Source organism: Aedes albopictus, chromosome 2 (genome assembly GCF_035046485.1).
Source record: "Aedes albopictus strain Foshan chromosome 2, AalbF5, whole genome shotgun sequence".
Classification (NCBI taxonomy): Eukaryota; Metazoa; Arthropoda; class Insecta; order Diptera; family Culicidae; genus Aedes; species Aedes albopictus.
This window is the reverse complement of record NC_085137.1, coordinates 202,103,428-202,175,516: the sequence shown is the minus strand read 5'-3', so window position 1 is coordinate 202,175,516 and position 72,089 is coordinate 202,103,428. Positions and strand designations below refer to the sequence as shown.

Sequence of the window (72,089 nt, the reverse complement as noted above, 5' to 3'; positions counted from 1 at the left end):
AATTTTAACATTACAATGGCAGGGGGGGGGGGGGTTAAAAATTCTCATTTTTAGCGTGACGTACTAAATGGATGCCCCCTTAAGTAATTTGCCCATGGAGATCGATACCACAGTTAAAATACTCCACCTTAGACGAGTTTACAAAACATCAAAGTTAATTAAATAAACTTTAGGCTAAAATAATTCAATTGTTTTTTCCAAACACTCTTAAACGCATAATAGTATGCAATGCGCGTACATCCATTCGTAATTACCAGTGTGCATTTCGCCCCAAATCGACTACAACATTTCTATTTTGAGTAAATTCTAATCACAAATAAAATATTTTATCCATTGCTAAATCTACGTATACATGCGAAAAGGTAGCAATTCCATGGTTTTTATGGTGGACACACTCAAACACTCGTAATATCTTATTTGCTGCTGCTTTGAAATTATAAGAATTTCACCATATGAAAAACATATTTCAATTTCAATGATATTTAGGTTACTTTGGATGCATATGAATGTAACTTTTGAAAAATAGAACGTTGACTTGTTCCTTTACACTTATGCATTAAAAGTTTAGCATAAAAGTCAACGGTTTCGGCAAAAATTAGGGTGTCCATTTCGCCCGCGGTGTCCATTATGCCCCGATCTCCCCTATTTATTTATGTCTTTCCTCAAAATTATGAATTCCCAGTAAAATTTCCAAGGGGGACCCCTCTTAACTTAAGAGAAAATCTAAATTTGTGTCAGCCTTATTCAGAAAAGCAACAATTATATCAAAGCCATAATCGAATTTGGAAACTTATTGATGGCTCATATTCCGAAGTTATGTATTATGTTAAACGTATAAGCAGAGCTGAAAAATATCAAAACTCTCAGTAGACTGCTTGACCACCTTCACTAGCACTGGATGCCGATCATTGTCAAGATATTTCGGCAATTTTTTTAATGCACACTTTAGCCTTTATTTTATTATCGTTGGTTATAAGATTTATGTAAAATTTGACAAAAAAAGTGCAAGCTAGTAAAATTTATCATAATAAAACCCATTCAAATTTCAACCGTGTTACAGAGCGTGAGGGCTCAACCAGTTGCATCAAAATTATGTGTAGTAATTTCAACGGCAAAAGGGGATTGATGCTATGAAATTAAAATATCCCCATACAACGTGGATTCATCCTACTGTAGGGGAGACTGAGGAGACTTGATCCCTGGGGAGACTTGTTTCCCCCATATTTGCTCGGAATCCAAAACATTTTTCTTCTAGCATATTTTTTCCAAAACTACTCCTGGACAAACGACTATGTTTTGGCTACAAGTGATTTCGATTGTACATTGCATTATTTTTTAACGGCTGACGGTTTGTTTTCAATCCTTCAGAAATCTTTTAGGCGATTCCGAAAAATCGCAATAACTTTGTGAAAATTGAACCAAATGGTGTCAAAATTTCACAGAACATAGCTTGAATAAAATACTTTCAAACTTATTTATCAAAATAAAGCTGTTGTTAACATATTTTAATTAATTCAGCTTAGTATACACAACAGTGACATGGGGAGACTTGATCCCTTGAGGATTACACACACATTATACATGTGAAAAATAAAATTCTATTCGGAAGCCTCTATTTACTTGAAATTCTAGTCTATTCAACGATAAAATGTGTCAGATAATTATAACTTGAGTACAAACCAAGAAAAGGGGGATCAAGTCTCCCCATTTTTAAAATCCGGCATATCCTTAAAAATTTAAGGAAATCTTACAATTTCAAACACTCCATATTTATCGGAAACAAAAGAAAACTCGAAAAGAAAATGTATAGGAAGACTCTTGAATCATTTTCCCTTTAAATAAACTATGTGCTCAAAGGGGGATCAAGTGTCACCCATTTTTGAAAAATACATCATAAGACATGCCTCCATAAAAACACAGTTTTGAAAACTTTAACAATAATTTAAAGGCCTTCTGTTGTGTATACACTTGCAATAGATGTTTACCTGTCATTTTGTACGGAAATCGGATCTAGTTGCGTGTTTTTTCTCAAAGTTTCAGGTAAATTAAGAAAAAGGGATCAAGTCTCCCCAGTCTCCCCTATAATTACGTCTCAGGAATCTAAAATGGTGTGATTTGACAAGATCGCTTTAATTTTCATCAAGATTTTACTCTTTTACACATATTTATCGCTTGCATTGATTTTGTCCACCTTTGTAATTTCAGCGATGAATCCAATTCTGATTCTGCAACACTGCAGGTAATCTTAGATGTGGTCAGAGACTTTTTTCTTGCTGCCCGTTTATCTGGTTATCCAATATTTTTGATGATTTGATGTTTCATATGCATGGGTTGGGTTCACTTTTTTACCTGGCCACTTCCGGCGGGACACCTGGAACCGGTTCCGGAACACAAGCGGTTCAGGTATGTTATTTGTGGATTGATTAGTACTTATCGGTGACAAATATCGGAAACAGCTTGTTAAGCGTTACGCGTTACGACCTACTATTCTTCGGTCATCGTCAGACGCATTCAGTTGGATTCACCCCTACAACTTCGTCAGTTTAATATATAAGCGGTTCAGATATGGTCTGAAACTATTTTCCTGCTTACCGTTCATCTGGTTATCGATAAAGCCGCTATTTGGTGTGTCACATGCATAGTTTATGTTCACTTTTATATTTGGCCACTTCTGGCAGGACACCCGGAACCGGTTCCGGAACACAACTGGTTCAGATAAGGTATTATCCTGCTAACCGTTCATCTGGTTATTGATAAAGCCGCTATTTGGTGTGTCACATGCATAAGTTTGATTCAGTTTTTTAATTGGTCACTTCCGACGGGATACCTGGAACCGGTTTCGGAACACAACCGGTTCAGATAAGTTATTTTCCTGCTTACCGTTCATCTGGTTATCGAAAATGCCGCTCTTTGATGTGTCGCATGCATGGGTTTGGTTCACTTTTTTAATTGGCCACTTCCGGCGGGACACCCGGAACCGGTTCCGGAACACTACCGGTTCAAATATGGTCTGAAACTACTTTCCTGCTAACCATTCAACTGGTTATCGAAAAAGCCGCTCTTTGATGTGTCACATGCATGGGTTATGTTCACTTTTATATTTGACCACTTCCGTCAGGACACCCGGAACCGGTTCCGGAACACAACCGGTTCAGATAAGGTATTTTCCTGCTTACCGTTCATCTGGTTATCGATAAAACCACTCTTTGATGAGTCGCATGCATGGGTTTGGTTCACTTTTTTAATTGACCACTTCCGGAACGACACCTGGAACCGGTTCCGGAACACAACCGGTTCAAATACGGTATGAAACTATTTTCCTGCTAACCATTCATCTGGTTATCGAAAAAGCCGCTCTTTGATGTGTCGCATGCATGGGTTTGGATCAATTTTTTAATTGGCCACTTCCGGCACGACACCCGGAACCGGTTCCGGAACACTACCGGTTCAAATATGGTCTGAAACTACTTTCCTGCTTACCATGCAACTGGTTATCAAAAAAGCCGCTCTTTGATGTGTCCCATGCATGGGTTATGTTCACTATTATATTTGGCCACTTCCGGAAGGACACCGGAATTGGTTCCGGAACACTACCGGTTCAGACATAGTCTGAGACTATTTTCCTACTTCCCGTTCATCAGATAATCGAAAATGCCGTGGTTTGATGGGTCGCATGGATGGGTTTGTTGCATTTTCATATCCAGCCCCTTCCTGGGGTACAGATTCGGAACACCTAAATGGCCATAACTCCGGAACAGCTGGACCGATCCGAACCATTTTCAATAGGAAACAATGGGACCAGATTCCGCGTCGAATGAACCGTCGGTCGTTAAAATCGGTTGATGTTTTCTATCTTAAAGTTAGGTGACCTTTTTTGTACACACACACACACACACATACGCACACACATACATACACACACACACATACACACACACACACAGACATCATCTCAACTCGTCGAGCTGAGTCGATTGGTATATAACACTTGACCTCTCCGGAGGCTCTATCAAATTTTCGTTTTTGGAGTGAACATATAGCCTTTCGGTACACCTTGGTGTACGAGAAAGGCAAAAACGAACAGTTTTGGAGGTAGGGTATCGGGATGCTTCGTTGGCATAGTCCCCTCATTCGACCTATCTTAACGTTAACCAAAAACTCAAACAACACGCATAACTGGAGATCAGAAAAGCCATGCACCAAACAACTGTAACATTTCGTTTCAATTTTAGCATTTTAGAGCATAAAAATTGAATGAAAATGTCATTTTGTTTAGCTTTTGTAGACGCCATGATTCTTCGGTTTAGTGGGTAGTCTATACACATGATCATAAATGGCCTGATTCTGAAACATTTCGAATTGACTTTTCGATAACTGAATATTTTATGCGACGATCAAAGACGCTATTTTGATCCTCTATATTTGTTTTCAACGAAAAATTACTATTTTACAAATTAAATGTGGGCCGAATATTGAGGACATTTTTTCGCCATGTACCCAAATCTTGGCCCACCAATAAAATGAAGTCAACAATACCGAAAAAGAGACGTCAACCACATTGCTTGCGAATGATCCAGAAAGAACGAACGGGAAGAAAGGTTTTGTGTGCGGTGACTGTAAAAATATAACACAATAATGTGGTTGCATTGTTATTGTTACTAAATAAAGAAAGAACTTTAGTTTAAGTGATTTATTTATAGTTATGAGAAAATTTGGCTCCGAAAATGTAATTTGAAAGCAAGATTGGTTAACAAGCAGTGATAATACTTCAGCAGAAATATTAACAAATTATAGAATAAGTGGTTCTAGCGTTTGGAAAGCCAACGTTGTATCCACTAATAGGCCAATTTTCGTACCGTAGACCAACGTTGCATACCATCGCATCGAATCTTTTCAACGTAATTAAGTAAATTCTTGAATATTTACGCTAGTTTACTTCCAATTGCAGAAGCATGCACTGCCTAGAGTGCGTGATAGAGTGAACACATAATTTATACTACTATTATTTCACGAGTTATGGTCAAAATTGTCAAGGCGGCTGGCATATTAGGCCAAGGAACGGTACACATACCCTATGACTTGAGGTAGGTATCAGTAATTGCATAACAACCATTTTCATTTGGTCTCGTCAAATCTTACCTTTGTGATTGTCAAATTTGATAAGATTTTTTTCATTTACTGCCAACGTTGACGAAATTTCCTCAAAATTCATCCATACCTAAAACAGTAGCGCTAGAAGAAGTAGGAGTAAATACGTTCTTTGAGTACCTAATATTTTCTGGACATAACTCTTTATATTCCCTTTCCAAGTCTAGATATTTGATCAATTTATTGACGTTAAATCCTAGAATTCAAAATGATTCCTTTGATACTATTGCAGGCGTCGAATATATTACAATTTTGATTGGTGTTTGTATATATTTCTTTTATTGGCTTAGAGCTATCTTTGATTAAAATTCCACGTACTACATTACTGGATAGCACTTCCAATGCAATAGTTAGAAACAAAACCGATTGTACATACTTGAATATTTTTCATTGAACTAATCGCAGGCCCATGGATCATATGACATATAACAGTGTGAAGCATTGAATTTTCGGTTTTAAAATTTGCTTGTACGTACGTATTGTGAATAAATCCTGAAGATTTGTTTAAAATTTTGCAATCGAAGAACTAATTGGTTCTGTAACTGCATTTGTAATTGTAATGATATTGTATTTCAGAATTATTACTATTGGGTATCAGATAATGTAGCTTTTTTAATGATATTTTTATTATCAATAATAAAAATGTTCAAAGTTAACATTTTTCATTTGCTATTTATGAAAATGTACTGGAATATCCTTATTTTAGTCATAACATGCTATTTCTGGTCACTTATACTGATTCTGCCCGTATAAAACTAAGAAAATGATTTATGACCGCTTCCCCGAAAAAATGGAACCACTGTGCACTGTGCCATGGGGGGATAAGCTGCTCAACAGTCACCTGAACAGGGAGGTCCAGTTAGTCAAGGACAGTCTTCAACAAATTCAGGGTAATGGCTTCTTGTCTGCTGCAATTTAAAACGGGTTTTCATGCTTTCATTCGACGTTTCGGACTCATTTTTGTGCCTTCTTTTTAGGAATCTTGTGGACAACTAATTATGCATTATGTTCTGTGTGTGTGTTATGTTACTGTGTACTAGGCCGTGGCCGTCCCTATTTTTGCAAAAGTTGGAAATGTTCAATGTTCAGTATTGCAAAACGATCGTTTTGGCTAAAAAACCATCATGCCAAAATTTGAAGTCCGTATCTCAAGGCTAAGTGGTCCCCCACGGGGCCTAAAAATCTTAAAAATTGGCTAAGTGGTCGCCTTGAGATACGGACTTCAAATTTTGGCATGATGGTTTTTTAGCCAAAACGATCGTTTTGTAATACTTTGAACATTTCCAACTTTTGCAAAAATAGGGACGGCCTACTGTGTACTTACTAACAATGTCCCGTTTTATCGTTGTGGCCTAAGGCCTGCAGCATACATACAGGGTGTTAGGTTCCTGAGTGCAAACTTTTTAAAGGGTGATAGAGGACCATAAATGGTGAAAAAAATTGTTCTACGCATATGGTCAAATCTCAACCGTTACGTAGTTATTGAACTCCCCATGTTTTTGACTCTTATTGCCTTAACTGGCTATAACTTTAAAATGGTCAAACTTATTGCAGTTTTTTTACCCTTATTCGAAAGACTATTGAATTTTCTATCAAATGGCATCTTTCAACCGATTGGTTTAGTTGAATAACTAAGTTTTCTAGAGCAAATAGCTTAAAAGCTTTGTGTTTTAATTTGTTTTTGTCAATTATCTTTGAAAAATGCGTAATAAATTAAAATTCTTTCTTTAGCAAAGTTGTGGCCCTTGTTTCACTCTACAATTCGTTCTTTGACATCAAACTTCTATCTCTTATTGTTTTCTTGCAATTTCGATTTAAACGTCGCATTTCAGATCATAAATTTGCAATCGTCATTGTAAGCACTTTTTTGCGCACTGTGCCGCACATTTAAATCAAAATTGCAAGAAAACGATAAAAGTTAGAAGTTTGGCGTCAGAGAACGAATAGTAGAATGGAACAAGGGCCACAACTTTGCCAAAGAAAGAATTTTAATTTATTACGCTTGTTTCAAAGATAATTGACATAAACAAATTAAAACACGCTATTTTTAGCTATTTTGCTCTAGAAAACTTAGTTATTTAACTAAACCAATCGATTCGAAGATGCCATTTGATAGAAAATTCAATAATCTTTCGAATAAGGGTAAAAAAAAACTGCGATGAGTTTGACCATTTTAAAATTATAGCCAGTTAAGGCAATAAGAGTCAAAAACATGGAGAGTTCAATAACTACGTAACGGTTGAGATTTGACCATATGCGTAGAACAATTTTTTTCACCATTTATGGTCCTCTATCACCCTTTAAAAAGTTTGCACTCGGGAACCTAACACCCTGTATATAGGTCAACTTTTTATATTCCGACAACTACAGAAGAAGAGAACTGCCATTAACAGGAGCACTCGTTTCACAGGAGTTATTATTATCGATACCTACACCGTGTCCAATAAGTTCTCATACAAAATCAAATTGAATTCATCTCACACCTTTAATTTGGATATTCAAAGTAAATTTATTAATTGGAAGGTCAACTAATGTTAATCAAATACAGCATATGTTTTGGAATTAACCGACCTTTATCCTTCTCTGCTGATCGCTTATGTATCGTAGTCTATTTCAGCTGGCACGCACGCTATTCCATTTGTATTTCGTCTCATTGTAACGAGTAAAGGTTTTAAGTTGAAACAAACTAGGGCCTGTCCATAAACTACGTAGACTCTCAGGGGGGGACGGGGGGGTCTGGCCAAAGTCTACGCTCCATACAAATTTCGAAAATTTTGTATGAACAAAAGTCTACGAGGGGGGAGGGGGGGGGTCTGAGATGGCCGAAAAAAAGTCTACGTAGTTTATGGACAGCGCCTTAGGTTCCTGTTCTCACCATTGCACAGTGGTTCCATCCCCATATGAGGGCGGCCATAAAAATAATTTTATCGAGTTTTATGACGAAACCGCTAAATTTGATGCGAATTTGCATTCCAAATGCGTTTTTGTATTGTTCATTAAAAATGGGCTCAATCGAGTTTTTGACCTTACGGAGCCGAAATTCATTATTTTGCGGTTTTGGTTACCAACTGATTTGGACATACTAATATTAGTTTAGGCGGTCCACGGTAGTCAAAACTGCTCAAGAATAGTGAAACACTTATAATGTAATGGTTAAAAGGATGGAAGTTGGAAAAAGCGCTCCGTGGAATGCAATGCGGGAGGTGTTTGTTAGTTTTTGAATAAATTGAAAGTACGATACTTAAGTGACTACCACCAGTCGCAAACGGTCGCAGCTAAATTCGCCAGTAAATCATTGTTTAAGATTATAGGGAAGTTTTATAGAAGAACGTCCGAAGGGGTCGGAAGGGGAAACATTTCTTTCGGCTTGTTGAAAATTTTCAGTTTTTCATACTTTGTTGAAAAAGCATCTAATTCAGTCACACTTATTCAAATAAAATGATAAAGAATGGCATCCTCATTTGTGATAAACATCGATTTCAACTATGTAAGAATCGAACACAATCAACCAAATACATGTCGAATGGATGAGACTTTTTATTAGAGTGATAAATGCATAGGACTGAAACTAGAAAAAAAAATCAAATTAGATATCTACTCAAGAACATCTACTTTCATGAGTTCTGCGGAAAAGTTTCGGCATACATTTGATAAAAGTAATGATTGTCCCTAGTTATTAAAGCATTAAACTTGATCCCAAAAGCTAGACTTTACATATACTGGCGTGAGTGAGAAATGGACAAATTGAGGTGAAATTTGCGAAAAAGTTACTCGTCCTCTCGGTGAGACTCGAACTCACGACTCCTACTCACTAGACAGGCGCGTTGCCGCTACGCCACGAGAAGACTCGAAGACGTAGCTGCTAACCTGAATTCAAGTTCAACACAAAATTCCGAGGTTATCTTTTCCACAGATTGCACCCCTTTCGGATGGAATGAGATGTACATCCACACTACGCATATATTGTATATGTAAAGCCTAGGCGAGAGCGCATTGTTTTTTGTGTGTTGGAAGTCCACATACCTCTCATCGACGGCTGTGTCGAAGAGATCGCGTGGTGAGCGGAAAGCTTCCAACGGGTCGCGACGTTCTCAAACGACCGGTTACCGGAATTTTGTGTTGAACTTGAATTCAGGTTAGCAGCTACGTCTTCGAGTCTTCTCGTGGCGTAGCGGCAACGCGCCTGTCTAGTGAGTAGGAGTCGTGAGTTCGAGTCTCACCGAGAGGACGAGTAACTTTTTCGCAAATTTCACCTCAATTTGTCCATTTCTCACTCACGCCAGTAGGGTGACAATGGGTATTATCGGCAGGTTTGTTCTCTTCGTCATGGGGGTTTTTTGTCAGCCAAATTGCCTGAAACTTGGCCATATAATTCAGCTTAGTTGGGAAGGATTTTAGACAAAATCTGAGTTCAAAAGGTTTCAAAAAACCCCCAAAGACGAAGAGAACAAAACGGCCGAGAATAGGTAATTCCCCCTATATGTAAAGTCTAGCTTTTGGAATAAAGTAAAACTTCCATTCGGCTGGTTAAGCCGCAAAAATCGATAATTAATTAATTTAATTATTAAACTTGAATTTTCCGCAATGATATCACAGTTTCATTGAGATCAAATTTTTGGATTAATGACCTATGGCGGAACCACTGTGCATTGTTAGTAGCAACTATGACCAGAAGAGAAAAAATATTAGATTCTTTATTGGTGAAGTACGAAGCCGTTTTATTTTGTACAAAATAAAACGTGAATTAACCCTCGAGCGATCGCGCTGTTGTATTTTGTACAACACGCTGAAAAAAATCTCGCTTTTTGTACTCTGCATCAGCGTGGCGCGGACGGAGGTGCCCAACCGCGCGAGTTACGGAAGGTTAAACAAAAATGTTCATTTACCTGTTTTAATGAGATTTGTTGTGTTGAAGCAGCATGGCTGTATATTATCTTGTTGATTCATACCATTTTCACATTTAAAACATGCTTGTATCCCTATTGTGGTAAATTTTGTCCAAAATTTACCCCAAGTAACACAAGATGTTATATAATAGTTTAAATTTCACTATTAATACAAAGCGAGGTGTATTTTTCTTGAATTATTTACTTCATTTTTATTACTTATATAATCAAAACAGCGCAAAAAATGGCGGCTTATAAAACATCTTGTATGTAATATAAGATGTATCGCAAAACACTTATAGTACTCAAAATTTTGATCAAGGAACACGTCATTCAACTCAAAAAAATATATCAAGGTATTTATTGGTAATATAACTTGCAAATAACATTTACAAAACAATCACATTTATTTGTATTATACAAACATTTTGTAAGTTATATAACTTGCAAAAAACATTTGCTCAACATATCATTTGCACATGTTCGAACTAAGTTATTTGGAAGTTATATAACTGATAGATAGCATTTATATTTCACAAATGAGATACCCTAACCACCATAGTGAAAAAAAAAATATATGACAAAACAAAAACAAACAAAAGTTTAAATTATAAATACATTTGGCATTTCTAGTCACATAAATATGGAACTTGGTTATTGTACAAAAATGGATAAACAACCAAGTTAAGAATTTGGGTAACCATTTAGGAAATGGACTATTCTCACTAGTGGTAGCACTGATTTACATGCGCTTCAAAATTTATGGTGAAACATATGATTTTGCTCGGCCTTATTTCAAGCGCTGCTGCGTTTCCTCGTAAATCAGAGCAAAAGTCAATCAAATTGTTCTGTTTTGCCAGCTTACTGAGTTCACACGATGAAACAATATGGCCGGTTTTCTATATGAAGCTAACAGTATCGTTCAAAAAATGTGAACAATTATCCAAGTATCCAAATACCAATTATTTTTTAGCTTGAAATGTATGAATCTTCGTGACACACATGAGATTAGAGTGTTCTTAAATGACAAACTAGTTTTCTGCAGAGTCAATCATAAATCGAGAGAAACAAAAATAATAACTTCCTGCTTATTTTTTTTTTGTGTATGTATATTTTTGCTAGCTACTGTAAACTGGATATTTTTTGAAACAAAACGAAACGTCAGAAGGCAGCAATCCACACGAAGATATTTTTTGGTAGAACTGGTTCGTACACTTATAAAACATTCAGATAACTGGCTGTCAACAAACATTCGACATAAGTTGTATTTATGTTTTTTATATTATAATTGTACCGTTGAAATAACTAACCGCAACAATTTAGTTATAGCAGAGTTGAATCTGTCAAATTTTAAAGGTAAACAATGCCAAACATAATCGAAAAATTTTCTCCGCACTGGATTCGCAGTCTCGTTTGAGTTTTTTTTACTAACTAAACAGTTGTTTTTAGACATTGCATTAATTTAGCAAAATATCAGATTCTTCACTGTTCGGTTCGGGACAATGCATGTGTCGGTATGTGTCGAGAGGAGGAGTTCCAATGAGAGCTTGATGACGTCCAGGATAGTTTGTGAGCAGAAATTATTCGGCCGCACAAGACATTTTGGAACAATTGGCTTTAGATCAACTCTTTCTATTTAAATTTTCAATCTGACGAGTTGCACCAACAAATCCATTACCAAGTTTACTGGACTGATCTTTGCTCTGGCCACCGACTTCTGCAACCTGCACAAAGGTAACATCAAGCAGGATTTCATCTCGACATCTTCAACGGTGAACTTTACAGCTTCGCAATCTGAGTAGAATTCGCCCACTTCATTTGGGAATATTCTGCAAAGTGTGATAATGTGTATTGTGCTAAATTAAAAGTGATTCAATTTAATTTGTGATTTGAAACTTTTATTGATTCAATTGGTTTTAATATTGTATGTATACAAAATATTTAGATTTGATAATGAAATTCGTGATGTGTTTACATTCTTATAGAATGTAAACATTGTTGCTCTCAATATTCATTTGCATGATGTTCTAGTAATGTTATATATTTGTTAAATTTACACATGTCACACAAGACACAGTTTATAATATTTCTTGGGTGGTTGTCATCGGCTAACTTTATTAAAGCATAATTATTACACAATATGTTTTCTAGTTCAGTTATATCACAGTTTTAATACATCTTTCAAAAATATAATTTTGAAAGATGTTTTCTGTGTTACTTGGGACGTTTAATTATATTAATCTTTAATGTAACGGTCATTTTCAAGAAAATCAGCCCAAGTTGAGCTTACTTGCAATTTTCTTACCATATTATCACTTTCCTGAGTGTGACTTTTTCTTCATCCTCCGCTGTCTTTACCCGCTCCCACAAGTTTCGCAGTCAGAAGCGGTGACTGTCTAGCCGTGTTCGCAGTTGGTTCGACGTCATACCTACGTAGCAAGCCGAACAGTCTGCGCATGGGGTCCTGTATATCACGTTCGAACGGTTCAGTTTTCTACAATGCGAGAAATAAGTATAAAGACAGAGCCGTTTTCCATACAAAATAATGATATTCAGGGATCAAAATCTCTTTTTCTAGCGATTCCATTGTTATGGAATTTTGGCTGCAACCTGAAAATAACTAGAATTTTGGCTAGAAATATAAATCATCATCCATGAAAACGATTATATCGACTTTTCGGATTCAAATAAATACAAGGGATAGACAAAAGGATCGGGACAAGCAAAATTTTCACTTTTCAAAAAATGTTCAACTAGCTGTAACTTTTCGAAAAGTGCATCAAATATTCTCAAATTTTTACTGTGAGTGCATCAACTAGTTGTTCATCAGTGGTTAAATTTTGTAAAATATCGGGCCATTTCCCACGAAGTTATAAAGATTCTTGAAAAAGGTAAAATTATCCGATAGCCAACTTTGAGCTGTTACATCTCCGGATTCAATGAGCCGATTGAAATGAAATTTTGACCATTTATGACTTATATATTGAACCCTGGGAAATATTTGACTTAACTTGAAATTTTTAACAAGATACAAAATTATAGCGATTTTAATTTGTCCACGTTTTTTAGTAAATTGGTCCATTTTTAATATGCATTCTATAACTTTTTCTATTTATTGGTGGCTATGTTATAACTTTCCTTCAAAACACATTTGTATTTAAGTCAATTAGAGGGAAATTAAATGAATTATAATTTGCATCTTGAATTTTGAAACGATGTTGATATTTTGGAAAATTTGGTGTTTTATTAGAAAAATAATCTAATCGTTATAATTTTCTTCTGTGTTGAAAATATTAAGTTAGTCAATGATTTTTCATTGCTCATTATATAAGTTATAAATGGTCAAAATTTCATTTCAATCGGTTCATTGAATCCGGAGATATAACAGCTCAAAGTTGGCTATCGGATAATTATAACCTTTTTCAAGAATCTTTATAACTTCGTGGAGAATGGCCCGATCTTTTTTTTTTATTTTGGACCACTGATACACATCTAGTTGATGAACTTACAGTAAAAATTTGAGAATATTTGATGCACTTTTCGAAAAGTTACAGCTAGTTGAACACTTTTTGAAAAGTGAAAATTTGGCCTGTCCCGATCATTTTGTCTACCCCCTGTATAAAGACACTTATTTCCATATAAAAATGTGTCTATATTTATTTGAATCTGAAAATATAAACGATATAAACGTTTTCATGGATGATGATTTATATTTCTAGCCAAAATTCTAGTTATTTTAAGGTTGCAGACAAAATTCCATATCAATCGTATCACTAAACATGATTATTTTGTATGTAAAACGGCTCTGTCTTTATACATATTTCTCGTACTGTACCAGATCTTTCAACTTTGGCTGCATGTTTCTTAAGATCCTCTTGTTCTTGGAGCAGATGATCACGTTCGGGTAGTCCTTCTTCAGGCTCCTACGCATCTTGTTGGCCGGCATACTTTCTCATCGAGCTCATGAGCTAGTATGTCGTGGGCTCATCGATGTTGATGGAAAACGTCTTGAGTTTTTGAATGAAATTGGTTGCCACATTCACCTTTTAGTGCATGCTGTGCACCGAGTGGTAGTTTAGAATCCAACCGGATGCAATCGGCTCCATATACCACTCTGTTTTCACTGTCTGGTCGGTTTGACGGACTAGCAGCAAGTCTAAGAACGGTATTCGTTCGTCGTTTTCCACCTCCACATTGAACTGAAATCTTGCGTAGTATTGGTTGAAGATTTCTAAACCTTCCGCGATTTTCTCCCTGGGAACTGCTAAAAGAATATCATCTACGTACTTCTTCAGCGCTGGTACCGGAAACGTGATTCTCGTCATCACCATGTCTAGAAACGTTTCCATTACCAGATCGCGATCGTAGGTGACAGTGGATTACCCATTGGTATCCCGAACACCTGTGGGTGGTACTGTCATCTAAACCGGGAGTATCAGCAGTCGATGCAGAAGTCGGTAACCTCCATGAACAGGTCCAACCTGATGTCGGTGTTTTGCTTGATGCTGTCCCAGTTGCTGATGGCTTTCCGAAGCACTAGGTCTTTAAGAATACAGGGTGTGGCAGGAAAAAATGCGAAAAGTTCAAGGCGCTATCACACGCCAAATATGGGATATATATGACTATTTTTCATGACAGTTTATCAGTCAATGTCTATATTCTAGCATTACAAAATAAAAATGAACATATTTGATTTTTAATATGTGAAAAAGTAAGCCTAAAAAGTTTGTATCAATAAACTGCTCGCCCAATGGTCATAAGACAAAATGGCTAAAATAGTTAAACAAATTAGCTACAGTTTGATGAAAAACCAGGCCATACTAATCCAGAGGCACGTAGTTTTACATACTAGATGTAATTAGCACATATATATGATAATATTGTAGAGAAAATTCAAAATTTTATTCTATCAGATATGGAATTTAGTGACGAAAATGTACACATTTTAGTGGTTTGAAAATTCTGATTGTTTTTAGCTTCAGGCGCCGTCTTGTAAAGGTAAGTTATCAAAATGGGATTTTTTAAAATAACTTTTCGGAAAATTAGCCTGTTAGAGATCATGGAACTTTAAAACATAGATTGGTTAACGTCAAATGGACGAAAATGAAGCTTGAAGTTGAAAAACACTTTCGCATTTTTTCCTGCCGCATATCTACTGTACAAGTGGATAGTGACACCACGTCGAGGGAAAGGAGCACGTATTTTATTCCAACCTTCTCGTAACAACTTTGGAAGCGCAATAATAGTACGAAATTTTCTCGGAAATCGAACCTGCCGTCTCCGAATTGGCAATTCATAGCCTTAACCTGGAGATTCCTGGGTGATTTGAGAGTGATCTGGCGAGTGTATGACGTTCGATGCTGTCAGCAGGCAGCTGCAAACTTATTAAAATTGCAGAATCAGTATTATCTTTGCAGATATAGTTTAATAAAGAATTTAAATGAAAGAATAACCTGATACAACATCAAACCCTTCGTAGTTGACAGAAAATCTTTCAGTAAGGACGTTAGTCTAAGACCATTGTATTACCTCAGCAGAGAATGTGATATTGTGCAACAAAATGAAAGTTCTACAGCCGCTCCAAATCTTTCGTCATATTTTTACTCACTTTCTCGCCAGCCATGTCCGAAGTTCGTTTTGCATCAATTTATACTTCAATGTGTGGGTAGTTTGTTATAATAAATTTTAGTTATCGGTGTGTTGCGTTATCTGCGTAATACATATTTCGATAGTCCACTTCACAGTTAGAATATCTTGTTTGAGCTAAGTAACGAACCCTGCTTCTTCCACCACTTATTCACTTCTTGTTTGCCACTTGTATTATCATGGTTTTCAGTTTTCCAAGTAACTAAAGATCTGACCTAGGAATGAAGTACCTACTTTGATATGCGGTTTCTATGACTTTCCTTGTGTTAAGATGCAAGTTTTGATTACTATTTGATCTGGTTCGGCTTGGCGTGACAATTCGCATGCATTTGCTTGTATCCACCAGCTATAACGGACCCATTCCTTTACTTTCAAAAGTAATTTAAAGCGTGTTTGTTTTGTTGAGTATAACAAGTGAACTAAGTTGCAGTTCCTGTAAGCCAACCCGCGATGTTTGGCTTTCCTACAAAATTGCATACTAGTGAGCATTAGTCGCAGTATTCATCAATTCAAAGATAACTTGAACTGATGTGTCCTGCTGTCTGGCTAGAAGCTTGGAGTAGTTTTGTAGATATTCGATTCAACTGCTAGTTGTAACAAATAAAAGATTGTGCTGTCACTTGCTTATTAAGTATTCGTTCTGCTTACCCAAACTATAAGCTACTGATAAGAATTTTAAGTAAGATTTATAATAAAGTGTCATTGAAAACAGTTACGAATTTGCGAGTTTTTTTTTTCTGATTCTTAGAACTTTCTCTTTTAATATAATTTTATAAAAACACCCATTCCCGCCCAGCAAAATGAACAAAAAAAACAGATTACACCTGTCGATTTGAGATCACTCTGATTAACGAGCTTGCGAATGTGCTCCTGCTGCTGTTAGTGTTGACACTGGGCTCCATTTTGATACTATCTACATCAGTGTTGCCAGTTTTGGAGGATCCTCCCAGCGATGGTGGTCGATCCGGAATTCGTATTTTGAGCTGTTTCTTCCGCGTCGGTGGGGGCTTCGTTGGAGCACGTGGAATGTCTGGAAGGTTGCAGGTATCCTTAAGATAGTTATAAACTGTACCAACTCTGTCCAGTAGCCGCTTGGAGTACCGATGAGCCGTTCGGTCTACCACTGACGGTGACTTGATGCAATCGTCGCCACCAAACTCGCACACCTTAAAATAATCGAGTATTTAACCATATTTTTACAAAAGATAAGATGTACTGCCCCATACATACCCTATAATGATGCAGAATGGCTGCATCGGCTGGCACGTTGAGCGATCCCCGGCCGGGACAAAATTCCCACACAAAGTGATTTCCAGCTTCGATAACGGCTTCCGGCTTGCAAATGTATTTTGAGCGTTGCTTCTGCGGATGCAGTTTCGAGCGTCGTCTCGTTTTTCTCTGCGTCGTAAGGGCTGCACGCAGATTCGCCTCAGGCGATCCGTCATCCAGTATGGCATCGTCGTCCGCAAATTGCAAATAGAAAAATGCATTCTGGAAGGAGTATGCTCCCGTGTTTCTGCTGTTGATACGCTTTGAAAGCCAACTGAAATATAGAACGTAGGATATGAGTATTTCAAACATACAATAATTGAGTTTCGAAGGATTTCCTGTCGCCATTCAATTCAACTTTCTAGAGTGTTTTGTTTATTTTTTTTGCCAACTTGCAATATTGATACGCAATGTAGCAATAACCTTTATAGCCCCAGCATAACTTTTGTTTTGTATGGAGAAATACTTACTTTATAAGATCGATTAAAGTGTCGTTGTGATGTGGTATGATAAATTCATCTAAATCAATCAGTGCAACATGGGAGTATCTGCAAGAAAACAAAACTATGTTAAAGCCATATTAGAGCCTAAAACGTCAACCCCTCTCACCTATACATGCTTCGATAAAGGCAATCGTTCAACGATGCAAACAACCCTTCCGTGCGGATCTCCTTCTGGGATCGCATCCTCAAATTCCACGGCAAAATATTTACAGTGATCCTCGGCTTCTGGTACGGTGTATTGTCGCTCAGTTTTGTAGGACCCGCCTCATGGTGAACGTCGTTACTCTCGACAGAGGGACCGGTATTCGGTTGATCCCCAGCTGGGGCAAAAGGGGTTATCAGCGGAGGGAGATTGCCACTGACATAGTGCTGCAGGATGCAACTCGCTTTCGGTCCAATTGTGTGATTGTAAAAGGTGAAGTGTGTCACTCCCAAAAGACTGTTAAGCTCCAGAAATTCCAGCATGTAGAGAGCCTGTGAATGAAGAAAACGGCGATGATAAATGTAGACTTTCATTGTGGAACTAAAAATATCAACTACACTTTTTAATAACCGTGTAGTTTTACGACTGTGGATTCTACACTTGATAGAAATTTCTCGGGTCTGTCAGTCTGAGTGGGAAGCAAAAGGCTGTTCTGCTCCTACTTAATAAAAGTATTTAGAAACAAGTGTGTATAAATATGAACAAGGCTAATCTCATTTGTTTTCCGATTCTCTATTCTACATGAAATTCTCATTCCATATGTATTAACAAGTTTTCGATACAAGTCATTTTTAAAATAAATTTAGAAGTATATAATATCCATGTTATAGTGTTTTGGGCATTTTACACTATCGATCTGCCTATTACTACCTCTTCTATCCCAGTGACAGGCTCTGTTGTCAACATGTTTTAACGGCCCCAAAATGTGTTGATCAAATAAAAATGGACCCTTAATATCTCTATTGTCCATCAATACTATTGGTATAGGCTTTTCATTGGCGTGGACTCTCCTGAGTCGATAATTAAATCCAAGTCATCCACCGGCAACACGATATCCGACTAAATGAAGTGTTCTACCTTCTGACAAAAAATGTGAGAGATCCTTGACTGCTGTTCAGAGCATAGGAGTCCGTAATTTTCAAGCGATTGATCCTTTGTGGCTGCGGATTTCCAGGCAGCGATTTCTAGTCATTATTTGCTCCGATATTCCAATCCGGTGGTCCAAAGATTCGAGATCGAAAGCAGACTTGTCAGAGCTGGTTCAGATAAATGCACCTGAATGCAACATTGTTGTCTCCGATAGAAGAATACCTTGGATTATCGACGAGGATCGAATGAGCCGTGGAGTTGAGCTACTTGACGTATATGTATGCTCTATGCACTGAACCTGCGGATAAGCACTGTGGATTAATTTTAAGGAATTGGAATTTCCTAGCCGGTAAAAAATATTAGGAAACCATCCGTTGTTTTTTAGAGAAGGTCATCATCTGCTGTTAAACGTAGTCCAATCCAAATCTTCAGTCGAACCGCCTTTGAAAACAACCGTTGTAATCAGTTATAGTCCTTGTCGTTTTTTCACTCATCTTCAAATGTGTCAACCACAGTATTCTTGAAAATAAGGGACGCGTTCTAGTTTTTTCAAGCTGCCATTGATTTAAGGTATCTTCCTTTCTTATGCAACGAAATCAATCTGCTGAATATAACACTTCTGATGGCACTGTCCATGGATCACCGTTGAGTGCACTGCTTATGAACTTACATATATAGCAAATATCAAATTGTTGTTTTGTAAACTTCCTCTATTGTAAACAAAATAAAAAATTGAAACAAAATTGTTCCAGAAGAAAGGGGACACTGAAAATGTCACACTTTCCTATAACATTTTAAGGTGTCTTACTGCATCACTAAGTTTTCAAACGAATCATTGACTTTTTGCTTTTCAATGATTGTTCGCCTCGCATTTTTGAAGTGATAAAAAACTGTCAATTCTGCAGCAACGCAGCAAAAAAAGTATCATCGCAATCACTGCGAGTGAGCGTATAGGATGATACTTTTTCATACAAATATTCGCTTTGGTGGCAGAGAATTATCACTTTGAAATTTTCAGGCTTATATCCAACATGGCTGCCGATGCTGATGATGCCGTAAAAAGCCTTAAACGACTGGTACGATGGCGAATGTGAACAGTTTAAAAAAGAAAAGAATGTAGCATGGGCGAGAATGCTGCAACACCGTACGAGAGCGAATGAGGCACGTTACAGACAGGCGCGGAACAGGCAGAACCCAGTCTTCCGGATAAAGAAGCGCCAGTAGGAAGAACGAGATCGAGAAGCGATGGAAGAGCTGTACCGCGCTAAGGACACACGAAAGTTCTACGAGAAGCTGAACCGCTCGCGCAGAGGCTTTGTGCCACAAGCCGACATGTGCCGAGATAATCACGGAAATATTCTCACGAGCGAGCGTGAGGTGGTCGACAGGTGGCGGCAGCATTACGATGAGCACCTCAATGGCGACGTTGCAAGCACCGAAGGTGGCGCGGTAACAGATCTAGGAGTATGTGCACAGGACGAAAGGCTTCCGGCCCCTGACCTTCAAGAGATTGAGGAGGAGGTTGGCCGGTTGAAAAACAACAAAGCCGCTGGAGCAGATCAACTACCAAGCGAGCTTCTAAAATACGGTGGAGAAGCACTAGTGAGAGCACTACACTGGGTCATTACCAAGATTTGGGAGGAGGAAGTATTACCGGAGGAATGGATGGAAGGTATCGTGTGTCCCATCTACAAAAAGGACGACAAGTTGGATTGCGGGAACTACCGCGCGATCACACTACTGAGCGCTGCCTACAAGATACTCTCTCAAATTTTATGCCGCCGTCTATCACCGATTGCAAGAGAGTTCGTGGGGCAATATCAGGCTGGATTTATGGGTGAACGCGCTACAACGGATCAGATGTTCGCCATCCGCCAGGTGTTGCAGAAATGCCGCGAATACAAAGTGCCCACACATCACTTGTTCATCGATTTCAAATCGGCGTATGATACAATCGATCGAGAACAGCTATGGCAGATTATGCACGAATACGGATTCCCGGATAAACTGATACGGTTGATCAAGGCGACGATGGATCGAGTGATGTGCGTAGTTCGAGTATCAGGGACACTCTCGAGTCCCTTCGAATCTCGCAGAGGGTTACGGCAAGGTGATGGCCTTTCGTGCTTGCTGTTCAACATTGCTTTGGAGGATGTAATAAGAAGAGCGGGGATAAACACGAGTGGGACGATTTTCACGAAATCCGCTTGGTTTTGCCGATGATATTGATATTATTGCTCGTAAAATTGAGACGATGGCGGAAACGTACATCCGACTTAAGAGTGAAGCCAGGCGAATCGGATTAGTCATTAATGTGTCGAAGACAAAGTACATGATGGCAAAGGGCAGACAATTAAACGTTCCATAATAAATACAAAATTTCCCATAAATAATTCGAAAAGTCCCAGTGAAGAAACAGGGGTGTAAGCATTCATAAATTACAAAAGTTCCATAAACAAATAGAAAAATGCATAAATAAATCAAAAGTTTCCATAAATAATTGATTTTTGAGTAATTAAAAAAGTCAAAAATGCAATGAATAAATCAACTGTTGCAATAAAAAAAGCCATTTTTCCTACCAAATAACTTCGAATTTTCCACAAATAAATCCGATTTTTCCATAACAAATAAGAAAACTCACAATAAAAAAATATCGAAAAAGCAATAAAAAATTCAAAAAAATGCAATAAAAAATGACTAAATTACCCATGAAAAACAAATGCATGAAAGTATGAGGCAGTGAAATGCTGAATCGCCCTTATATGACTGTAACGACTGAAAAGCCTGCCTAACTATGATTGCAATTTACCGAGCAATCGCTTGCTGTCCGAACTCGCTATCGCTCGTCGGACCTAAAAAAGGGATAACATCTATGTTTGCATTATACCGGGAAAATTCTTGGATCTGTGGTTTGCCTAGAACCGAAACGATGCAGTTGCGGTTCATCGGATATCGGAAACTTCGGCGGACTTCTGCCGCCTCAGTTCCTCAATCCTCTATGCGGCTTCGCCGCATGGTCTATGTATTTTTTTTTGGTGCAAAATGCATTTACGTGTATTGCTCGTTTTTTGACATTTATTGATAATTTATTTTTTCATTTATTGTACTTTTTAAATTATTTATTGCTTTTTCGATATTTTTTTATTGTGAATTTTCTAATTTATTATGGAAAAATCGGATTTATTTATAGAAAATTCGAAGTTAGTTGGTGGGAAAAATGGCTTTTTTTATTGCAACAGTTGATTTATTCATTGCATTTTTTACATTTTTAATTGCTCAAAAATCAATTATTTATGGAAACTTTTGATTTATTTATGCATTTTTCTATTTGTTTATGGAACTTTTGTAATTTATGACTGCTTACACCCCTGTTTCTTCACTGGCACTTTTGGAATTATTTATGAAGAATGATCACTTTCTTATGAGTCGTTTATATTTTAGCCGATGGCAAAGGGCTCCAGGGAGGAATCACCGCGCCCGCCACCCCGAATTCATATCGACGGTGATGAAATCGAGGCGGTTGAAGAATTCGTGTACTTGGGCTCACTGGTGACCGACGACAACGACACCAGCAGAAAAATTCAGAGGCGCATTGTGGCAAAAAATCGTGCCTACTTTGGACTCCGCAGAACTCTACGATCGAATAAAGTTCGCCGTAACACGAAGTTAACCATCTAGGGTAAGTGTGCCGATCGTTGTGGTAACAAGGTAAATTAACTTAAAAAATATGATCTTTTATCTAATGAAGGGTTTCAAAACGTTAGTAGATAGTATCCTATCCAAATTTTCCCGGAAAAATATGAAAACTATCGTTTCTCTCTGTTTTCGATCAAAAATCGCATACCACAACAATAGGCACACTGTTCCTATTATGGAGGTAAAATTTAATTTCGGTTCCTAATGTTGAAATCATATGGGATACCGTAACATTAGGAACACTACCGCAACAATAGGAACACTGCAGCAGAAATATTAAGGAAAATATTTTTTTTAAATAGATTTTTGGGCAAATCTTAAGCACACAAAATGTGCAATCTCATAATTTAAGCATAATACATCTATTAAAAATGCCTTTTGGTAACATTTCTTTCGAAAAAGTGCTCAAACGCCACTACCGCAACATAAGGTACTACCACAACGAAGGGAACAATTACCCTACAAAACGTTGATTAAACCGGTCGTCCTCTATGGGCACGAAACATGGACCCTACGTGCAGAGGACCAACGCGCCCTTGGGAGTTTTCGAACGGAAGGTGTTGCGTACCATCTACGGCGGAGTGCAGATGGAAGACGGGACTTGGAGAAGGCGAATGAACCACGAGCTGCATCAGCTGCTGGGAGAACCAACCATCGTCCATACCGCGAAAATCGGGAGGCTACGGTGGGCGGGTCACGTCATCAGGATGTCGGATAGCAACCCGATTAAAATGGTTCTCGAGAGTCATCCGACCGGTACAAGAAGACGTGGAGCGCAGCGAGCTAGGTGGGTCGACCAAGTGGAGGACGATCTGCGGACCCACAACAGCCATGGACCGAGTGGAATGGAGGCGGCTACTATGTACAGCAGAGGCCACCCCGGCCTTAGCCTGACCGGTAAGGTAAGTAAGCAGTGCAAAAACAAAAAAAAAAAGACAATCAACCGTGAGATGAACACGGGGTTGGTTAATTTCGAGCCCTAAAGAAGATCCCAACATCTGGATGGAAACGTTGGCGATGAGATAAGAAAATCAACGCTTTTCTTTGACTGAAAGCCAAAATCCCCAGCGAAAGAAGTCAATTTCACAGTCGAACATCTACAAGTTTTATACAATGTTTTAAGGATCTCCTGGATTAGTTTTTAGCTAATCTCTGGTAAAATTTCCTGTAGAGGTTTCTGGAAGATATACCCGCTGAAATATTTTGAATTTTCCCACATTGAATTATTGGAATAATCTCTAGTGGAATTATTGAAGGAATATATGGAGTAATCTTTAAAGAAATTCTCTGAAGGAACACTTGCAGAAATGCCTAAAAAAATCTGTTGACATTCCTTTGGGAATCCCTGGAGATATTCCTGGAGGAATCCTCGAAAAAAGTCCTGGAACAATCACTGGGGGAACCTTCATAGATATCCCAGGAGAAATTCCCGGTGGAATGTCTGATGGAACCCATAGAGGAATTCTTGGAAAAAATCTGGAGCAATCTATGATGGAATCACTGAAGGAAAACATCCAGGGGGAACTCGTCGATGCATCCTTGCAGAAGTATCTGTAAAAATTTCTGAAGGAATTGTGGGAGGAATTCTTAAAGAATTTTTCGTAACAAACCCTGAAACATTCAATATCGGAACCCTGCAAGATGCCTATGGAAGAATTCACGAAGGAGTAGCTCCTGTAGAAGTACCTTGTGGAATTTCTGAAAGAATCCCTGAAGAATAAATTCAGTTCCCAGGTATTTTGCTCTTAGAATGATATTCATTTGAATTGAATACTAGTGAAAATTCGTGTGCTAGTAGAACATTCTATAGTCCTTCTTTGCCTTACCTAAACCGTTTCCGGCATATCTGGAAAATTTGGTATACTGTTTTTTATTCCTTGAATGAACATCACAAAATTAAGTCATTCAACCAAGCTTGTGATTTAATTATTTGGTTATTTGGTATTCTATGGTAAGATTGAAGTGGTTTTCTTGGAGACATATTTGGCAAAATTTCCTGTGGTTTTCTGGTAAAAAAGGTTTGATAATTGTGGATAAAAACCTTAATTTTTAGGACAGTTTATTTTTTGAGATATTCTGGAACTCTGATAATCTTTGAGTTGGCTCGATTTAAAAAAAATAAGTCTGCTGACCAGGGGGGGGGGGGGGCTCGCCCCCCCTGCCCCCCCTTTGGCTACGTCCATGCATACACTAACTTCTCTGTTGAATAGTTATCTCTTAGATCTTTAGTTCGTAATCGTTTGCCTCTCTCACTGTGCTCGGTGAAATCTTTTATAGGCCTTCCATTTTTCGCGACCACAGAACTGCTCGCTGCCGATTGATTAAATGTAACGAATCCCTCCAACCAATCGACATTTTCGCTTTCAAGATGAACTACCAGCATGTCATACATACTTTGTCTTAGCCGCATTCACCACCAGTCCGACCTTTGCTGCTTCACGTTTCAGGCGGGTGTACTGTTCTGCCACCGTTCCTAATGTTCTAGCAATAATGTCCATGTCATCCGCAAAACAGACAAATTGGCTGGATTTCGAGAAGATCGTACCCTGGCTGTTGTGCCCGGCTCGTCGCATAACACCTTCCAGGGCGATGTTGAATAGTAGGCAGGAAAATCCATCACCTTGTCGTAGTCCCCGTCGAGATTCGAATGAACTCGCCGAAATCCTTACGCTACTCTGCACACCGTCCATCGTTGCTCCTATCAGTCTAGTCAGCTTCCCGGGAAAGCTGTTCTCGTCCATAATTTTCCATAGCTCTGTGTGGTCGATACTGTCGTATGCCGCTTTGAAGTCGACGAACAGGTGATGCGTTGGGACCTGGTATTCACGGCATTTCTGGAGGATTTTCCGTACGGTGAAGATCTGGTCCGTTGTCGACCGGCCGTCGATGAAATCGGATTGGTAACTTCCCATGAACTCATTTACTTTAGGTGAAAGACGACAGAAGATGATCTGGGATAGCACTTTGTAGGCGACATTCAAAATGGTGATCGCTCGAAAGTTCTCACACATTAACTTGTCGCCTTTCTTGTGGATGGAACAGATTTCCCTGTTCTTGACTACTAACTGGTGCAGACAGGTGGCCAACTTTTCCGGGCCCATCTTGATGAGTTCTGCTGCGATACCGTCTTTACCAGCCGCTTTGTTGTTTTTGAGCTGGTAGATGGCATCATTAACTTCCCTCAGCGTGAGAGTTGGTTCGTTCCCGTCCTCTGCTGCACCAACATAGTCATTTCCTCCGCCGCCTTGGTCCACCGTGCCTACATTCTCTTCGCCATTCAGGTGCTGCTTCCACCTTTCGATCACCTCACGTTTGTCCGTCAGGAGGCTCCCGTCCTTATCCACAATAACAGCATGTTATTGTCGTTGTTAGTGACACATCATTCTTTACATGTAATTTCGGACCTGATTAGGTGAACCGGTCATCCGGTGGCCACAGAACAGGTTCTGGGGACCTTGGAATCTCCGGTAGAAATGGCCAACAAGAATAATGGCAAATTTAAATATTGAAATTGATCCCTATACGCCTGAAAATATGCAGTTTAAAAAAACTGAAAAGTCCACATTCATCTCTAGACATCAATGAACTACTAGAGCGACTTGTGGAAGTTGCTTATAAGGAATTACAATTAAAGCAGCGATTGAGTATTTTCACCCCGCTGATCAATGTGACCTCGGTTTACGGTATTATTTTTCTTATTTTTATAACAGGTCGGATTCGATTATCCGGAATAAGGTTTAGAAGCTTCCTAAAAATATATCTGAGGAATGGAACGATCTACAAAGTTGAAATTTTGACTCATTACTAATCAAGGAAATGTCCAATTTTCTGCTTCCTACAGCTTTCTGTTGTCTAGATATATGTTTAGAAAGCCTCAGAACCCGACTCCAGATAATCGAGTCCAACCTGTATTCATATTTACGGTCAAAATTTTCCAAATTGTAAACATACCTGATCATAGTTGAAATGCAATGGCTTCACACATACTCCGATACTGTTCGGAATGTTGCTAAACGTGCGATTGTTAAAATCGGGATCCTAAAAATTTTAAACAATTTTAAGACATTCAACGAAAGAATTGATTTTTATACACCACAAACTTACATTATCGTTGTTCCTCAGCAGTAATACGTTTCCGGGTGGAGATTTAATTTTACTAACTACACTAACTGCGTACGGTATCTCTGGAAATGGACCACGAATTGGACAAAGGATGAAGCAAGCACTGTACTTCAGATTCCAATTCTCTCGAATGACCTGAAACAAAAATGTAAATTTTACCGCTTATCGTTTTATTTCTCATTAAACGCATTGTTTGTTACCTTCACCCTCGCCATCACCGACGCCGATCGATAACGTGTGGAATTTGAACCCGTTTGATACCAAAACCGGCACCACACCTTCTCCGGGCCGCGAGTCTTCGTGGCCCCTATAATCCGCACCAGCTTACCGTCCCTCCGGTCGTAATACGCCGAAAAAACGAAAAATTTATAACGCGTCCCGTTGACGATTTCCCAGGAGCCATCGGTTGGACGCATGTCGGTCGGGTACTGCGGAAGGCTTTGCTCCGTTTTCGACGGGAGCATCTGTCCCCATGGTATCACCGGAAGACTACGCTGCTCGGCTGGATCTAATTGTACGGTCATACCAATAGACAGTTTTGAGTCTATGATGATGTTTTTTGAGAAAGGTGCACGTTTCAAAGGAAAGGTCTAATTAGGAACTATAGCTACCGAAAATCTACGGGGGAAATGTGTTTCTCGCATGCAGCAAATATGAAGGTTTAAGGGAACATACGCTCGAATACGACAAATCATTTGCTACGAAATCAATTTAAAATCGTTCCAATAAAAATCCACCAAATATGATTGACATGCGACCGCTTGAAACCGTTCCATACCTTTTTGATTTTTAATTATATTTTTTATAGCTGCATTGCCGTATTTTGTCTCACGCACGAAAATACCGGTATCGTCCAGATAATCGTCCTGTCGAAATAAACCGCATCAATTAGTCGTCTCCATTTCGACCTACATCATGTGGAACCAACCTTAACATCGTCATAGTCGGGTACGGACTCCCCGAAACGACCACCGCTACTTCCATGCCGCACGATAACTCCTCCGCCCCGACCTCGATCATCAATCATCAGCACCTAGCAAAAAAAAAAAAGTGGAGTGGAAATTAGTCAGATGTACCCACGGTGTAGCACTTTTCCGGGCTCGCTTATGAAATAGTCCACAAATGGAAAATATTCTCTTGTCCGAGCATCCATACGAAGAGGTACATGTGGCGGAGGATGACACAATTTGTGGAAACATGTTTTGCTACAGCACCGGTGCTATTTCCATCGGTAGCGGTTTATCGATACACGATCCATCGTCCTTCCACTACTCGAAATCAACCGAGAATTCGACAGTTCGCGAATGGGCATAGCAACGTTAATCCACTTTTCTCCTCATTCCAAATGGTGTGGGAATGGAAAGGGATTAGCCAACTGAACATGTGGTGTTATTCGGAGATATCCGAAGGGGATTTGGAACAAGAATGTAGCTGCACAAATGTAGCAGAAACAAAAAAAAAGCAGATTAAATTACGCAAGAAGCTTGAAGTCAAACCAGGTACAACCGAAATGTTTGAAAAGTTTTCGATTTTTGTTAGCTTGGGTTCACAATAAAAGACGTAGGGAAACTTACGTATTTTCGGAAGTTTTGCTATCTTCGTCATAAGGGGTGTTTTGAAGCCTATTGGTCTCAGAGCTTGGCTCCAATCCTTCCCAATCAAGCTGAGTTATATGCCCAAATTTCAGGCAATTCGGCCCACAAAAACCCCCCATGACGAAGAGAACAAACCTGACGATAATACCCTTCGTCACCCTATGTAAGAAGAGGAGAGTGTTGTAGCTTTAGTCTTTGTCATTATCCACGATACACACATGTACTACACACAAATCTATGCACAAATCTCTTCAATCTGCACTTGTATATAATTTCGCATCTAACTGCCAGATGCGGCGATTGTCCGGAATTAATAGTTTCAGTCTTCTTCTTCTTTATGGCCCCACGTTCTCATTTGAACTTGGCCTGCCTATCTAACTTATGCCGTTTTTCTTTTTTAACCTGGGTTGGAACTGGATTGGCGGAAAATGTGTAAACAAACAACGCAAACAAACTTTAGTACAAGCGAAACCGAAGTCGGGTTGGGGTTGAAACTGTGATCTGATCCAGTTCCAAGTTGGAACTGGATAATAAAGAAAAACGGCATTAGTGTTCTTTGAGCACATCCACAGTTATTAATGGAAGGGCTTTCTTTGCTTGCCATTGCATGAATTTGTATATTGTGAGGCAAGGACAATGATACACTATGCCCAGGGAGTCCAAAAAATTTTCCCGACTGGAACGGGAATCGAACCAGCCGTCTCTGGATTGGCGATCCATAGCATTAACCACTAGGCTGACTGGAGACCCCGAATTGTTTTAGTGATTCAAGCCAAATTGTGCAGGAATAAGCACAGCAGCCTGATGAACGGACGTGAGACGATTGAAAGATGAAAGTAGCACTTTTTTGGGCACCTGAATGGCGTGGAGAATGTAGGCACAGGACACAAAGATAATGATGGAAATGACTACGTCATAGCAGCAGAGGACGGAAATGATCTAACTGCCACGCTGAAGGATATTAAGGATGCCAGAGAACTTCCAGGCGATCACCATTTTGAATGCTACTAACAAAGTGCTATACCAGATCATCTTCGGTCGACTGTCACCTGAAACAAATAAGTTCGTGAGAAGTTTTCAAGAAAGCGTCATCGACGACCGGTTGACAACGAGCCAGATTTTCACCGTAAGGCAAGTTCTCCAGAAATGACGTGAATACCAGGACCCAACGCATCATCTGTTCATCAACTTCAAAATGACACATGACAGTATCGACCACACATAGCTATGGAAAATGATGGACGGAAAAGTCATTCCAGGGAGGCTGACCAGATTAGTTAAAACTACAATGGACAGTGCAGTGTACTTGATTAATTTCAGTCCTGAGCACGCACGGTGGTGCAGAGCGCCGAATTGAAAGATCTCCATCAGTTCGCATCGTACTCTTGTGCTGTGCGGACGTAAGCTCTCTCTGCTGCAGGAAGTTTTACTACCTAAAGCAATTCAACAGTACTTCTCAGCACTACACACAATAGCACTTTTCAGCGCTAAATTTATACCTACTGATTCCTTTTCGATCCTTGCCTGGACCCGTGCCTTCGATTATTCGTTGGACCCGTTTACGGAAGTCAAATACCATGAAACGGTGGTAATCCTACTTGGACACCGATTAGGGAAAAAACCTCCTGGAAGGTCGCTTCAAAATAAATCATGGTTGCATCATCGAACAAAAGGAAAGGTGAATCCTTGAATTCACCGCTTCCTTCCAAAAAAGTCGGTTTCAAAACTGTCGCTAAACGCGGCAAAGTTAGAAGGAAAGGAGAACTTTCAGCTTCTCCGCTTCCTTCTACTAAAACAATTGTTTCGGATGAAAATTTCGTTGAAATGAGTAATCCTTATGAAACGCTGAACAATTTTTCGAAACAGCAAATTGAGGATGCCTCTAGCCCAGGTACTTCAATTTCTGCTAAAAAACAACGGGTGCCGCCAATCGTGGTCAGCGTCTGTGAGTTTGCTGGTTTTAGGCAGGAGATCTTGAACTCCATAAGGGGAATCAAGGTTTCCTTCCAAATTGCCAGGAAAGGAGACTGCCGCGTATTTCCGGAAACCCTGAAAGATCGGGATCTTCTTCTCAAGTACCTTACTGAGAAGAAGCATAAATTTTTCACATACGACGACAGGTCTGCACGCTTGTTCAAAGTCGTATTAAAAGGTCTCTCTAGTGATGACAAATCACCTGATGAGATCAAAACTGAACTCGACTTATTACTTGGATTCACTCCAGTCCAAGTAATAAAAATGAAAAAGGGAACCCGCTCTGAGAATCCTCGGCAGGGTATCTCTCAAGAATTTTATTTAGTTCACTTCAACAAAAGTGATCTAAATAACTTGAAATATTTGGAAAAGGCGAAGAAAATGTTTCTTGTCCAAGTGACATGGGAACATTTTCGTAAGCCTGGGGGAAATTTCCAGAACCCAACTCAGTGCCGTCAGTGCCAAGGTTGGGGGCACGGAACGAAACATTGCCACATGGATGCTAAATGCATGATTTGTGGAGGTTCTTCTCACGCCAAGGACAACTGTCCGGTAAGGGAAGATACCAGGAAGTTTAAATGTACGAATTGCGGTGGCAACCATAAGTCAAACTTTTGGGATTGCCCTATCCGCAAAAAAGTTGTCGAATCACGTGCCCGGCAGATGAATGGGAACGCTAGTCGTACCCGAAACTCTGCAGGTAGAATTTCTAACAACACAAATTCTTCCATCAACGATCGGTTGAATAATTTTCATACCGCTCGTACCTATTCGCCGGAGGTAGTTAACCACCAAACAAACCTTCGAGCGAATAATCTACCCTCCAGCAGTGGAGTGAGTATTATTTCTAATTTTGTTCAAACGAATCGAGCTACCTATGCCCATATGGCTGCGGGTAAGCAAAATTCAAATAATTCCTATCACCAAACATCAAATTCGGAAAATGCACGTGATTCAGGCATGTCTGCTTCCGATTTTGACTTTTTATCTGAACAATTGCAACAAATGATTGATGCAATGTTCAAAACTCAAACTATGGCTGAAGCAGTCCAAGTTGGAGTTAAGTTTACAAATAAAATAGTAATTGGATTACGTTTTGGTAATGGATCCAAATAAATTTTTGAACATTTTAAATTGGAATGCTCGTTCTCTAAATGGCAAAGAGGATGAGCTATTCCATTTTTTAACAGTTAATAATGTGCATATTGCAGTTATTACTGAAACTTATCTAAAACCTGGGTCTTCAATCAAACGAAACCCAAACTATTTTATTTATAGAAATGATCGCCTAGATGGAGCATGTGGTGGAGTTGCTATCATCGTTGACAGGCGCATCAAGCACCAAATTTTTTCATCATTCGAAACTAAAGTTTTTGAAACTTTGGGTGTTTCTGTTGAAACAAACTTTTTTAAACATACTTTCATTGCGGCCTACTTGCCTTTTCAATGCACTGGCCAGCAAATAGATTTTCTTAAATCTGATTTGCGAAAATTAACTCGCAACAGGTCCAAATTTTTCATAATTGGTGATTTTAATGCGAAACACCGTTCGTGGAATAATCTTCAGTCCAATTCAAACGGCAGGATTTTATTTGATCAGTGCTCTTCAGGATATTTTTCTATTCTATATCCCGATAGCCCCACTTGTTTATCTTCTGCTAGAAATCCCTCAACAATTGATTTGGTCTTAACTGACTCAAGTCAGCATTGTAGCCAATTGATTACTCATGCTGACTTTGATTCTGACCATCTTCCTGTAACATTTCAAATTTCCCATGAAGCGATTTTTAATCCCATCAGCTCTACTTTCAATTATCACAGAGCTGACTGGGATACATATAAAACATACATCGATAGCCATTTAGATGTTAATGTTTCATTGGAAACACATTTTGATATTGACAATGCCCTTGAAATTTTGACTAGTACTATAGTCGAAGCTAGAAGCGCATCAATACCAAAGTGTGAAGCTTTTTTTTTTTATTCTTTATTAAAGTGATTTTCCTCCTTAGGAGGGTTCATCACTAAGGAATCTGAAGCTTCTGATCCGTCTTAAAAACGTGAGAAGAAGACAATTCCAACGAACTCGAGATCCTGCTTTGAAAGTAATCTGGCAGGATCTTCAGAAGGAAATCAAAAAACGTTTCACAGAATTGAGAAACAAAAATTTTGCAAATAAAGTTTCTCAATTAAACCCCGGCTCTAAACCGTTTTGGAAATTGACAAAAATTTTGAAAAAACCTCAGAAGCCTATTCCTGCGCTGAAAGAGGATAACAAAATATTATTAACTAATTCTGAAAAAGCACAAAAACTTGCCAAACAGTTTGAAAGTGCGCATAATTTCAGTATAGGTCTCACTAGTCCAATAGAACATCAGGTTGCCCGCGAATTCGAAAACATTCTCAATCATGAGAACATTTTCAACAATTCATTGGGCACTGATTTGGACGAAGTGAGATCTATTATAAAGAAGTTTAAGAATATGAAAGCTCCGGGTGATGACGGAATTTTCTATATTCTCATAAAAAAACTTCCAGAAAGTTGCTTATCATTTTTGGTTAATATATTTAACAAATGTTTTCAGTTAGCATATTTTCCTGAAAAATGGAAAAATGCTAAAGTTGTTCCAATTTTGAAGCCTGACAAAAATCCTGCCGAAGTTTCTAGTTATCGTCCAATTAGCTTACTGTCATCTATCAGTAAACTTTTTGAAAAACTTATTTTAAATAGAATGATGATTCATATTGATGAAAATTCTATTTTTGCCAATGAGCAGTTCGGATTCCGCCATGGTCATTCGACTACTCATCAACTTTTACGGGTAACGAATTTCATTCGTTCCAATAAATCTGAAGGTTACTCCACTGGTGTAGCACTTCTTGACATAGAAAAAGCATTCGATAGTGTTTGGCACGAAGGCTTGATCGTAAAATTGAAACGTTTTAATTTTCCACTATATATTATTAAAATGATTCAAAACTATTTATCGGATCGAACACTTCAGGTAAATTATCAAAATTCCAAGTCAGATAGATTACCTGTAAGAGCTGGTGTTCCACAAGGCAGCATACTGGGATCAATCTTATACAATATTTTTACCTCCGACTTACCTGATTTGCCACAGGGATGTCAAAAATCGTTATTTGCAGATGACACAGGAATCTCAGCCAAAGGGCAAAGTTTGCGTGTCATTTGTAGTAGATTGCAAAAAAGTTTAGATATTTTTTCTTCTTATTTGCAAAAATAGAAGATTTCTCCAAATGCTTCCAAAACTCAACTTATCATATTCCCACATAAGCCAAGAGCTCTTTATTTGAAACCCTCAAGTAGACATGTTGTCACTATGAGGGGAACTCCAATAAATTGGTCGGAAGAAGTTAAGTATCTAGGGCTCTTACTAGATAAAAACTTAACTTTTAAAAACCACATAGAAAGTATTCAAACTAAGTGCAATAAATACATTAAGTGTTTATACTCATTTATTAATAGAAAATCAAAACTTTGTCGCAAAAACAAATTTTTGATTTATAAACAAATTTTCAGACCGGCCATGTTGTACGCTGTCCCAATATGGTCGAGCTGTTGCAATACCAGAAAGAAGCAACTTCAGAGGATTCAAAATAAAATTTTGAAAATGATTCTGATGTTGCCTCCCTGGTATAGCACTAATGAGTTGCATCAAATTTCTAATATTGAAACATTGGAACAGATGTCAACTAAAATCATTGCCAACTTTCGTCAAAAATCGTTGCAGTCTTCTATTGCTACGATTAGCTCTTTGTATAATTAGTTTAAGTTAGGTTAGGGTTAGGATAAGTTGAAAAAAATGTATTTCTGACACGCAGGTGAAAAATAAAGCCTGCAAAAAATCTTAACTGCTACAGCAAATGAAATGTAATATGTTATTAATTAGTATTGATAATAGCTTAAATTTATTTCACAAAATTAGGATGATAGTGTGTTATAATACACAGAACACCTAGATTAAGTTGAAGAATGTAAAAATTGATTGAGATACATACTAATAAAGATTATTAAAAAAAAAAAAGAAAAAGAAAGATCTCCATCCTGGGCGATTGCCCGTCATCGTCTTGACCTGTGGCCAGGTCAAATTTCTGGCGACTTGCTTGATTTCGTTTTTGAAGCAGCGCTGCCATAAGCCTCTGGGTCTGCCTCTGTTGTGATGTCCTGCTGGGTTCCAATCTAACGCTTGCAGATTCCGTTTCCGCCCCTGCGTAGAGTGTGGCCGACCCACCTGCACTTTCGCTCCCGAATTTTTGTCGCTATCGGCTTTTGATGACATCGACGATGGAGCTCCACGTTGGAGATCCAATTGTGAGGTCACCATGCACGAATTATATACCGCAGGCATCTATTGATGAATACTTGCACTGCCGTTCTACGCATAATTAGGTTATTTAGTGAATAAAGTATTGCTATTTTCTATAGCCTAATTGAATGAGCTCATTTTTCTGAGTGTAACGTGACTTTATTAGATTCCAATACCTTTGTTTTGATGTTTTGATTAACCCTAAAAGGGATACCTTCATGGCCTCAGTTTCGTCACCTCGCTGAGCGTGTTCCATCAAAGACGAGCTCTGAAAGGCGCCTGGGGCTGGGGTCCAATGGACCCCAGGTTCCCTTTTAGGGTTAACAAAACAGTTTTAATTTTCGTGGATAGAACGACAGTTCAATCGATAAAGTGACAGTTCGACCCGAACAAAAAAATTTCCCCATACATACTTTAAATGCATTTTAAAAAAAGTTCACGGACTCCAAAAATTATGAAATTTTGGATTTCGACTAATTTTTGGGCGGAGAGTCCGATTATGAAATAATCCGGATACCCCTTAAGAACCCAATTGTCCCATGTTATATGTGATTTCCATATAACATGGGACAATCGGGCGTAGAACGGCAGTGCAGCCGTTGCGTGTTCACTACTGATACACACTAGGTTTCACTGGCGTATAGCAGCACAGATTTCACCAAGGTAAGTTTAAGGAAGGTACAAGCATATGAGCAGTTAGATGATGTGGGGAGAGGTATCTCGCGGGGAGGGTAGAGGTGATAGCTGGCGAGTTTATTTACATCGGCTCTTCCCTTCGATTGCAGTTTCTATGGGAACATTTGGGTTGTTGTTTGTATCCGAGTGAAAATTTTCTTCCAAGAACGAAGACGCTTTCGACTTCATTATTAATCAACACATCAACAAATGGGAAGAAAATGTTTTCGTCAAGGTTTTTGAGGTGTAAACCAGTGTATTAGTTGAGGTATGCTGTCAGTGAACTAAGAGCATAGAATATTGCGCATGGATTGGCACGGATATACAATTTCAAGGACTTCGTCGGAGAGCCAGCGGAGGACGTCGTTAGAACTACAGTGCTGGTAATCAAGTTTCTTTGTCCCAGTCCTATTCAAGTGGATTTGAACTTCTCCTTGAACACTGTCCGGTACAATATTTTTTCTCACTTCACGCTCTTTATGTGAGAGAAATGTCTTGCCCAAAAGCACGCAGAATCAAAAAGTATAATTTATGAATGCAATCAAAAATGTTGCACTTTCCCGTAAGGGGCTGTCCATTAATTACGTAAGGGTTTATAGGGGGAGGGGGGGTTTGAGAAATCTTACGCGCCATACAAAAATATTTGGCTTTCCATACAAAAAATCTTACAAGGGGGGGAGGGGGTGTCGAAAAATCGCAAAAATTCCCTTACGTAATTAATGGACAGCCCCTAAGTACAAAGTATCAAAATTCCTCATGCCGAAAAAATGACAACTTTCGAATCATGGCTTGCTTAGCAAAACAAACTTGCCAGCTGTCATATACTTTTTCAATATGGCGGAATGCATGATATGCCATATCGGATTTCACGTTCGAGTTGAAAATTCGGATTTTGGTGCGTCGACTAATCTGGTTGTTTTCATTTCATTTATTTAGTTAACATCAAATTCATGATAATACTGAATCAACAATTTGCCGCCATAATACTCGATTTGCAGCTGCAGCTCTCCAACGTCGGTCACGTCCAACACTCGCCAGATCACGCTCCACCTGGTCCGCCCATCGTGTTCTCTGCGCTCCACGCCTTCTTGTACCAACCGGATGGTTAGCAAACACCAACTTTGCAGGGTTGTTGTCCGGCATTCTTGCATCATGCCTGGCCATCGTATCCTTCCGGCTTTGGCCACTTTCTGGATGCTGGGTTCGCCGCAAAGTGCAGCGAGCTCGTGGTGCATCCTTCTCCGCCACACACCGTTCTCCTGCACGCCGCCGAAGATCGTCCTTAGCACCTTTCGCTCGAAAACTCCGAGGGCTTGCAGGTCCTCCTCGAGCATCGTCCATGTCTCGTGTCCGCAGAGAACCACCGGTATTATTAACGTCTTGTACATGGTACATTTGGTGCGGGGGTGAATCTTTTTTGACCGCAGTTTCTTCTGGAGCCCATAGTAGGCACGACTTCCACTGATGATGCGCCTTCGTATTTCACGGCTCACGTTATTGTCAACCGTTAGCAAGGATCAAGGAAGTCGTCTACCTCGACTGGTTGTTTTTCCATACATTTCTTAAACTCGCAAAAGCAGCCCTCGCCTTCTTGATCCATGCACCTATCGACGGTGCCGCCATCGGCCACCATTTGGCTACCAAGATATTGGAAGCTTTCAACATTCTCCACTGATTGCCCAGCTACCGTAAAGCTGGAAGGGTTGACCGTGTTTACATCCAACGATTTGGTCTTGTTGACGTTGATGGTAAGACTTGCCGCTGAGGAGCGATTGGCAAGATCATCGAGCTTTTGCTCTGCATATCAGAGGGCCGTTGAGCTAGGAGAGCAACGTCATCAGCCAGTTCGAAGTCATTTAGGTGCTCCATAGTAATGGGTTGCCATTAGCAATCCACGATTTGGTTCACGGTCAATCACACCTACCAGGATCTCGCCGATTACAAAGAGGAACAGTAGCGGTGATAGTATACATCCTTGCCTCACTCCAGCAACGACCCGGATGGGATCGAACAAAACACCGTTGCGCAGAATGATACGCAGGGTGACAATATGGTCCACATAGGATCGTCCGGCACGGAACCCTGCTTGCTGCCGTCGAAGAATTGCATCCATGGTTGCCTCAATCTTCTCATGTATCCGGTTAAGGATCACTTTGCAGAGGACTTTGAGAACAATACACAGTAACATGATGCCCCACCAATTATCGCATACAGTCAGGTAACCCTTTTTGGGTATTTTTACTAAGACGCCTTGCATCAAGTTGACCGGGAGTGTCGCGGATTCCCATTGGGGGGGCGAGGCATCTCAAAATCAACCAAATTCGTAAAATTTCGACACAGTTCATCTAGTTTAGGCATATTTACGTGAAAACTAGTGCATTGAGCTAAAAAAAGTTGAATTTTGTCCAATTTTGGAGAGCTTCGCCCCCCCCCCCCCCCCCCCCCACCTACGTCACAAGTTGGTGCCTATGCATATGTTGCAGAATAATTGATACAGCAGTTGTGCTACGGGGTCAGCTTTGAGCATCTCATCTGATATGCGATCGACCCCCGGAGCTCTGTTCGATTTCATGCTACGGATAGTTGTTTCTATCTCCTGCAATGATGGAACTTTGGTGTTGACACGGGTAATGCGTCGAACCCTTGGCAAATTATGTTGAGGTGTTGGTGGTGTGGCCAACACTTGAAAAAGTTTTCCAAAGTGCTCGAACCAGCGTTTGAACTGGTCTGCCTGGTCGGTCAATAGCTGCCCAGATGTGTCTTTTACGAGCATCGTTGCATTCATCTTAGTCCCGCTAAGGCGACGTTAAACATCGTAGAGGAGACGGATGTCGCCCATGTTTGCGGTTTTCTCGCCTTCGTCGGTTAGGGAGTCCGCCCACGCTCGTTTGTTCCGTCTACACGCCTACGGCTTTGGCTCCTCGTATTTTCGCTCACTCTATCGCGGCTTTGGCTTTCCTTTGCTCCTTTATCATCATCCAGTTGTTATCCACTGTGATCCACTGCTCTGTCCGGGTGCGTAGCTTGCCCAAATTATTCTAGCCGGTTGGAGGGGTTCTTGATGGCGCTCCATTGATCCTCTACGCTTCCACCTTCCGGAATATCCGCAGCACGGTTCTCCAGCTCCTCGACGAAGAACCTTTACACCGCAGCGTCTTCCAGTCGGCATGTGTTGAATCGGCGATTTTCTCTTGCTGTCGATGGATCCTAGCAATGCGCAGCAAGATGTCGCCGATTAGGAGATGACGGTCGGACGCAGTGGCGTAGCCACGGGGCGCGGGGGTGCGGTATTTTTTCATTATAAAATATTTTCTGACGAAAATAATTTTCGGAGGCGCCGCTATTTGGAAACTTCCACTCAAATTTGATGTATTTGATCTCATTGTTCATTGTTGTTTACAAAATGTGAGTGTCAAATAAAAAAAAGTTATCATTGATCGTTGAAAACCCCTCCCAGAAAAAAATGTCTGGCTACGCCACTGGTTGGACGCAATGTCGGCGCTACGCAAGAAGGCTCCGTCTCCATTTTCGGCTGATGCAGATGTGGTCGATTTGATTTTTCATGACTCCATCACGGGAACCTCATGTCACTTTGTGCACTTGTCGATGAGGGAAGAGTGATCTCCCAATCACCATGTCATTGTTGCCACAAAACTCTGTAAAAAGCTCACCGTTCTCGCTCATTTCTCCAAGAACATGACGTCCCATGACATGCACATAGTCCGAGTTGTCAGAACCAACTTTCGCGTTGAAGTCACCCATGAGGATCTTAACCCTTTCCTTCCCACGACTTTGAACGACTATATCTATGCCAAAAAAGCGTTTCCGAAAAAAGTGGTAGAACAAAAGTTATAGCAAATTGGCTAAATTTTTCGAAATCAATGAAAAAAATTTTGGTTGTAAATCAATAGGTTTTTGATTGTTCATCAATAGTTCAACTATTGAAACAAGTAGTTAGTAGTTGGGTTAACCTTATGAGGTTATAACTATATTCTAAAAATTATTGCATCATATTCATCGAATTCCGTTTGTTCGGAGTTTGTCGAAAATCGATGGTGCTCTAGAGCAACCATGGGAAGTAGAGGGTTAATATCACGTTTCGGAATTGTGTCCACGACAACATTCAGTTGGCTATAATAGTTCTCATTGTCTTATTATTCGGCTGCATCGCAGGTTGGCGCGTAACATTGGATCATGGCACGGTTTCGAATTCGATCCGCGTTCTGAATCTGGCTACAATTATCCTCTCATTAATATTGTTTTTTTATTTCTTTTTATTTGTGAATTAAGCAAATTTTTCACACTCTCATTAATAAGTTCACACTTCATGAGCGCTGCGTAGGCGTGTGTGCTGAGCAGGAAACCAACTCCACGGTGGCGACGAGCGTGTTCACCTCGTAGGCCAAGATATAGCAGCGCCAATCTGTGTTCTACAAAGTTCGGCCAACGGAATTCACTCTGACCTAGGATCTCAAACTTCATACGGCATGTCTCATTGGCTAATGTGCCAGTTTACCCTACTGGGCTAAGGTTAACACGATCCAAATTCCAATTCTTGTCCGTTGTTTCGCGCTAGAAGTCGTTGCCGTTGAATCAGTTCGTAATCTTTCATTTTCGGTTTCTATAAGGGTTTTAAGGTATCGGGAACAGTAGGCCAACGCCTAAGGTCCCATAAAGGGTGAGTCCATAATTATTGTGCCATTTTCAAACTAACGTAACTTTTTTCCTACTTCACCAAAATCAACCAAATTTCGCATAGTTTCTCCTTATAGACTATTGTTTACATATAATGAATTGAGCCGTTATCTTAGATATTCCGGTCGATATAGAATAAATTTAGTTAACAGTTCTAAAAACGATGTTGTACAATCATTTGCTAAAATCTAAAATCATGGTATCGTGCCTTGCAACAAGTCATGATTATAGATTATCGGATCATCTTAATGTTCGTCAATAGGTTTCAGAAACGGTTGTCAGTGAAACATAAGCTTGGAGCTGGGTGAAAACCAGGCACGATGTGCATAAACAAACCAGAGAGCTTTAATTATTTGTTTCAAGGTGAGCCTGAACATGTCCACATGGAGGGCGTTAATTGAAAAAGTCGTGAATTTCACTAAAATGCATCCTAAATTTGAACCGATACTAAAAAGTTGAAATACATACATATACTAAACTACTGTAAAAATTTGGTTTCATTTCGTTAACTGTATACAATTTGCGAATCAGTTGAAGGTAGGGTGGCACAATAATTAACGACTCACCCTTTATCCGCCGTGGTGGGGCTGCCATCTTAGGTATAGCTTCCGGTGGAGAAGCATTGCATACCCAGTCGCTGGATGCCAGAACAAACGCTGTTTGAGCCACACCTCCTTGGTGAACAGACGCTCGGAACGTACCTACTCAATCTAGCTGAAGTCAGAAGGTCAACAGTGCCCAGGCTGCACTACCACCTAAGCACACAACTCTTAGCTTGTCATCACTTGACCCGTGGATGAGATAGGAACTTGTGACTCACATGTTGTGAGGGCCAGATCTATGCTGGACGTTCTCATTATCGACTCACCGTTTTGCAGCCCGATGGACAGTGTGCACCATACATAACGATTTTTCAATCTCATTTTTTTCTAGTTTTGTCCTACTTTGACCGAGCTTTGTTTGGTTCTCAAAGCCTTCTGATGAACATCTCCCGCAACTGACCTCTGAACCGGCCGGGAGCCTACGAATTAAATGTCAATATGCAAATCCAGTAGATATGCAAATCCCACCGGGGCATCTCATAGCTTACCCGTGTTCGGACACTCGGGCCATGACTATGTAGTGTATATCTATACACAGAAGTGCTTCTGGCGTAATGAAATGTAAATTATCGCCCCGGCGTGGCCTTTTGTGCGGTGGACGGAAAATGACGACACTATCGCGGTGCTATTTTCACGCTCTTCAAAAAGTTTTTTTTTACTCTGTCCATCAGTGAATGTTCTGTTTCTTTCGCGATTGTTTGCGGAATACTCGAGGAGGTTTGCCTGAAGGAAAACTGAGTAGACTCAGGTTTGTTTGCCAAGGAAGTATTCATGGATGTGCCGGGCTATTATCGCTTGCGTAGAATTGTTTGCATAGCATGGATTTTACCGAGCGGAAGCGAATGAATGATATAACGATTCAATTACGAGAAACAAACAACATAGTGGATGGATTGATGTCGGAATGTTTTCGTTTAGTGAATTGTAGAATTTAAACTGGAGACAGTCAGTGGAGGAGTCAGTTTCTACTATTACTTAGGAAGATCGTATTGAGGGTTTGATTCGCTGCAAGCAAGATCCAGGATCTAGTAATGAGAATTTCCTGGATTTTTCTAAGCTCATAAACTACCCTCTTTTCTAAGCTTACAAATTGTATTACTTGGTTGGACTTGCCTTCCCGAAGCTAAAAGCTTTGCATTGGTATGCCATTCAAAGACAGTGCTTAATGTCCTAGGCTCAAGTGCCAGACTTCATCGGGCTTGTCGATTTTTAATGGGCTCCCAGGAGAATTTTAACTGAGCAAGGTGGGTCAAACTTGTCAGATAAGAAGCACGGAATTGGTGAGCTCGTTTCATGCTACTACCGAATTGTGAAAATAAACGAAATATAATTCACTGATGCCTAATGTCAATGCAGTGCTTTGTATACAAACATTTCCTATTCGAATCTAAATATTGTAGGTTTCTATCTCCTCAACATAAGCTTTTTACCATGAAAACCTAGATGAAAACCGTTGAGGTGATCTTGTTCTACAACGATATCATATGCTGACTCTTTGAAAGTTTATTTCATTTATTTAGTTAACATCAAATTCATGATAATACTGAATCAACAATTTGCCGCCATAATACTCGATTTGCAGCTGCAGCTTTCCAACGTCGGTCACGCCCAACACTCGCCAGATCACGCTCCACCTGGTCCGCCCATCGTGCTCTCTGCGCTCCACGCCTTCTTGTGCCAACCGGATGGTTAGCAAACACCAACTTTGCAGGGTTGTTGTCCGGCATTCTTGCATCATGCCTGGCCATCGTATCCTTCCGGCTTTGGTCACTTTCTGGATGCTGGGTTCGCCGTAAAGCTCTCTAAAATAAAAGCTCTCATTTTTGAGTAGCGCCCATGCCGCACAGGGACTGTGTTGGAAACACACATTTTTTTAAATTGCTCGCACGCTCACATTTTTGCAAAATATCAATATTTTTCGGTATTTGAAGGTGGTTTATAAACCCAGTGAGGTTGCCATGTCGAAATTATTGCAAAATACATGCTCATATGAGCGTACGAGCAATTTCAAAAAAATGTGTGTTTCGAACACAGTCATGTGCGGCATGCATTTTTCGAAGGTAGTTCGTGACATTTACCTTAAATATTCGAAAAATAGCGGTTTTTCCGTGACTTTCTTGCAGAACTGGTCTAGCCGCACAAGTGTTTCATATACCATATTCTCAGGTTCAGCTTCTAAAATGAGCTGTAGGTGATTGAATTTAGATATGACGAAATGAACTTTTCAGCACTGGCCCATAGTAGGCACGACTTCCACTGATGATGCGCCTTCGTATTTCACGGCTCACGTTATTGTCAGCCGTTAGCAAGTAACCAAGGTAGACGAATTCTTCTACCACCTCGAAAGTATCCCCAGCTATCGTAACATTGCTGCCAAGGCTTGTCCTGTTTCGCTCAGTCCCACCTACCAGCATGTACTTTGTCTTAGCCGCATTCACCACCAGTCCAACCTTTGCTGCTTCGCGTTTCAGGCGGGTTCTGCCACCGTTCCAAATGTTCTAGCAATAGTATCCATGTCATACGCAAAACAGACTAATTGGCTGGTTCGCGAAGGTCGTACCCCGGCTGTTGAGCCCGGCTCGTCGCATAACACCTTCCAGGGCGATGTTGAATAGTAGGCAGGAAAGTCCATCACCTTGTCGTAGTCCCCGTCGAGATTCGAATGAACTGGATAGTTCACCCGAAATCCTTACGCTGTTCTGCACACCGTCCATCGTTGCTCTTATCAGTCTGGTAAGCTTCCCGGGAAAGCTGTTCTCGTCCATGATTCTCCATAGCTCTGTACGGTCGATACTGTCGTATGCCGCTTTGAAGTCGATGAACAGGTGGTGCGTTGGAACCTAGGATTCATGGCATTTCTGGAAGATTTGCCGTACGGTGAAGATCTGGTCCGTTGTCGACCGGCCGTCGATGAAACCGGCTTGGTAACTTCCCACGAACTCATTTACTTTAGGTGAAAGACGACGGAAGATGATCTGGGATAGCACTTTGTAGGCGGCATTCAAAACGGTGATCGCTCGAAAGTTCTCACACATTAACTTGTCGCCTTTCTTGTGGATGGGACAGATTATCCCTTCCTTCCACTCCTCCGGTAGCTGTTCGGTTTCCCAGATCTTGACTACTAACTGGTGCAATACCGTCCTTACCAGCCGCTTTGTTGTTTTTGAGCTGGTGGATGGCATCCTTAACTTCCCTCAGCGTGGGAGTTGGTTCGTTCCCGTCCTCTGCTGCACCAACATAGTCATTTCCTCCGCTGCCTTGGTCCTCCGTGCCTACATTCTCTTCGCCATTCAGGTGCTCGTCGAAGTGCTGCTTCCACCTTTCGATCACCTCACGTTTGTCCGTCAGGAGGCTCCCGTTCTTATCCCTGCAGATTTCGGCTTGCGGCACGTAGCCTTTGCGGGATGCGTTGAGCTTCTGGTAGAACTTGCGTGTTTCCTGTGAACGGCACAGCAGTTGCACAGCACAGCACAGCAGTGCTGCTTCCGCTTCTGTCTGTATCGATCCACATTCTGTCGGGTTCCATGCTGCAGCATTACCGCCCGCGCTGCATCCTTCTCCTCCAGAACCGCTCTGCACTTCTCGTCGAACCAACCGTTTCGTTGACTCCGTTCTACGTACCCGATAGTGCTCTCGGCTGCATTGTTGATGGCTGCTTTGACTTACTCCAGCAGTCCTCTAGAGGGGCCACATCGAGCACACCTTCGTCAGGCAACTCTGCCTCGAGATTCTGCGCGTATGCGGTGGCGACATCCGGTTGCTTCAGTCGCTCTAGATCGTACCGGGGCGGCCGCCGGTACCGTACATTGTTAAAAACGGAGAGTTTTGGGCGCAGTTTAACCATCACCAGGTAGTGGTCAGAGTCTATATTTGCGCCAAAATAGGTCCTGACGTCGATAATGTCGGAGAAGTGCTGTCCATCAATCAGAACGTGGTCGATTTGCGATTCCGTTTCTTGTGGTGATCTCCAGGTGTAACGATACGGGAGGCTGTGCTGGAAAAAGGTGCTACGAATGGCCATGTTCTTGGAGGCGGCGAAATCGATGAGGCGTAGGCCATTTTCGTTCGTCAACTGGTGGGCGCTGAACTTTCCAATCGTCGGTCTGAATTCCTCCTCCTGGCCTACCTGAGCGTTTAGATCCCCTATGATGATCTTGACGTCGTGGTTTGGGCAGCTGGCGTACTCGCGTTCGAGCTGCGCGTAAAATGTGTCTTTGTCGTCATCAGTGCTTCCGGAGTGAGGGCTGTGCACGTTTATTATGCTAATGTTGAAGAATCGGCCCTTGATCCTCAACCTTCACATTCTTTCGTCGATCGGCCACCAACCGATCACGCGCCTCTGCATGTCGCCCATCACTATAAAAACTGTTCCCAGGTCACGTGTGTTGCCGCAACTCTGGTAGATGGTACACACTTAGAATATATCATGTAATTTCAAGTGTCCTGAACCTGACATATACGAGCATCTTCAAAAACACAAATTTAGAGGTTCAAACATGTAAATTTTGCGTTTTTCAAGACACCCCAAAATAAAACTTATTTTTTCTTAGCGTCTAGCAAACGCTGTAACCGATTTGACAGATAAAACAAAGAAAAGTAAAAAACTGTCATGCATAGATTCGAACACCGGATCTGATGGTCGTGAGCCACATCTCTTACCTCTAGGCTATTTCACCGAGTTAGAAGATGGCTAATGAACGTGATACTGATTCTACGTTTCTGGTGAAACGGATTTGTTGACATCTAACGTAACCAACCAGCACTTACATGATACGCGTAATATTGAGTCCTATTCGTGATTCAGCCTTGAAAACGTTTACGTTCTTTGGTGATTCCGTTTCCTGTAAATTTCAGAATTTCTAAGTGTTTATGATTACCTCTAAACGTTCGCACCATAGATCCTGTCCAACACACCTCCTGCAGCGCTACAATTCCGAACCCGCGGTCCTTCAGTATATCGGCGAGTATGCGGGTGCTCCCGATGAAGTTGAGAGATCAGTTCCACGTACCGAGCTTCCAATCGCAAGTCCCTTTTCGTCGCTGTGGTCGTCGCCATTGGTATCGGTTCGCATTCTTCTCTTGTTGATTTTCCGGTGCTAGTCTTTTTTACGGCTGGCTCGCAGGGCCTGACACCAACCCACTAACCCAGGGAGCTGGGCTTACCTTCCCGGAAGCTACGGGTTCTGCATTGGCATTTCCTCCAACTACAGTGCTAAATAGCTAGGCTCAAGTGCCAGTCTTCGCCGGGCGTGGTGTTTTTAATGGGCGCCCAGGAGATAATATTTTGAATGAGCTTCCACCCCCTCTTTGAAAATTATTCACTTTTTATACCGTCCACAATTTATGTCGTTAGCTCAAAGTATTATGACATAATTCTAAATCCGAATCAATCTATTTCGTCGGAAAGATTTTCGTAAGACATGTCACTTAAAAACATTTTAAAATATCAAGAGCACCACTCTTCAATGGTGCCACGCCCTTCAAGAGTGTCACTCTTTATATTTTACTCGGTATGGTGACTCAAAGGATAATATGTTTACCTCCTCTCATCAAAGCTAAAACATTTTTAAATTCATCCCGCTAAGCACTCACCTCGGTTAGGATAATCAGTCCGAAGATAGCGAAGAACGCTATCACGATCAGGAAGCTCATGCCGGCCCGCTCCCGGGCACCCCAGGAGGACTTTTTGGCGCGTTTGCTGCGAGATGACATGGAGCCCCCCGTTAGTTTCGATGGGGGGCTCCCACCGCCGTACATAATCTAATTCCACCAGGTGGGAATGGGTGCAAACGTGTGTTTACCGCACTTGACGCAGGACGACACCGCAACCGAGCTTCAGCACCACCAGCAGCAGGCAGGGGCTTGACTTGCACAATAACGGAAAAGGGGTGCGCGCGTGAGTGTGCTTGATGCTTTTCTCGGAAACTTTTCGGCAGGGTTTATTACGGGACGTGGGTGTGTGTTTACGACGGGTATCTTTTCCCGTGGATCCTCTTATCGTTGAAGAGTGTCGATGTTAATGGTTTTCCGTGACCGTTCCACAGATGGTGGCAGCTGTTGCGCCCGCATTTCGATGTGCCGTTGTCCTGTTGGCAGAGAAGAGAAAAGATAAAGGATTCATCATTTGCATAAAGTATTGGCAAACTAATAAACTCTGCCGGTCAGTGTGATGAGCTGCTGCTAATGGCAAAATCGATAAATTTTAAAACTTTTTGTCAACAGATTCTTTTTTAACGACGGAATTTATTATGTTGGTCTGAGAATAAGAAATAGAAGTGGACCAGTTCTGGCTATAGGTTCGACATACACGATATAAATATGTAATATCATTAGAAAGCCATAATATAACAAGACTCTTAAACATGTGTTGAATTTGTTTGTTGAATTTCCTTCTCATGCTCATTTCTCATAATGAACTCAAATTGCTCAATCGCAATAAATTAAATCCAGTAATTAGCACCAGAGCATCACAATCCCAAACCAAGCCGCATGAGGATATCATACACAATTTTCTACACGTTTCTTTGTGAACTGAATTTCTAATCAAGCCTGACAAAACCTGCAATCAGACTACAATTTTCGTACAGATTAAACTAGAGTACAATGGTATGGCATCTCCCTTGTTCAACTCGTACTCCCCCAGACAACCTTCCCAGCCGGCATGATTGCACAACCCGAAAACCACAAGCCGACAGCAGCACACTGCACTGACTGCTGTGCTCTAAGCCAGATGAGGTGCAATTGGACACAATACCCACGTCTCCCACATTCTTTTCCAAATTGGCGTCGCTTGTTTCATCGCACCGGGTTGGACTCTGTCTTGTTGCACTTGCTGGCCTGCCTGGACAGGACTGTATGCTGTTGGAGAAATATATTTAGGTCATGGCTGAATTGTTCTTTTCCCTGTGGGTGCGAATCTCAACTAGCAGCCGTGCCCCATCACAGGATGAATGCAATTGCAAGGTAGGTACACAAACCTGGGAAGACAAGAATGCTCACGGTGGCGTAACAAGATACAGTAGAAAGGGGATAATTTTCTATCATCAATATCAACTTCTTTGCTTGGTTAGCCTAGATTGCTGATGTCTAGCGGTTGGTTCAGCCGGCTAAGAATAACACTACGGACCGCCTATTCCAGTAGTGGTAAGAGTCTCTCAGTCAGATGGCTCCAAATTCAAGATGGCGGCTGTTTAATGCAGTTTTAGGCCCTATAACCATTCAATACGTTTTTTTTTCTATCTGTAAAATTCTTCAAAAGCGAAGGAAGTATCGACAATGATTGCCCCTATACTGGTAAGATCTGATGTTAGTCCAACCGGATCATTCAACAAATCACTGGATGTTGTCTGCGGTGGTACCGGTGATGCTAATTGCTCAATGGAAATATCAAATAGTGATGTTAACTCATACGACAGCTCATCAGATCAACAGTTCATCACTGTTACGAAAGGTCGGGATCGTTCAAAGAAGCAGAGAGTAGGTAAGTAGGAGAGCGATGAGCAATCTAAGTTATAGCTACAACATAGCCAGTATCAATACTAACGCAATTTCGAGCAACACCAAGATACAATCCTTACGCACGTTCATTAGATTGGTAGATTAAGATATAGTCTTGCTACAGAAAGTTAAGGATCCATACATTGCTATTCCGGGTTTCAATGTAATAACGAACGTTGACAACCAAAAACGTGGCACTGCGAAAGCCTTGAAATCTCACATGTCGTTCTCAAATGTTCAACGAAGCATAGTCTAGTAATATCAGTTACCTTATATGGTGGCGTTAAGATTGTCAATGTTTATGCCCCATCGGAAACAGCGAATTACGCTAGTAGGGAAAACTTCTTTCAGAATATTTTACCATTTTATTTACAGTCAACTTCCGAACATTTGGTGTTAGGTGGTGATTTTGATTGTGTTGGGATTCAACTGGCTCGAGTAACTTCAGTCCGGCTTAGGGCACACTGCTTAGTAATTTGAATCTTAAAGATACGTGGGATCTGCTTAAACCAAATCAATTCAGTGCAGTTTTATTCGACCAAACTGTGCATCTCGTGTTGATCGCTTATTGTATTACTGAATCATTGGTAGCACAGCTACGAACAGCGGAATTTTATGTAACATCGTTCTCAGATCATAAACCATACAAAATTCGTTGTTGCTTGCCAAATCAGGGCCGATATTGTGGAAACGGGTCAATACGTGCTTATTTTTTAACCGAAGATAACTTGCAAGAACTCGAAATCAAATGGAACCGTTGGCTTCGCGAACGTAGAAATTACAATAGTTGGATATCGTGGTGGGTGACTTTTGCCAAACCGAAAATAAGAAGTTTTTTTTCGTTGGAAAACAAACGAAACTTTTCGAAGGTTTCATGCTGAGAATGAAATGTTGTACCGGCAACTTAGAATAGCTTATGATAATCTCTATCAAAATCCAAGGGGAACGGCAGAAATTAACGAAATCAAAGGTAAAATGCTTTCGTTGCAAAACCACTTATCGCAAACCTTTGAGAGGCTCAATGATAAGATCATATCTGGGAAAAAACTCTCAACCTTCCAGTTGGCTGACCGAGCTAGACGGAAAAAGAATAGTAAATACTATCACTGAAATTTCACATAATGGAATGCCGCTGAAATTGAAGGACATGTTTTTAATTATTTTAATCAGCTTTATACTTCCCACAATCATGAACCAAATACAAATTTTCCCAGCAATCGAACAATTGACATTAACTGTGAGGGTAATAACCATGCGATGAACGAAATTACTACGGAAGAAATTTTCTCCTCCATTTAATTCGCGGCGGCTAAGAAATCACCGGGAAGTGATGGAATACCTACAGAGTTTTGACATCATTCATCGACAGTTGAACTTGATTTTGAATGATCGGTTCAATCTCATTTTATCGGTTAAATCTTTTAGGCCTATCACGTTACTCAATTGTGACTATAAACTACTAGCTCGAATTCTAAAAGCACGCTTGGAGAAAATAATGATTAATAATCACGTTTTGAATGAAAATCAGAAATGTTCTAATAATAGTAAAAATATCTTTGAGGCAGTTTTAGGAATCAAAGACAAAATTGTCGAACTTAATTGCAAGCGCAAGACAGGCAGGCTTATATCTTTCAACCTAGATCACGCGTTTGATCGTGTGGATCAACGGTATCTATTAAACGTTATGAGGGAAATTCGTTTTAACGATGACTTGATCGGATTGTTAGAACGAATCAGGCAAAACTCGTGCTCACGACTCCTCATAAATGGACATCTGTCTCAAAGTTTTCCCGTCCGAAGATCTATACGTCAGGGGGACCCCCTGAGCATGCATTTATTTGTTATATATTTGCATCCACTGATAGAGAAGCTGCAAACAATCTGTGACAATCGTTTGGAGCTAGTCGTTGCCTACGCAGACGACATATCGATAGTAATATTCGATGATCGCAAGGTGGAAACTATTAGGAGAACTTTTGAAGATTCTGGAGTTTGCGCAGGAGCGGTCCTTAATTTGAATAAAACGATCTCAGTTAACATAGGAATAAATAGTGATGGTTACAATAACTATAGATGGTTGAACGTTAACGATTCAATTAAAATCTTAGGCATAACTTTTTTCAATTATCTCAAAAAGACAATTGAACATAACTGGACTGAAGTAGTTCGAAGTACGTCAAGGTTAACGTGGCTTTATAAACCTTGGATTCTTTCTCTGCTCCAAAAAGTTATCCTACTAAATACGTTCATTACTGCCAGGTTATGGTTTGTAGCATCAATTTTAACTGTTCCAAATGCTATACTAGCAAGAATGACATCACAAATAGGATGCTTTATTTGGGGCAGATATCCTACAAGATTAGCTTTAGATCAACTGACCTTTCTATTGATAAGGGAGGCTTAAATCTTCATCTGCCGATACAAAAATGTAAGCAAGCATGGGAACACTCACTTGGAAAGAGTTACACTCACTTGCAGTTTTCTCAACTCAGAAGCGAGCAATCGAGAAACGATGTATGAACGACTTTTACCTTGTGATTTCGTCGAAAACTTTGCCGAATAGAGTAGAGGTCGCACACGCATAGCAAGTGAATGTAACTCGTTGCAAGTGAGTGTTCCCATCCCTGAATGTAAGGCACTGTTAGTAAACAAATTTTTGCAATGTGAGCAAAACTTACCATTCGCGCATTCTTTCCATTAGTTTTTCAGCAATCCACCTCATATTCAAGCAATTCCTGCGTTATATCCTTGCCTTAAAGTTATTGCAAAAGAAGTTCCATATCTTTCCGAGTATACGATCGAATATCTATCAGCAAAAGAGCTCCATAAATACTACAAAGCAAAGTTGACAACACCAAAGGTAGTAACAGATACTAATACTGTCTCTTGGAAGAGGATTTGGAGTAACATACGAAACAAAACCTTATAATCAGAAGAAAAATCATTGTTTTACTTGTTTGTCAATGATAAATACCTCACGCTACTTTGCTGTTTCGGCAAAATAGGTTGCAGAGCCCGATTTGTTAAAACTGTAGTAGTGCAAACGAGGATTTTGAACATAAATTTGCGTTATGCTCTCGAATACGACATCTATGGAATCATGTCCTTCTCAAACTAGAGACAATTACAGGTAGAAGACATAGATATACGGATTTTTCGTTACCAGAACTCAAAAACATCAACATTAGTGCAAAAAACAAAGCTCTCAAATTGTTCATAGTTTATATAAAGTTTATCTTAGATGCAGAAAATTTGACTATACACGCATTAGATTTTATATTAGATTATAAATTGCTTTAAGTTTTGTAACGTTTTGTGAAATGTATTGTACATAACTGTGAATGTGTTCCAAATAAATGTTTATAAAAAAATCTGTATTAACGAGATTTTTAGCCCTAGGCTAGTTTATCTCGGGACCCACGCTTTACTTCCCTTCCGAAGGAAGAACTCACAATTTGTGAGTTTGTCGGGAGTGGGATTCAATCCCAGATCCTCGGCGTCAATACGGTTATTTTTGACATGGAGAAGATGTCCGGAGTCCAAAAATGGTGGGTGACTAGAGTATGCAAGATGGTGGTCCAAAATTCAAGATGGTGGCTTTTAATTCAACATAGCGGCTGTGTAATGGTGTTTTAGGCTTTGAATCCATTCAAAATTGGTATATGGAAAATATCCGGAGGATAAAAATGACGACCAGAATATCCAAGATGGTGGTATAAAATCCAATATGGCGACTCCAAATTCAAGTGGCAAATGTTAAATGGAGTTTTAGGCTTCAAAACCATTCAATATAGGTATATTTGGTATGGGGTAGATGTCCAAAGGCTAAAGTGGCGACCAGCATATCCATGATGGTGGTCTAAAATTCAACATGGCAGCTGTTAAATGAAGTTTTAGGCCCTTAAACCATGCCATATGGGCACAAACTTCCCAAATTGAGGAGAACGTGCCTCTAGAGCCGACCTACTCATACCTGATGCCATATGGGTATTAGGCCTGTCCAGCTTTTCAAAAATTTTCTCTGATTTTCAAGTCCTACCCCGTATTTTGATTGGCATGCTGAAAGAAGTAACTGATCGAAATTTTAGCCAAATCCGTTGAAATAAAGAGGTGTATCAAATCAATTTTGTGTTTTTCGACTATTTTCGAATTTCAAAAAATCATAACTACACTGAAGCTTGTCAAAACTTAATTCTTTCGGCAGAAATTGAAAGATATACTTGTTTGCTACAAGTTCTTCGAACAACGCATGCAAATAAAATTGAATCAAACATGTGTAATTATCACATTTATTATCAGAAAAACCTTAAAAAGTTGGTTTTTTGATAAATTTTGTTCTGGAACACCCTAATATACTTAATATGTTAGATTTTTTAAAACGGCATCACATTCTCTAATGTTTTGTGGTTATTTGCTTCTCTGACATCAATCCTGTAGGAGTTGAGCAAAAATTATTTAAATTCGTGGAAGCCAAATGTGCCCTAAAAACTAGCTTTTCGGGGGCAATCATGCTTGGGCGCGCAGAAATTGGCATCGCATCAGCATTGATGGCCAACATGATTGTTGGGGAGACAAAAAGTCAAAAATAAATTTGTATCAGCCTTATTAACTTGAATATATTTATGTTTAAAGGAGAGCACCCAAATAGCCGACATTAAATTGAAAAAGTAATGGGACGCATATGAAAAATAGATAAATTTACTAAAAAACATAGAATAAATGAAATCGCTATAACTTTTTTTCTTAAAAAATAATATCTAAGGGGTGAGATTGGGTCAATTTTCAATCATTTGTAGTTTAGTAGGCAATTCATATAACGTGATACTTTCTTGCTAAACTATCATTACCACATAGGAGAGTATACATACCAAATAAAAAGTTATTCCGACTTCCATTGCATTTGTTATTTAACAAACAATCTTTGAGTATCCTTTTTTGACCCATTCTCACCCCCAACGACGGTATTTGAAAGTCATTAACTATCTGTTCAACTTCGTTAATAGCACGAAAATATAATTGCTATCAACTGTATTAAGAACAGTTTCGTGTAACGTCCATTCGCGTAGGTACAGCGATGTGGGCTCCGAAGTAGTGAACGCTGGCTCTAGTGCACAACAAGCGCGCACGACATTGAAGCTGAGGGACAAAATGGGCTGTAGTAACGTGCATGGTGACGTCATAACTGGGTATGGTGACGTCATACTTTCCCTCTCTGGTATGTTGGATCAGCGAGCAGGGTTGACAAACGTCCTTCTCGTCACCACTGCGTGAAGATAACAATAAAACAATCTTCGTCCGAAAGAACAACGGTGACGATTAGCCTTTTCGTCGCCGACTGCGGGCGTCACGACGAAGCTCAATCATAAATAGTCACCCACCAACTTTTCCGTCGTCCTCTTTGTTCCCTGGAAATGAGCGACGACGGGCCAAGCGAACGCCAACTGGGAATAGCTTTTATTGGCGTTTCGGCACTAACGGTAATGTGAAACCTCACTAGCTCAGTTGGTAAGAGTGCTGGATTGGCAATCTAGAGGTTCTTTGTTTGATTCCAGGTGCAATTATTTTTTTATTAAAATCTTTTTTTTGTGTGTTGCTGGTGGCAACATTGACTCCGTCGGCTAGATGCACTTGGACGAAGAGCGAAACAAAGCGAATGAAGATTTTGTTTTCGTCACGACGCAAGCCCTTCACGACGATTCGCTGGCTTGAATGAGTCATCCGATGTGGAACGAGCAACGATGACGATCTAGTTTTCGTTCTCGTCGTCGACTTTTTTGGTCGTACGGCGACGTTTTTCAGCCCTGTCAGCGAGTTTATTTATAGAGGATCTACCAATATGAAGAACCATTTCAGCATTTATCGCCCCTCACTTCAAGTGCTGCGATGTCATTACTGGTAAAAACGACGAGCTCCTGTTCCAGGTTCTAGCCGTCTTAGGTTCGAATTCCTGGGTTTTATGTATACTATGTGGAGAAGTGTTTTGATGTCAGTAAGTTTTTACTAAAATAAAATGTCACTCCAAAAATTGATTACCCAAAAATGAGTTAATTTTTACACTACTTAATTTGTACCCAATATATTCATAACTGGTTTATAACAACATGTGAGCAAATACTCTCTATCTAAATATACCCCACTTCTCCTTTCCACGAAAGACGCTACCCCAGCGCCGCGGTGGCTTGAAAGTATACTAGTACACTACAAATTTTGCGGTATGCAAATGACAGTTCTCGCCGCTAGCGATTTTCGAAAGAAGAAAGAAGAAGCAAACATATTTTTGTTGTGATAAACAAAAACATCGTTTCCAAAAGTGCGTTAATTGAAAATTGTTTCAACTATTTTCTTCAATTCATCCGAAAACAACGATGGGAAGAGTTACATGCGCTGTATCTGGATGTTCCAGTTCAAAAGATGGTCCATCTTCTCTCTCATTCTACCGGATTAACTCAACGCAAAGGTAGTTAAAGTTCGTCTGGTGTTATTGAACGCTACTATGTTGACCATGTCTTTTGCTTTTTTTGCAGAGAAGCTGATGCCTGGATCAAGTTTTGCTGTAATCCTTTCCTCAGCAAACACAGCGTGGTTTGCTCGTTACACTTCCAGGAATCAGATTTTTCTAATCCACGCAACAAGTCGCAAGGGTAAAAAAGTGTTCATACAAAGTTTCTCATAATATGTGTCTAACCACTTTTGAACCTTAGGCTGTATCTTCATGCTCGCCCGTCACTATTTCCCGGTGTTCCTGAAGGTACCAATAATGCTGACTTCGTACTCCCTTGCACCACCGACGAAGTAATACCGATGGAAACTGAGGTCAACTACTATGCACCAGATGACATGGGCATAGCCGGCGAAGTAGAAGTCGCTTCGATGTACAATTCGATGCCACGCATACCTGAGCCAACTGGGCCCTCTCACTCAGAAATCAGCTTCGATACTCCTGTCAATCATGACCACGATTATGCTGCGGATTTCGAAAGGATAACAATGTGTATGGAACGGCTTGTTTTAGTCGAAGAGGAGAACCGTGACCTGAAAAAGAAAATGCGAGTTAAGTAGAAAAGAATGACCGCTCTAAAGGCCAGGGTACGGGATCTAACGAGGGAACGAGATGAGTTGAAAGCCGCTTTGAAATCACAGTCATCGAGTTTGATAGATCCGATGCTGTTGGAACTACAGAGAAATAAAAGTCGAAAACAGCGAGGGGCAAGATATTCGGCAAAAATGCAGAACATGGCTATCATACTCCACTATTGCTCCAGTAAAGCGTATCGGCAGATGCGGCAATTTTTTACCTTGCCCTCTGTCGGAACAATCAACCGGTGGCTATCCAAATTGGAAATTAAAGAGGGGTATTCTGCAACTGTCATGAAGTTGCTTAAGTTCAAAGTGGCCGGTCTTCCAGAGGACGAAAAGCTGGTCACGGTATTTATCGATGAAATGAGCGTGTCACAACGGTTAACATACGTTGCAAACTCTGAGCCCGACTACTTTATGGGATTTCCTACAAAAGTTGATAGTGAACCTACGAATTTGAGTCAAAGGGCTAGCACAGCTTTGACAATAATGGTGAAGTCCATTAAATCGGGCTTTAAACAAGCTATTGGCTACTTTTTCAACCCTAGCTCACTAAACACTGATCGTCTTCGAAGCATTGTGGAGAAAGGATTGAAACTGATTACCGAAGCTGGACTCATTCCGAAGTTGTTAGTATGTGACCAAAATTCAACGAACAGATCTCTTTTCAAACTGTACGGAGTAACATCAGAGCGCCCATGGTTTATTTTTCAGAAGAAGAAAATTTTTTGTGCCTTCGACGCACCTCATCTGGCCAAGTCGGCTAGAAACAATTTGTTGAAGCATAATGCTGTGTTTGACGAAAAAATATGCAGTTTTGAACATATCATCGATTTGTTCAATGAAGACGTGAAATGTTTTCCTAGATTGGTTCCGAAACTAACTGCAAAACATGTTGAATTAGCACCTTATGCGGAAATGAATGTCAGCTTAGCTACTCAAACCCTTAGCTCCTCTGTGAGTGCAGGATTGAAAGCGTACGTTGGTTTTAAAAAAATACCTCAAATGTGTTTAAATACCGCAGCCTACACCGAATGCTTTGATAAACTTTTTGATTGCGCTAACTCGTCAACCTTCAACGTGACAAAGGTATGTAATTCATTCATTTGTAATCCATTTTACCTTAAAAATTTTGATTACAGGATCTTAAAAAACCACTACAGCAAAATTCCGCTCACTGGGAGTTTCTAAGGTCGATGAAAACTAAATTGAAATCTCTGCGATTTATTCCAAAGGGCTGTTTTGATCTGAAAAGGTAAACTGCTTAATCCTCATTCTTACACTTGTTAAAGCATTCTTTATCATTTCAGGAAGGACAATTTCCAAAACTTCCATCTCATTCTCGTAGACCGTATTTCATCGATGGTTGGATAATTTACATTTCGGCTATTGAGGAACTATGGGAAGATCTCCATACAAACCACGGTTTCTCTTTTCTTAGAACAAGAAACTTATCCCAAGACTGTCTTGAGCATTTCTTTTCGCTCATACGCTGGAAAAATTGTAACAATAACCACCCAGATCCAAGCAAATTCGCATCCGCATTCAAATCTATCGTTATAAACCAGATTATGGCGCCGAAGAAATTGGGAAATGTTGAGGCAGATCTCGATAAATATTTTGTGAGCACTTTGGAAATGTCAAAAGTAAAATTCTTTAGCAATCCTATTGTTAAGAAGAAAACAATCAAAAATGCTGACCCAAAAATGGAAATCAATCAATCCAATTGCGTGTATTATACTTCCGGTTGGGTTGCATCAAAATTGGTTCACGAAGATTGCATAAAGAAAGCATATGGAGACACTTGCTTTGTATCACGAGAAAACAAAATACTGCTAAACCTTAAAAAGTTCAAACCTGATTCAAAGCTGAATCCACCAGGCTTGGGAATATTTAGATTTTGTAAAAAGTTAGTAGCTGTCTTTGAAACAAATTTTGAGGCTTTTCTTAAAAAATCAGTCAAAGGTGTCAAACGGAAGCTATTAGATTTGATATTTTGGTCATATGAATCCCAAAACGAACCCGGCCAATTGATTTACAATACGCTTTGCGTTTCATGCGCAAAGATAATAGCTAACAAATATTTTAACATGCTAATTAAAGCAAAATTACAAAACTTGAACATGAAGATCCAAAACAGCGAACAAAAAAAGCGAAAGGACAAAAAGTCTAAAAAAGTGTTGACAAAACGCAAAAAGCTGAACATTAACAGCTGAGATAGTCTAATTCGCTCGATCAAGAAAGGTCCAATGTAGTTCTATTAGTAATAAGATCACAATAAAATGTAGTCAAATTTTATTCTCTATTTCATCCACTTCTTATTATACCTCTTCCAACAGCACTAACATAATATTATATAACATCAATACTTTCTTCATCATTAGGTCGAAACCCTTCGAAATAGGGAATTGTACTATTTGGGCAGGGAATCCTATTTTGAGCATTTTGCGCTATACTTAAATCAATTTGAAACGTAACTCAACGTGAACTAAAAAAAATCTATTGATATGAGATCGGTTGAAATTTGGCGGAAAATGCTTAAAACAGAACCCACTGCAAAAATAGTTCTGCATCCTATGTACTTTGTTATCGATCGTCACTAATTGGACGAATTGCATCAAATCGTGTATCGATATTTTCACATTTGCATTACAGATCAGCAAAAACGTTTACAACCCTTGTGAGTTTTCGAAAGGTGACAAGAAATAGAGATCGCTACTGTTTTTTAGGGGAGCATTCATAAATGAGCACTTTTTGTTTGATTTTTGACAATAAATGATTCATAGCAAAATCAGGTATTCCGGGGCAAGTTGAAACGGGTGGGCAAGATGAAACAGCGGGATAACATATTGTTTTCATATGATGATAAACAATTTAATTGCCATAACACATAGTTTTTGATTCAAACAATCTTTTAGGGAAGGATAAATTTCCAAATTGTATTGAAATCTATCCCAAAATTTCGCGTTTCATCTTGCCTCGGTGTACCTTATCTTGAAATGATATGTCATTTATGAATGATCCATTGTAAATAAGGACGTTACTGTCAATGTAGGGTCTTCCTCGATGCACCCTCGTACATTGATTAAATTATTGTCCTTCAGATTATATAATTATAAACGTGGGTAAATCGGGGAAGGCCCTACAGCGATAGCAATGCTCCGGATTATGAAACGAAATTGCGGCCTACTTCATTGCTGGTCAACTTTCAAAAACTCACCGGGTTGCAAAGTTCTTGCTGATTTTTCGTTTCCCCGACAATCCAATGCACAAAGAACTGTTTTGGTCGTATCACAGAGAACAGACATCCAAGTCCAGTTCCGAAACTGTGTAAGGAATTTAACGGCCATTTGAAATCGGCAACACAAGTGGCAATAGCGTGGCGCTGCAATCGGTTTATTTCCCATACTAATTTAATTCACCACTTGAAATGTTTCAATTCACCACTGACTGTGGCAATATGGTGTTTGGCGGCGTTAGTGTTTTCATCGTATATTGGTTTGCAACCTTACTCAAGTGAAGATTCAAATCCTTACACAACTTTCTGAATGAAATTTGTTCTAGCCTGGATGGCTGTTCTCTGTGGTCGTATGGCGCGCTGGTTCCAACGCAGCAATAATTTTCCAGCCAAATGTCCTTTTGGGTTCCGGGCGGTGGTATCTTGGGCGTAGCAACTACCTGCTTGCACCACGTCCTTGCAATCCCTGTCGCAACGCAATCAGAAAAGGCTCCTAGCGCGGCTGCCTACTGCAACAGATCGTATACGGGCAAACAACGAGTGAGAACCTACAAAATAGTAAAGGAATTATTGTTTCAATGATCTTATGATTTGAATTTCTATGTTTCTATCTTACCTTTATACGGATAATCTGCTGAAAACAGTAACGAAACGACTTCACTGCAGCGAATGAAAAATGTTTTGAAAACTTCCAGCAGAAGAGCAAAATGTTTGTTTTGGTTTTTGACGTTTTATTTCACAGTGCACGCTAAAAGCGCGATAGTCAAAAAAAAATCGCTCACGCACTTTTTTATCAATAGATGGCGTTACATTTGTGTCTTTATTGATTCGTGTGGAAAATGCTGAAGAAAGGTATATTGAAATAAAGAGTATTTGATGTGAGTGATATAATTTGATTTTCCTTTCTTGGTTTTTTTTTATATCTCATTTTGTTATAAGCTTGTTATAATTGTATCAAGACCTGTTATAATTGTGTTATGGCTAGAGCAATTTTTGATATTTTAACACCTAACCGGCGAATTTTATAACTCATTCTGTTATGAAAAATCTTTGAAATTAATAACTTAACCGGTTATAATGCGGTTATGCATTTCTGATCGGGTAAACGGATATGAGCGCGATACTCATCGACATGAGTTTTGTTGAAAAGAGATTTCAAGCACACGAGGAAGGCACCATCACCACTAGGTGGATTAATTAAACTTTTTTTGCTATCAAATGTTTTCTCATCAAAAGGGCCCGTATAGCTGAGATGGTAAGCACACGGTTATTCAGCCTGACCATCCTGAGGGTGAAGGGTTCGAATCCAGGTCGGTACAGGAACTTTTCGAAATAAAACTTTCCTTTGTTCCCTTGGGCATAGCGTATCTCAGTTAATAACTGTGGAAGTGCTCGTAGGACGCTAAGCTTAAGTTAACTTCTTTTTTCAGTTGGGACATCATGTCATGTGATAAAAGAAGATGGTTTCATAAAAATACGCGTTTAAACATATTTAATTGCTTTATGATGAAGACTACTGTGATATCTGGCATTTCAAATACTTACTATAAAACAATCTTGAACCAGTTTTTTTTTTTCTCAAAGCCTCTGAAAACAAAATTCCTTGCTACGCTCATGCTTAAAGTTGCATTTCATGCCGATTTCCCCAAAAACTTTCTTCAAGTTCACAGCTTCATAGAATAATAGAAAAAAAGGCATGATGCCCATTTGGCATAATCTCCATTGGTGCTATTGCATGACGATTGTTTCGGCATACCAAAAGATGTGTGATGTGGATGCTCTGGCGCAAGTGTGTTTGTGCCGCACTCGATGAAGCGGTGGTGCGGTGGTGTGGAGGCGCTCGGGGAGTGTCCCATTTGGGCAAAGCCCTCTCCCATACACTTCCGGAATGTGCTGCCACACGGGGAGATGTGTTATGAATAGTTTACATAATCTGCTAACTTTTCACTCACTACTGGATAGCCGGGGGAAATTATGACAATCCATCTGGGGTTGGAGGCGGTCGCTTTACGTGGTTATGAATATTGAATTCTGCAGAACATATTTCATGCACGGGTTGCTCCAGGATGTGGCTGCCTCCTCGTGTGTTTCGCTGAAGCCGGTTATGAAATCAGACCTAAATATTTGAGCACTTGTTTAAAGTTATTGCCCACAGAAGAGCAAATGGATGAATGGATTGCATAAAGCCGGAAGAGAAACATAAGCAAGCAGATTGGAACGAATTGCTACTCGGAAGCTATCCCCTCTTGATTATGAAGCGTAGTCGTATTGATTTATTAATTTGAGGTGAAACCAACCAAAAATAGTAGCAAAATAATCCGTTTAATCGGTTGCATCACAGCAAATTAATGCAAAGATCTTACCTGTACAAAATTGCAGTTTCAGAAAATGTAGAGATATCCTTCTATTCACAATAGTAATAAAATCCAGTTTCAACAGAACCACAAACTCTCACTACATCCTCACAATTGTTCGCGTTATATCAGACGGTCAACCCACGATACAAGCCAACGAGTTCTTCACCTTCACTGATTATCCGCGGAAAATCTCGACCCGAGTTCCTGCAACCACAGCAAGGATTCCGACGGCCATATTTATGAAAAGTTGAACAATGTTTTGACGTGACCAGCTCCTGCGAAGGGAATGATATAACTCGTCACACAGTTGCTTTCGGAGCAAGGATACAGCTCCGTTTGTGGCTTCCGCTGCCTCGCCGCGGTAAGGAAACGGGACGGCTGCAAAGTGTTTACGTCCTAGTGCGCAGGTCCCACGATTGGCCATAGTGGGGTTCACAGTGATGTGCAATGTTTTGGAATGTTGGTCGCGAGGGCTTAACGAGCACGATGAAAGGAGTCGTATAAAATCAGGAATGTTTATTGCCTCTGTTCAAACGAAAGCCGGCTCATGGGCAATGCACTCGATGAGCGAGCAACCAAATAAGGCGTGGAATTTGAAAGCTAGTTGCGTAGTGTATCATCGTTGATCTGACAAATTGACAAAGTGGGATTTCGATAATTTAATGGAGGCATCCATTTCGTACGTCACGCTAAAAAGGGGAATTTTTAACACCCCCCCACTCGTACGGGTTTTTCCTATACTTAATACATTGCTTGTCACACTTTTCAGAACACCCCCACCCCCTCTAAGCGTGACGTACTTTATGGATGCCCCCAATTGGTTACTCAGAAACAAGCCCCAATTTTCGGGACTATCAGCATCTTTTCTATTTTGTCTAGCCATTTTTTTTAACTTTTGGCAACGAAATATTCAATTCTTTTCTATTCCATCTATGAAGGGTGAGTTGGTTATTATTGTACATCTTTCAAACCTACCTACCGTAGAACGGGTGTCATTGATCGATTTTTGTAAATTTTGTTCAGCATAGCATTTTTATACACACTCAAACAATTCTGGTTGACGTAAGGCTGCAAAACGGTGAGTCGATAAGGAGAGCGTCCAACATAGCTCTGGTCCTCACAAGTTCCTACCTCATGCTTCCACAGGTCAAGCGATGACAAAAACCGTCAGCTAAGAGTTGGTTGCTTAGCTGGTTGTGCAGCCTGGGCACTGTTGTCCTTCTGACTTCAGCTAGATTGAGGAGGTACAACCCGAGCGTCTGTTCACCAAGGAGGTGCGGCTCAAACAGCGTCTGTTCTGGCATCCAGCGGCTGAGTAAGAAATGCTGCCTCACGCCCTTCTAAATCCAAGGTGGCAGCCCCATCAGCGTGGACGTCCCAGTGTTGGTTGGGACGTTAAACAGAACTGGCACGATGGCCCTTCGGCAAGACAGGAGGGTTGGCGTAGGCCCAATAAGCCACCCGTAAAAATCCCCATTGCGAATAACATTGGAGAAAATATGACTCGATACAATCGGCAAAGACCCACGCATCGAAATAAGAACTACGATTGGAAACTTGGAACATGGAATTGCAAGTCACTAGTTTTCGCAGGATGTGACAGTATAATTTACGACGAACTACTTCCCCGCAACTTCGACATCGTGGCGTTGCAGGAACTTTGTTGGACTGGACAGAAAGTGTGAAAAAGCGCGGGCATCGAGCGGTTACCTTCTACCAAAGCTGTGGCACCACCAATCAACTGGGAACAGAATTTATAGTGTTGGGCAAGATGTGACAACGTGTGATCGAGTGGCAGCCGATCAACGCAAGGATGTGCAGAGTTAAGGGCCGTTTCTTCAACTACATCATCATCAACGTTCACTGCCCACACGAAGGGAGACCTGATGACGAGAAAGAAGCGTTCTACGCGCAGTTAAAGCAAACATACGATGCTTGCTCGCCGCATGACATGAAAATTGTTGTCGGTGACATGAACGCGCAGGTAGGCAGGGAGGAAATGTACAGACCGCTAACCGGACGAAATAACCTGCACGCCGTATCAAATGATAACGGCCAGCGATGCGTATACCTTGCAGCCTCTCGTGGTATGGATGTCCGAAGCACCTTCTTCCCCCGCAAAGATATTCACAAAGCCACCTGGAGTTCACCCGATCATCAAACAGAAAACCAAATCGACCACGTTCTAATCGACGGTAAATTCTTCTCGGATATAATCAATTTCCGCACATACCGCAGTGCGAATATAGATTCGGATCACTACTTAGTCGCTGTATGCATTCACTCAAAATTTTCGACAGTTATCACCATGCGTCGAAGTCGAACGCCGCGGTTTATAATCGAGCAGCTGCGTAACGTAGAAGTGGCTCAAGACTACGCAGTTAGCAGTGGCCCTACCAACGGAAGAGCAGCTTGGCGCAGCTACACTTGAAGATGGCTGGAGAGACATCCGATCCGCTACATGTAGTACCTCGGCTACAGCACTAGGCTTCGCGACTCCGAATCACAGAAACGACTGGTACGACGGCGAATGTGAACAGTTGAAAAACGAGAAGAATGTGGCATGGGCGAGAATGCTGCAACACCGTACGAGAGCGAATGAGGCACGTTACAGACAGGCGTGGAACAGGCAGAACTCAGTCTTCCGGATGAACACAGTGGTTGAAATCGTGAAAAACACGATCGTGGGCATTTTGAGTGTGATAATGTGAAAATAATATACCGTCAAATGGGGTAACTTGCAACACTTTTCGACTTTGAAACAATATCATTGAAAATCTAAACATTTAAAACATCCTGTAAAGCATAGTGTACGCTAATTACCCCGAGTAGAATACTATGCAGCACTTGATTTACCAAAATACGTTGCCACCTAATCACGAGGTCCGAAATACATGCTTGTTGCAAGTTTCCCCATCTGTGGGGTAACTTGCAACACAGGACATGAAGCTAAGTATGCTATCATTATACAGCACTAACATTCTAGTACTTTAGTCGTATTGTGAATTTTTGATGTAATGCATGAAAAATGCATTGAAAAGATGTACACTAACCAATTGACATATATTTTTTCATGAAAGGATTCATAGCTATTGCAAGCGAGAATATATCATTTAACAACAGGTCTCACGTCTCTTAAATATAAAATACACATATGGATATGGATCTCGTGACTCAGTATTCGTTACAAAATATTAATAATGATTGTTGTCATTTCTTGAAAAGGTAGAGTGAGTAATCTTTAAGTAGTTTTCAGTTTGAAATGGTGTTTGGCAATTTCAGTTAAAATAACATGATTGAAATACACCTATTCAACTTTGTAAATATCAAAATCGCTAATTTGGGTATTCAGCTGAAATAATTTACTCCATCTAGGTTCAGAATTTATGTTGATGATTGTTTTAAAGCGTCCATAAACTAAATTGAACTTGTAACAAGATGAAAAATGAATAAAACTTCAAAATATTGTATTTCCTAACAATGTTTGATTCAAAAATTGGAAAAAAATGAGTTGTCATTTGAAAATGGACGCTTTACGTAATCAATAAATGATCCATTTCGGTTATTTCTGTCAAAATTATCGTAAAATAAAGATAAATATTTGAAGAATTGGTCAAATTCAACTGTTGCAAGTTACCCCATAAGGGTTGTCGAATATTATAATGATTTTTTACATTACTTAGTCGATAAGTTTATCAAACTTTTAACGTTTGGCTAAGCTTACTATTAGGTACCCTAACTGCAATCAAGGTCATCAGACTTATCGCACTTACCGTAGGGAAGAGGTGAAGCACGATTTTCATACTTGTTTTCATGTCAAAAAAATGAGCAAACCGTTTTAACAGTGTAGCTAAACAATAAGCAAAGAAACAAAATCAATTTTTCCACTGAATCGATCTTTGATACTCATAATCTCTATAAACGAAATATTGCGACATTTGCACCCATTTAGACTCGGCCGAAATTCATTATCATCACAGTCGAATTTCGCACACGACTTCGCAGCGGCTGGCATACACAAGTTCCGTTGAGTTCATCACAGGGGCGCCGGATGCACAACAGGTAAACAAAATCAGTTTAATTAGTGTGAAAGGTCGCTGGGAAATGATGATTCAGTGGATTCTCAAATTATCACAGTAGTCTAAACATCAACAAGAAACCCAATAGTAGGGCATACTAGTTTTCATTATCATTAGAAAATACTTCACATTTAGTGTGTGTCATCGTGTTGCAAGTTACACCGCTGTTGCAAGTAACCCCGTTTGACGGTAATGTGATGTTCTGCAAAGTTGTTACATATTTTAAGGAGCAACTTTTGATAACTTTTGATTTTTGATAAATTTACCCAAAAGTTAGATGAAAAATCTATTTTCTACAAAAGCAAAGAAAACTAAATGGTGTCTTCCTCAAAGTTATAGATAATATCATGCAGAAAAATATTGCCGAAGAGGCTTTTGCTCTATCTTTTGAAATGAGCGATATATAATAAATTTAGTATAAAAACCCCTTAAAACCTTGAAAAGCCACTAAATGCTTTATATATCTTTTGGATTAGGTTTTCGAGGCTTCCGATGTTCTGAAGACTTTTTCATTATGTTATTGTGCATCTTTTTTCTTACGACAGTGTTGCCATATTTTCATTGTTTCTATGTGATTTTTTAATTTTCCTATAAAAAAATGACTGTTTTTAATAATGAGATATCTCGAAAAGTTGCAAAAAGTTGCAAAAAATTCAAAGCATGATGAAAAGTTGAATAAAATTGCTATCTTATACAGATCAACTGATGAGTTGCTCTCTGTCTTTTCGATGCTTAAAATCTGTTTGAAAATTGTCACTTTCACACTTTTAAATGTTGAAATAAATACTTTTTCCATGTGATAATCTAAAAATTGTGCTATACAATGTTCAGCAAAGATGTTGCATATTTTTAGAGCAAACTTTTGACAAAATTACTTTTTTTTAAATTGCCTTAAAGTTAGATAAAAAAATATTTTTCTTGGGAATCCGCAAATCAAAATGGTGCTTCAGGAAAGTTGATCTAAATGGTAAATGGGAAAACTTTGTCGAAGACACCATGACTCTATCTTCAAAAATGACCATTTTAGAGCTGATTTTATGAAAAAACCCATTAAAAGTTTAGAAAAACATGAAAATTTCACTTAACTTTTTTATATTTGATTTCCTTGACATGAAATGTTCTAGGAACTACTTTGTATTCAATAAATGCACAATTTTGTCGAAAACACCAAGAAGTTATCCTAAATATTTCTCTTGATAACATGCGTTTTCAAAGAAAAAAGCACATTTTTGAACCAAAATATTTTTTTATCTAACTTTAAGGCAATTTTTTTAAATTAGTAATTTTGTCAAAAGTTTGCTCTAAAAATATGCAACATCTTTGCTGAACATTGTATAGCACAATTTTTAGATTATCACATGGAAAAAGTATTTATTTCAACATTTAAAAGTGTGAAAGTGACAATTTTCAAACAGATTTTAAGCATCGAAGAGACAGAGAGCAACTCATCAGTTGACCTGTATAAGATAGCAATTTTATTCAACTTTTCATCATGCTTTGAATTTTTTGCAACTTTTTGCAACTTTTCGAGATATCTCATTATTAAAAACAGTCATTTTTTATAGGAAAATTAAAAAATCACAGAAACAATGAAAATATGGCAACACTGTCTTAGGAAAAAAGATGCACAATAACATAATGAAAAAGTCTTCAGAGCATCGGAAGCCTCGAAAACCTAATCCAAAAGATATATAAAGCATTTAGTGGCTTTTCAAGGTTTTAAGGGGTTTTTTATACTAAATTTATTATATATCGCTCATTTCAAAAGATAGAGCAAAAGTCTCTTCGGCAATATTTTTCTGCATGATATTATCTATAACTTTGCCAAAGACACTATTTAGTTTTCTTTGCTTTTGTAGAAAATAGATTTTTCATCTAACTTTTGGGTAAATTTATCAAAAAACAAAAGTTATCAAAAGTTGCTCCTTAAAATATGTAACAACTTTGCAGAACATCATATTATATTATTTTCACATTATCACACTCAAAATGCCCACGATCGTGTTTTTCGCGATTTCAACCACTGTGAAGCGCCAGCAGGAAGAACGAGATCGCGAAGCGATGGAAGAGCTGTACCGCGCTAAGGACACACGAAAGTTCTACGAGAAGCTGAACCGCTCGCGCAGAGGCTGTGTGCCACAAGCCGACATGTGCCGAGATAATCACGGTAATATTCTCACGAGCGAGCGTGAGAAGGTCGAGAGGTGGCGGCAGCATTACGATGAGCACCTCAGAGATTGATGCGATTTTTGACAACCATCTAAAAATAAACCACTATCCCCGACCACTCCGACATCGCCTCATAAATCAGCGCAGAGATGTGACGGTTAGACGTAGCAGTACAAATGAGGAAGTCACGTACAAACCTATGGTGTTCGTTCCAAACCTAACAAATAGACTGAGAAAAAAAACATTCAAATCTGACTTCCCTAATATCATGACGGCGATGAGGAACGAACACACCATCAAGAGTTTGTTTACCCAGACCAAGGATCCAATACCAAAAGACCAACGTAACAACGTCATCTACAAGATACCCTGCGGAGATTGTGATGCAAGCTATGTTGGACTAACCACCACCACGCTGAAGAAACGAATAGGACACCACAGAAGCGACAAAATTAGACAGACTAATGAATGACATCGAAAACAACCAAAGCGATTAAATTAGACAGACTAATGAATGACATCGAAAACAACAACAACGACGACAACTACAACAGCTATGAACTCGGCCGACTAAAAGAGAGAACAGCTCTCTTACTGCATTCGGCCGACAACAAACATCGTTTCGATTTGGACAGAACGGAGATACTCGACTGCCATCGACGTTTCTCTGCTCTCCCTGTTCTAGAAGTGTGCCACATTATTAACACAGACAGGACGGTAAACAAACCAAGCAACAGCGACAGCTTAAGTATGATAATATCATATATCATATATAATAATGTATTATATGCATATACAATAATGTATTATATGCAGGAATATTACACACACTAAAGACAAGAACCAAAACAAACCACGTAGATAGGCAAATAACTGACATCACTAACACTAATGACAATGACACCCAATAGGAATCTAAAACCCACAGAACTTGTACGCAACATTCAAACAAATTTCTGACTGGAATCAAATTGACGGTTTAAAATTAGAATAGCATAGTGACGATCAGAGTAGTGACCCGCCATACAAAACTTCCCAGTTTTTCCTGACAAAAATAGTAAGTAATGTCTTAAATGTTATGTAAAATTGTTTATTTCTATCATTGTTTGTAAAATTGTAGGAAATTGATGAAGTCCGTCCAAAATTTGACTATAATTCATGTGCAATTCATACCACCAGACGAACAACGATATTTCTGTAAGTTGTGTTCACCTTTGTAGTTTTTCTGTTTGTCTTTAATATGTACTACGTCCAATTTGCTTAAATAGAACCCTTGAGAAAGATGGCATAGTCCATCGAAACGTCGGGCATCGAAAATATATATCGTTTTGACTGCACCGAAGACTGCGAGGCCGAAAAACCCCCAAGTACAAAATTACCAGTCGATAGCATCCACAAGATGAGCACCTCAATGGCGACGTTGCAAGTACCGAAGGCGGCGTGGTAATAGATCTCGGAGTATGTGCACAGGACGCAAGACTTCCGGCCCCTGTCCTCCAAGAGATTGAGGAGGCTAGCCGATTGAAAACAACAAAGCCGCTGGAGCAGATCAACTACCAAGCGAGCTTCTAAAATACGGTGGAGAACAACTGATGAGAGCACTACTCTGGGTCAATACCAAGATTTGGGAGGAGGAAGTATTACCGGAGGAATGGATGGAAGGTATTGTGTGTCCCATCTACATAAAGGGCTACAAGTTGGATTGCAGGAACTACCGCGCGATCACACTACTGAGCGCTGCTCACAAGATACTCTCTCAAATTTTATGCCACCGACTATCACCGATTGCAAGAGAGTTCGTGGGGCAATATCAGGCTGAACGCGCTACAACGGTCCAGATGTTCACCATCCGCCAGGTGTTGCAGAAATGCCGCGAATACAACGTGCCCAAACATCACTTGTTCATCGATTTCAAATCGGCGTATGATACAATCGATCGAGAACAGCTATGGCAGATTATGCCCGATTCCCGGATAAACTGATACGATTGATCAAGACGACGATGGATCGAGTGATGTGCGCAGTTCGAGTATCAGGGACACTCTCGAGTCCCTTCGAATCTCGCAGAGAGTTACGGCAAGCTGATGTCTTTCGTGCTTGCTGTTCAACATTGCTTTCGATGATGTAATTAGGAGAGCGGGGATAAACACGAGTGGAACGATTTTCGCGAAGTCCGTCAGCTGCTTCGTTTAGCTGATGCTATTGATATTAAAGCTCGTAAATTTGAGACGATGGCGGAAACGAACATCCGATTAAAGAGTGAAGCCGGCGAATCGGATTAGTCATTAATGTGTCGAAGACAAAGTACATGATGGCAAAGGGTTCCAGGGAAAAATTACCGCGCCTGCCGACCCTAATTTATATCGACGGTGATGAAATCGAGGCGGTTGAAGAATTCGTGTACTTGGGCTCACTGGTGACCGCCGACAACGACACCAGCAGAGAAATTCAGAGGCGCATTGTGGCAGGAAATCGTGCTTACTTTGGACTCCGCAGAACTCTACGATCGAATAAAGTTCGTCGTAACACAAAGTTAACTATCTACAAAACGCTGATTAGACCGGTCGTCCTCTATGGGCACGAAACATGGACCCTACGTGCAGAGGACCAACGCGCCTTGGAGTTTTTGAACGGAAGGTGTTGCGTACCATCTACGGCAGAGTGCATATGGAAGACGGGACTTGGAGAAGGCGAATGAACCACGAGCTGCATCAGCTGCTGAGAGAACCAGCCATCCTCCACACCGCGAAAATCGGGAGGCTACGGTGGGCGGGTCACGTCATCAGGATGTCGGATAGCAACCCGACTAAAATGGTTCTCTAGAGTCATCCGACCGGTACAAGAAGACGTGGAGCGCAGCGAGCTAGGTGCGTCGACCAAGTGAAGGACGATCTGCGAACCCTAGGCAGAGTGCGGAACTGGAGACAAACAGCCATGGACCGAGTTGAATGGAGGCGGCTACTATGTACAGCAGAGGCCACCCCGGCCTTAGCCTGATCGGTAAGGTAAGGTAAGTAAGTGGAAACTACAAGCATGAATAAGTTAGCACACCTGGACAATTTTTTGGAAGAATCCCACAATGATTTCCTGGGAAAATATTAGAAGTATTTTTTTTTGAAAAATCCCAAAAGAAACTACTGATGTAATCATATAAATTTTGTTAAGAAATCCCTGAAACATCCTTAGTATTGCTTAAAAGGCGAAAGTATTCAACAACAAATGCCATATTTAACTTTAAGTGACTTTTTTCGGTGATATGAATACTCGAAGTAAAAGTAATGAAAGAATCCGGTGGATAGATACGTAAGCGAGCGATAAGAGGAATTGAACAGAAATTGAAATTAACGAATGACCATTGTTGAACAACACAATCACAACGAATACCTATCTTCTTGCCTAACGTTCTGAGAGGGGAAATCACACCTTGTGAAGCGTATTCTTGCGGGCAGCATCCAATCCACCAGGTTTGGTTTGCGTTTTCAGCGTGTCTCCATTTTGAAACCATCTGCGGTAGCAGCTTCTTAGAGAAGAATGAACAGATTTGAATTTGTATGGCAAAACAGAAAAAAATGAGGACTGCTTCCTTAACTTGAATTGATGGGGAAGTACCCATAATGGACATCCCTGACTATGCTTAGAACGCATAGTCGATCATCACATCCGTGATGTTCATCTGGCCAATGTGCCTCTTCATGTGAACCAACATGCTTACCAATCTGGAAAGTCCACTGTGACTCTTTTACACAAAGTTGTTTACGATATCGAGAAGGCATTCGCTCAAAAGCAATCCTGCTTGGGTGTTTTCTTAGATATCGAGGGTGCCTTTGACAACGTGCCTTTCGATGCCATATTGGAAGCCGCACGGTGTCATGGTATATCTCCAATGATTTCCAATTGGATTCACCAAATGCTCAAAAACCGACATCTCTTCTCGACATTGCGTCAAGCGGCGATTAGGAAATTGAGTGTTTGTGGATGCCCCCAAGGGGGAGTCTTATCGCCACTTTTATGGAATCTCGTAGCAGATACGCTATTGAGGCAACTCAATAATAGCGGTTTTCCTACTTATGGTTTTGCCGACGACTACCTAACATTGTTAGTCGGTATGTGCATCAGCACCCTTTTCGACCTGATGCAAAACGCTCTTCAGGTAGTTGAGGGTTGGTGTCGCCAATATGGCCTTTCGGTAAATCCGAGTAAAACATCTATTGTTCTAAGGGCCCATATAGCCGAGGCGGTAAACGCACGGGTATTCAGCATGACCATGCTGAGGGTGACGGGTTCGATTCCCGGTCGGTCCAGGATCTTTTCGTAAAGGAAATTTCCTTGACTTCCTTGGGCATAGAGTATCTTCGTGCCTGCCACACGATATACGCATGCAAAATGGTCATTGGCAGAGGAAGCTCTCAGTTAATAACTGTGGAAGTGCTCATAGAACACTAAGCTGAGAAGCAGGCTTTGTCCCAATGAGGACGTTACGCCAAGAAGAGAGAAGAGAGAGAGAGAGATCTATTGTTCTTTTCACGGAAAAGCGAAACCGTAATGGTGTTCGAACTTTACGTCTCTTTGATTCTGAAATCAATGTGACTGAACAGGTAAAGTACGTTGGAGTCATTCTTGATTCCAAGCTTTCCTGGACACCTCATGTTGAGTTCAGAATCAAGAAAGCTTGTATGGCCTTCGGGCAATGCCGGCGAACCTTTGGTACAACTTGGGGTCTAAAACCCAAGTATATCAAATGGATCTACACAACTGTTGTTCGGCCAATATTGGCCTATGGATGTCTTGTGTGGTGGCAAAAGGGCGAAGTGAGAACGGTCCAATCAAAGTTAGGCCATCTCCAAAGGATGTGCTTAATGGCGATGTCTGGAGCGTTCTCTTCAACTCCCACGGCAGCGCTCGAAGTTCTCTTTGACGTTGCCCCACTACACATTCATCTCAAACAAGAAGCACTTTCTTGCACTTACCGCCTATGGGTACTCGGTTTACTAGAGGAAACTCCTGTGAACCGCAGTTCAACACACACCTCGTTGTTTCCACTTTTGGTGAATTGGGACAAAGTTGTCCTTGCTCCAAGTGATCTTACAATTGCTTGTAATTTTCCATATAGGACATTTTCCACGAAATTCCCTTCCCGGGAAGAGTGGACATCTGGTTATCTGGAGAGAAGTATTTCAGACGGCATCGTATGTTACACTGATGGCTCCCTTCTCGAAGGTCGAGCGGGTGCTGGTGTTTATTCTCGTGAGCTAAGGCTGTATCAGTCTTATTCACTTGGCAGACACTGCACCGTTTTTCAGGCCGAAATCTTTGCTCTTATGTGCGGAGTGCAATCAGCACTTCAGCAGCACGTAATGGGCAAAGTAATATACTTCTGTTCAGATAGCCAGGCTGCTATTAAAGCACTTGCTTCGGCCAACTCCAGGTCGAAGATAGTTATCGCTTGTCGAACTCAAAT

At 40.2% G+C, this 72,089-nt stretch overlaps 1 protein-coding gene across 2 annotated transcripts; it reads right to left on the bottom strand.

The window, feature by feature from the left end:
* Positions 1 to 15,613: 15,613 nt before the first annotated feature.
* On the bottom strand, positions 15,614 to 60,753 carry LOC134287880 (uncharacterized). Of its 2 annotated transcripts, none has more exons than XM_062851016.1 (11): positions 60,390 to 60,753; positions 45,807 to 46,300; positions 27,271 to 27,375; positions 27,121 to 27,208; positions 26,543 to 26,886; positions 26,325 to 26,477; positions 26,172 to 26,258; positions 17,559 to 17,926; positions 17,420 to 17,497; positions 16,911 to 17,223; positions 15,614 to 16,846 (listed from the first exon to the last, which is right to left on the bottom strand). In XM_062851016.1, the coding sequence occupies exons 2-11, from the start codon at positions 45,969 to 45,971 to the stop codon at positions 16,499 to 16,501; spliced, it is 2,049 nt and encodes a 682-aa protein (XP_062707000.1). In that variant the 5' UTR covers positions 45,972 to 46,300; positions 60,390 to 60,753; the 3' UTR covers positions 15,614 to 16,498. The 2 variants fall into 2 exon arrangements, with proteins under 2 accessions (XP_062707000.1, XP_062707001.1); XM_062851017.1 differs by having other exon boundaries at positions 26,543 to 26,850; positions 60,390 to 60,749.
* Between the last annotated feature and the right edge of the window lie 11,336 nt (positions 60,754 to 72,089).

Coding starts and splice junctions, on each gene's coding strand:
- LOC134287880 (XM_062851016.1), bottom strand. CDS start 45,971: ATGTACGGCGGTGGGAGCCCCCCATCGAAACTAACGGGGGGCTCCATG. Junction 27,209..27,270: donor CCGACTATGACGATGTTAAG/GTTGGTTCCACA, acceptor TTATTTCGACAG/GACGATTATCTGGACGATAC. Junction 17,498..17,558: donor CTTTATCGAAGCATGTATAG/GTGAGAGGGGTT, acceptor GTTTTCTTGCAG/ATACTCCCATGTTGCACTGA.